The 53,108-nt window shown below is 40.2% G+C and overlaps 2 protein-coding genes and 1 long non-coding RNA gene across 4 annotated transcripts in view; 2 read left to right on the top strand and 1 right to left on the bottom strand.

The window, feature by feature from the left end:
- Positions 1-5,581: 5,581 nt before the first annotated feature.
- On the top strand, positions 5,582-32,963 carry rrbp1a (ribosome binding protein 1a). Of its 2 annotated transcripts, XM_061910547.1 has the most exons (26): positions 5,584-5,823; positions 11,950-12,968; positions 15,929-16,083; positions 16,172-16,294; positions 16,968-17,120; positions 17,218-17,336; positions 17,442-17,595; positions 18,312-18,450; positions 19,237-19,418; positions 19,485-19,519; positions 22,724-22,799; positions 22,933-22,970; positions 23,050-23,131; positions 23,214-23,248; positions 23,329-23,395; positions 23,472-23,561; positions 23,644-23,733; positions 24,723-24,812; positions 24,884-24,976; positions 25,062-25,112; positions 25,258-25,338; positions 25,410-25,493; positions 27,384-27,461; positions 29,210-29,308; positions 32,245-32,388; positions 32,453-32,963. In XM_061910547.1, exons 2-26 carry the CDS (start codon positions 11,969-11,971, stop codon positions 32,489-32,491), a joined length of 3,297 nt encoding a protein of 1,098 aa, XP_061766531.1. In that variant the 5' UTR covers positions 5,584-5,823; positions 11,950-11,968; the 3' UTR covers positions 32,492-32,963. The 2 variants fall into 2 exon arrangements, with proteins under 2 accessions (XP_061766533.1, XP_061766531.1); XM_061910549.1 differs by lacking the exon at positions 27,384-27,461 and having other exon boundaries at positions 5,582-5,823.
- Positions 32,964-43,816: 10,853 nt separating this feature from the next.
- On the top strand, positions 43,817-49,102 carry LOC133559125 (uncharacterized). Its single transcript, XR_009808098.1, has 2 exons — positions 43,817-44,010; positions 46,541-49,102. It is a non-coding gene; the product is annotated as an uncharacterized LOC133559125 (long non-coding RNA).
- The window catches only part of cfl1l (cofilin 1 (non-muscle), like), a 36,483-nt gene continuing 32,076 nt past the window's right edge, over positions 48,702-53,108 (bottom strand). Inside the window, exon 5 of the mRNA XM_061910546.1 lies at positions 48,702-49,171. Coding sequence (XP_061766530.1) covers positions 49,053-49,171 — 119 coding nt within the window. The 3' untranslated portion in view covers positions 48,702-49,052. The remainder of the gene's footprint in view (positions 49,172-53,108) is intronic.

The following is a 53,108-nucleotide window of genomic DNA, read 5'->3' as shown; positions in this document are numbered from 1 at the left end:
CCGGCTTCCTCCCACTTCCAAAAACATGCACCTGGGGATAGGTTGATTAGCAACACTAAATTGGCCCTAGTGTGTAAATGTGAGTGTGAATGTTGTCTGTCTATCTGTGTTGGCCCTGCGATGAGGTGGCGACTTGTCCAGGGTGTATCCCGTCTTCCGCCCGATTGTAGCTGAGATAGGCGCCAGCGCCCCCCGCATCCCCAAATGGGAATAAGCGGTAGAAAATGGATGGATGGATGGATGGATGTTCTCTATATCCAACACTATTTATTGTTCTAACTGATCTTTTTTTGTAACACCGTTAGTGAATGAAGTGTACTTTTGTAATTATTTCCCCATATTTCTGCACAATAACTCAGATATGATAACACAAGCGAGCAGTAGAGTAGCTGGGGAGAGTGAAGTCTGGGCTTCTCTGCTTGGGCTGCTGCCCCCGCGACCCAACCTCAGATAAGCGAAAGAAGACGGATAGATGGATGGAGGTTTTGATTCATTCAAGCAGTGTTTCTTAACCACAGCCCCCAAGAGAAACACCCAAAAAATGTTTTTTTTCTCAGCTGTGGTCCTATGGGCGGCAGCCCTCATGGTACTTACTTGTAATACACTTTTCCACCACTTGTGGCAGTAATGACAATCTCAAACCACGGCGATGTCTCACACAAACAGTGGTCTGCAACTTAAGTTATGGAGAAGTTTCTTCAGCACAAAATACAGTGGTGAAGCTGTATTTTCATTTGCCTTTTAATTGTATTTATAGTTTAGTTGAGAAATGTGTTAATTATTTAATTAGGCTATCTTTGCGCAACACATTTGTATGTATTTTTCGTCAGTTATTTATGAGTTCCTTCTTATGCAGTATATTTAGTTGGTGCTTTTTTTTGTCTAAATCAGCCTGACTTAAGATGAAGGTTTATGTGTTGAATAAATATTAATCTTTGTGATTAACACATTCTTTAATATCATTTGACAAGGTTGTAAACTATTTATTCATCCATTCATTTTCTACCGCTTATTCCCTTCGGGGTCGCGGGGGGCACTGGAGCCTATCTCAGCTACAATCAAGTGGAAGGCGGCGTACACCCTGGACAAGTCGCCACCTCATCGCAGGGCCAACACAGATAGACAGACAACATTCACACTCACTTTCACACACTAGGGCAAATTTAGTGTGGCCAATCAACCTATCCCCAGGTGCATGTCTTTGGAAGTGGGAGGAAGCCGGAGTACCCGGAGGGAACCCACACAAAGATCCCGACCCTGGTATTGAACTCAGGACCTTCGTATTGTGGGGCAAACGCACTAACCCTTCCCCACCATGCTGCCGGTCGTGAACTCCTTTTATTCTGATTATTTATGGCATATATTGTGAATAAATTAAGAACAGGAAGTGAACAAAAGTTTTACCAACTGTTATGTAAAGGAAAAGGGGTTGGATTAAATAAGCTCTGCTTCTTTCTACTCCTTTTCGAACTTGTTGGAAAGAGAATCTGGAAATTGTGATATATCGTGTTGTATGCTTGCATGTTCGAAATATACTCAAACTCAACTCAACTTCATCAAGCTCTTCCCGGGGAATCCCGAGGTACTCCCAGACCAGCTGGGCATAGTCTCCCCACCTGTCCTGGGTATTCACCGTAGTCTCTTACCGGTCCGACATGCCCTAAACACCTTCCCAGACCAGACCACCTCATCTGGCTCCTCTTGATGTGGAGGAACAGCGGCTTTGCTTTAAAATCGGAAACTCTTATTTTTCCCACCATTCCTTTTTGGGTGTGCTTAGAAGAGTATGTTTACAAAATATTTTACTTGCATTGTAGTATTCTAACATGTCTGAAAAAAAAAAAACATTCATTAAAACCTTTACAATTTATAGCATATAACTAACATATTTAAGTAGTAATTAGGGTTGTCAAATTTAACGGGTTACCTCGTGATTATACACAAAGGATATCGCACTAATCAGATTAATCCCGCAATTTACAGATATGCGTGGAGAGAAAATATTTTACTTGCTTTGTAAATTCTAATTCTTATTCATGAATACCTTTGCAATTGATAGCATATTCCTTTAAATATTTAGGTAATGATGTGAGCTGTCAAATTTGAAAACCTAACACGTGATTAATCACAAAACATATGGCACTAATCATGAACATAATTAAACTATTTAGGGCGCATATTTTTCTAAAGGTGGCAGGGGATCACATGGGCCTATGTATTTCTCTCTTTCTCTCAAACAGGGACAACAGTCACAACACCATCAATCCGTCTCCATCTTCTTCCGCTTATCCGAGGTCGGGTCGCGGGGGCAACAGCCTAAGCAGGGAAACCCAGACTTCCCTTTCCCCAGCCACTTCGTCTAGCTCTTCCCGGGGGATCCCGAGGCGTTCCCAGGCCAGCCGGGAGACATAGTCTTCCCAACGTGTCCTGGGTCTTCCCCGTGGCCTCCTACCGGTTGGACGTGCCCTAAACACCTTCCTCGGGAAGCGTTCGGGTGGCATCCTGACCAGATACCCAAACCACCTCATCTGGCTCCTCTCGATGTGAAGGAGCAGCGGCTTTACTTTGAGTCCCTCCCGGATGGCAGAGCTTCTCACCCTATCTCTAAGGGAGAGCCCCGCCACACGGCGGAGGAAACTCATTTCGGCCGCTTGTACCCGTGATCTTATCCTTTCGGTCATGACCCAACGCTCATGACCATAGGTGAGGATGGGAACGTAGATCGACCGGTAAATAGAGAGCTTTGCCTTCCGGCTCAGCTCCTTCTTCACCACAACGGATCAATACAACGTCCGCATTACTGAAGACGCCGCACCGATCCGCCTGTCGATCTCACGATCCACTCTTCCCTCACTCGTGAACAAGACTCCTAGGTACTTGAACTCCTCCACTTGGGGCAGGGTCTCCTCCCCAACCCGGAGATGGCATTCCACCTTTTTCCGGGCGAGAACCATGGACTCGGACTTGGAGGTGCTGATTCCCATTCCGGTCGCTTCACACTCGGCTGCAAACCGATTCAGTGAGAGCTGAAGATCCCGGTCAGATGAAGCCATCAGGACCACATCATCTGCAAAAAGAAGAGACCTAATCCTGCGGTCACCAAAACGAACCCCTCAACGCCTCGACTGCGCCTAGAAATTCTGTCCATAAAAGTTATGAACAGAATCGGTGACAAAGGACAGCCTTGGCGGAGTCCACAACACATATTAATGAAAGTACAGTATTTATGATAAGCTTGTCCCTTTCGGGTTTACGCGGGGTGCTGAAGCCTATCTCAGCTGCATTAGGGCAGAATGCGGTGTACACCCTGGACAAGTCGCCACCTCATCACAGGGCCAACACAGATACACAACATTCACACTCACATTCACACACTAGGGGCCAATTAAGTGTTGCCAATCAACCTATCCCCAGGTTTTTGGAGGTGGGAATTATTGAATTTGATAAAAATCAAGAATAAGATTACTAATTGAGTGGTTTGATTGATTGATTGATACTTTTATTAGTAGATTGCACAGTTCAGTACATGTTATGTACAATTGACCACTAAATGGTAACACCCGAATAACTTTTTCAACTTGTTTAAGTCGGGGTCCACTTTAATCAATTCATGGTACTACACCTACCCAGTGGCCTAGTGGTTAGAGCAGGGGTCACCAACCTTTTTGAAACCAAGAGCTACTTCTTGGGTACTGATTAATGCGAAGGGCTACCAGTTTGATAAACCCATCCATCCATCCATTTTCTACCGCTTATTCCCTTTCGGGGTCGCGGGGGGCGCTGGCGCCTATCTCAGCTACAATCGGGCGGAAGGCAGGGTACACCCTGGACAAGTCGCCACCTCATCGCAGGGCCCACACAGATAGACAGACAACATTCACACTCACATTCACACACTAGGGCCAATTTGGTGTTGCCAATCAACCTATCCCCAGGTGCATGTCTTTGGAAGTGGGAGGAAGCCGGAGTACCCGGAGGGAACCCACGCATTCACGGGGAGAACATGCAAACTCCACACAGAAAGATCCCGAGCCTGGATTTGAACCCAGGACTGCAGGAACTTCGTATTGTGAGGCAGACGCTCTAACCCCTCTGCCACCGTAACACTTAAATAAATTGCCAGAAATAGCCAATTTGCTCAATTTACCTTTAATAAATGTATATATATATATATATATATATATATATATAGTAATTTTTCCTGATTAAGTTTAATTTTAGAATTTTGATGACATGTTTTAAATAGGTTAAAATCCAATCTGCACTTTGTTAGAATATATAACAAATTGGACCAAGCTATATTTCTAACAAAAACAAATCATTATTTCTTCTAGATTTTCCAGAACAAAAATTTGAATAGAAATTCAAAAGAATTTGAAAAAAGATTTAAATTTGATTCTAAAGATTTTCTGGATTTGCCAGAATTTTTTTTATTTTATTTAAATCATAATAAGTTTGAAGAAATATTTCACAAATTTTCTTCATCAAAAAAACAGAAGCTAAAATGAAGAATTAAATTAAAATATATTTATTATTCTTTATATTAAAAAAAAATACTTTAACATTGATTTAAATTGTCAGGAAAAAAGAGGAAGGAATTTAAAAGGTAAAAAGGTATATGTGTTTAAAAATCCTAAAATCATTTTTAAGGTTGTATTTTTTTCTCTCAAATTGTCTTTCTGGAAGTTATAAGAAGCAAAGTAAAAAAAAATAAACGAATGTATTTAAAAAAGTGAAGACTAAGTCTTTCAAATATTTTCTTGGATTTTCCAATTCTATTGTAGTTTTGTCTCTCTTAGAATTAAAAATGTTGAGCAAAGCGAGACCAGCTTGCTATTAAATAAATACAATTTAAAAAATAGGGGCAGCTCACTGGTAAGTGCTGCTATTTGAGCTATTTTTAGAACAGGCCAGCGGGCCACTTATCTGGTCCTTACGGGCTACCTGGTGCCCGTGGGCACCGCGTTGGTGACCCCTGGATTAGAGTGTCCGCCTTGAGATCGGTAGGTCGTGAGTTCAAATCCCGGCCGAGTCATACCAAAGACTCTAAAAATGGAACCCATTTCCTACCTGCTTGGCACTCAGCATTGAGGGTTGGAATTGGGGGTTAAATCACCATAAATGATTCCCGGGCGCGGCACCGCTGCTGCCCACTGCTCCCCTCACCTCCCAGGGGGTGATCAAGGGTGATGGGTCAAATGCAGAGAATAATTTTGCCACTTAAACTTTAACTTTAACTTTACTAATTGATCCTCTGTAGTGGAAAAGTTCGGCCCCAAGATCAAAAAAGTTATAACTTGTACCATATTTCCACATGCAATATTTTAGCACCCTCTCCGGCCCCCTCTTCATTAGCGGAGTATGTTGGCTATTGCTGACTATATAAACATTCTCTTTGTAAATTCTTAAAGAAAGATGCAGATTTACAGCGACTTGAGCAAATCCCTTTTCTTTTTAAACAACCAGCCTTTGTTTGACAGAACCGAACTGTAAGCCTATTCATAAGGCTCGTTCTGGAAAGGACTACAAGTACCAGCATCCTCATTTCCGGTATGAATGCCTCGCAGCCAATTGGAAGCCTCCAGGATTAACGCGAGGTATCTGGGGCACGGGGCCAGCACGTCTAGCCAGCTCGAAGTGCCACGACTTCACAGTAGTCCAGCGATTGCCCAGCGGAGTTAGGGGGAGACATCTGGGGGAAAAGCAACCAAGCTAGACCGCTGCAAATACCCAACCAAAGCGGTGACCATCTTCACCTGAAAGCTATCTTCCATCACCCACTTTTCTTTCATCCAAGCAGACAACATTCTCATCCTTAGCGAGGTAAGCGAGAATAGGAATTTCCAGTACGTCCATAAACTAGCCAGCGACAACTAGCTTGTCAAGCTATATTCTGATAACCCTAAAGCTGCTTATCAGTGCACAAAAAGCTACTTCAATTTCGTTGTATTCATTTTTTTGGGGGGGAGGTGATTTTTTTTCCCTCCCCATTCGCTGTCTGTTTCGTCCACACTTTTCTGTTGACACGTCATTGTAAGAAAGTTCAAGACGCTAGCCAAGTTCATTGATTCACTGCGTTAGCCGCCGTGCTAGTCAGAAAATTAGTGATTAAAACGTTCTAAGCCTTGTATTATTTTCTCAAATACACAAAATTGCTGATTTTGATTTTTTTTTAAATACGCTTGCTCTTATTGGCCTCAGTTTGTGCCGTAGTTTTAGTCGGCGAATTAAAGTCTCCTACGAATACCGACATTTAATTATTATGCGGAAGTGGAGTTTATGTTGAAATTTGGATCATACATTGTCGTGGGAAAACTTCATGCCCTGCAGCTGTGCAACGTACACGTATCGACTTGACTCCGCACATGCACATTTGACCCGAATCTGCTTAAATTTGTCAATTTACCTTTCATTTTTATTCAACGTTAACGTCAATTCATTCTTGCATAAATGTTGAGTTTATTCGGTGTGTTGGATTCAAGTACTGCTGGGAAAAAAGAACCTCTGTAAAAGGTGCACTCATCAGTAGTGAGCGTGTGCAGATGTCCTGATGTGTGACGTGACAAAATGGGAGGTTGTATAATTTCGTCCTTTTGACCAGTTTGCAGAGCCTTTAAATGCACATGGACGTTGTTAAGAAACGCTGCATTTCTTCCATATGGTTGGCAAAAAGGGGGGAAATAATCCATATCCACATTTAAAATGAATTCAAATTAATCTGACCTATAAATGCTCATTCATTCAGGTATATATAGGGGATAGTTGGCAGTTGTGTATACCAACATAAGTGTTTACCATCTTTCATAGTGTATGAAAGTTTATTCAAGAGTCAATTGCAAATGAAAATAAATCCTAAACAAGTTACGTAATAGAAGAGGTGGATTCTGAGCCAGTTTTTTAAGTAGCCTCAAGACAAGCGTTTTTGAAAGTGCAGAACAGCGACATCCTAAGGCAACGGATAATAGTGCCCCTTTTTCTATCTTTAAACCAGCTGTTCTCAAACCTTTTTTTTTTTTTTACCACTTCAGAATACACTTGGCAGTCCAAGTACCAGATTAATGAACAACATTAAAATACAGTTGCGTAGTAAGCCCAAGCATTCATTAAAAACAACATAGGGGGTTTATTTTATTAAGTATATGTATTATTTTGTGTCCGCTTATTCCCTTTTGGGATCGCTGGGGGCCTGGCGCCTATATCAGCTACAATCGGGCGGAAGGCGGTGTATACCCTGGACAACATTCACACTCACATTCACAGACTAGGGCCAATTTAGTGTTGTCAATCAACCTATCCCCAGGTGCATGTCTTTGGAAGTGGGAGGAAGCCGGAGTATCCGTAGGGAACCCACGCATTCACGGGGAGAACATGCAAACTCCACACAGAAAGATCCCAGGACTGCAGGACCTTCGTATTGTGAGGCAGACGCACCGTCCACCGTCCACTGTAACATTACATCTAATTAACAGTGACACTGTGTATGAATCCATCCATCCATTTTCTACCGCTTATTCCCTTTCGGGGTCGCGGGGGGCGCTGGCGCCTATCTCAGCTACAATCGGGCGGAAGGCGGGGTACACCCTGGACAAGTCGCCACCTCATCGCAGGGCCAACACAGATAGACAGACAACATTCACACTCACATTCACACACTAGGGCCAATTTAGTGTTGCCAATCAACCTATCCCCAGGTGCATGTCTTTGGAAGTGGGAGGAAGCCGGAGTACCCGGAGGGAACCCACGCATTCACGGGGAGAACATGCAAACCCCACACAGAAAGATCCCGAGCCTGGATTTGAACCCAGGACTGCAGGAACTTCGTATTGTGAGGCAGACAAATAAAACACTGTACTGGTACTTTAAAGGCCTACTGAAACCCACTACTACCATCCACGCAGTCTGATAGTTTATATATCAATGATGAAATATTAACATTGCAACACATGCCAATACGGCCGGTTTAGTTTACCAAATTGCAATTTTAAATTTCCTGTGAAGTGTCCTGTTGAAAACGTCGCGGAATGATGACGCGAATGATTACGCGTGACGTCACCGGTTATAGCGGACATGTTCTTCCAGCACCGATCACGGCTAAAAGTCGTCTGCTTTAATCGCATAATTACACAGTATTCTGGACATCTGTGTTGCTGAATCTTTTGCTTTTTTTTCAATTAACAATGGAGAAGTCAAAGAAGAAAGATGTAGGTGGGAAGCGGTGTATTGCAGCTGCCTTTAGCAACACAAACACAGCCGGTGTTTCCTTGTTTACATTCCCGAAGGTGATGCTTTAGTATGGAACAGAGCGGTCAAGCTAACATGGTTCCCGACCACATGTCAACCGTCAGATTTCGGTGAGAAAATTGTGGTAATAAGTCGGCTTGCGTCCTCTTGCAACTGCAGACTCTCTTACCTCCTCCCACCGGAGACACTGGCTGTCACCACAACCGTGGCCACACCCCTCCGACTTTCAGGTACCATATAATCTCACTAGGACGGCGTGGCGCAATGGACGAGGGTCCCTGGTTCAATCCCCATCTAGTACCAACCTCGTCACGTCCGTTGTGTCCTTGAGCAAGACACTTCACCCTTGCTCCTGATGGGTGCTGGTTAGCGCCTTGCATGGCAGCTCCCTCCTTCAGTGTGTGAATGGGTAAATGTGGAAGTAGTGTCAAAGCGCTTTGATTACCTTGAAGGTAGAAAAGCGCTATACAAGTACAACCCATTTATCATTTAAAACAGTGGTCCCCAACCACCGGGGGCCGTTGCCCGATTGGTACCGGGCCGCAGAATAATTTTTTATTAAAATAAATAAAATTGGAAAAAAATAAATAATTATATATATATTTTTTTTATTAAATCAACATAAAAACACAATATACACTTACAATTAGTGCACCAACCACAAAAACCTCCCTTTTTCATGATAAAAACATCCCTTTTTCATGACAAAATAAAAAATAAAAAAAAAAGGACACCCCCCGGGCTGCGGGATAAATTATTAAGCGTATACGCGGATACAAAAAGGTTGGGGACCACTGATTTAAAACACTAGTAACACAATAAGCAAATAAGGGATTTTCCAGAATCATCCTAGTAAATGTGTCTAATAACATATGAATCGCTCCAACTGCCCTCGCCTTTCTTTTTTCTAGTCCTTCACTCTCACTCTTCTCATCCACTAATCTTTCATCCTCGCTCAAATTAATGGGGATATTATCGCTTTCTCTGTCCGAATAGCTCTCGCTGCTGGTGGCTATGATTGTAAACAATGTGAGGATGTGAGGAGCTCCACAACCCGTGACGTCATGTGCACATCGTCTACGACTTCCGGTACAGGGAAGGCGTTTTTATTAGCGAACAAAAGTTGCGACATTTATCTTCGATGTTCTCTACTAAATCCTTTCATCAAAATATGGCAATATCGCAAAATGATCAAGTATGACACATAGAATGGACCTGCTATTCCCGTTTGAATAAGAAAATCTCATTTCAGTAGGCCTTTAATCAAGTGTTTCTTTATCGTACCACTAGATGAAGCCTGGTACCACAATCTGAGAATCTGTGCTTTAAGCACATCTTATTAAGAGGGAGTAAATAGACATGTCAAAGATTACTGGACCTTTACATTTAAAGGGGAACTGCACTTTTTGGGAAATTTTGCCTATCTTGTACAATCATTATGAAGGGCATGATGATGTAAGTAATTATTTTATGTTTTGCATTCTAAATATTAAATAAATACGATCAAAAGTCAGCTTACAATACAGCCTACGGGAACTGTGCAATTCCGCCTATAAAGTTCTTAAAAAAAACACCCAGAAACCTACATTGAGGTTTTATTCACATGATGTGATTATATTTGTAATGTAGTAACAGGCACATTTATAATAAAATTCAATATTAACGTATTTTCAGTATTTAAGCATACGCAGCACATTAATTTAAATCACGCATCACATTTGCTTTTTTTCCCCTTTAATCACTGATTACTACTCACTGCAGACTTCAAAAAAGCCAACAAAAATAATAAAGCATCACTTACTGGGCAATGTCTGCTGTCATTAAGATGCTGACTGCTAGGATGTTCATATATTTCCATTCAAATGAGGAATGTTTCATAATCCTTGCAAAGGGACAGGGAGTCCTGGGGGACCAAGCGTCTTTGTGTCGTTTTCGCCTAAATGGCTGTCAAAGTGTAACAACTTGTTAAAATACGCCCTCAGACTTCTTCTGTCCAGGAAGATGCATATTAATGATCTACAATAAACAGGGGGCAAGGAAGCGAGACCTCAAAACATAGGGACACACGGTAGTGATCACGGCTTTGCTATAGATACTGTAGTTTGTCTGCATTAGCGCTTATAATAACAGTATCACTAATACTTCATTAATGGTCAATTCACTATATGTAAATGTAGTATTGTTTGCGGTTTCTGAATGGTTATTAATTGGATTTTATTGGTGAAATAGAGGACCTCACATTGGCTTTCCTGTAAGCAGACTTTTATTTACATTTATTTACAAGTTAGAATGCTTTTTTTTTTTTTTAAATCCATCCCTTGTCATGTCTTTAATAATGATTGTGAATGTGAGGCATAATTCCAAAAAGTGAAGTTCCCCTTTAATTTTACAGTATTATTTTTAGTTAAAACAATTTTCCCAAATGTGTTAACCTGAGCTTCAAAGTGGAAGAGGGGTTAGTGCATCTGCCTTACAATACGAAGGTTCTGAGTAGTCAGGGTTCAATCGCGGGCTCAGGATCTTTCTGTGTGGAGTTTGCATGTCCTCCCCGTGAATGCGTGGGTTCCCTCCGGGTACTCCGGCTTCCTCCCACTTCCAAAGACATGCACCTGGGGATAAGTTGATTGGCAACACTAAAATTGGCCCTAGTGTGTGAATGTGAGTGTGAATATTGTCTATCTGTGTTGGCCCTGCGATGAGGTGGCGACTTGTCCAGGGTGTACCCCGCCTTCCGCCCGATTGTAGCTGACATAGGCACCATCGCCCCCCGTGACCCCAAAGGGAATAAGCGGTAGTAAATGGATGGATGGATGGATGTTAAATTAAGCATGAGTTTATTTTAACAATGGTTTCCAACTAGTAGAGAGTGAGCTGATTTTAAGTAGCTCACCTGGGGGTCAAAGAACATTTCCTTGAACCCTAAGTATTTGTCGTTCAATTCAAACATTTTGAATGACACATGACCACAAATTATCATCAATACAAATGGAGAGTGGAGCTCCTCTTCCTAAATAAATTAGTTTTTTTGTTGCTAGTCATATAAGTACTGTACAACACAAAAAGCCTCTCTGTTGGTCAAAGTAACTCAAATTTAAAAAAGCAATACACAAGAAGGAAATGCATGCTAAAATAAAAAGTGAGTTAACAAAATGTTTTAACTCAGAGATTTGAAAAGCAACATGTTGTTCATGCTCTGACAAAACCACTGCAAAATCGGTAATAAAATCTGTCATAACTGGGCGATTGGCATTATATTCAATGGTAATTTCTATTTAGGTTGTGTTGAATCGGCCAAGAGTATGTAGTTTTATTACTCCCAATAAAGTAATAGTAGTATATAAATAGAAAAGTTGACTTTTAAAACAGCTACAACAGGGTTTGTTTTGAAAATAAATATTGAAAGTATTTAATTCACATGTTTTTTTTGTAATATAAATATAAAAAATACGTCTTAAAATAAGGATTTCTGTTATTCACTGTTAAAACTTGACTTCAGAGGACAGCCATAACTGCGATATTGTTCTCAATTAAAACAAGTTTGACACCCCTGGTTTAGACTACAGTATCAAAATCAGGCATTGTTCAGGGCATGTAATGAGTGCGTCTTATATATCCAGGTTTTCACCACTCGCTATGGGTTTTGGTCATCCTGTACCACAATTTTTTGTGTTTCCATTACATGTTAAAATGTCTTTCCTTCTTTTTAAGTGAACAAAAACATCGAACAATGGATATCTACGACCCTCAGACTCTCGGGATAATGGTTTTTGGCGGATTCATGGTGATCTCTGTAATTGGGATTGCTCTTGTCTCCACCTTCTCCATGAAGGAGACCTCTTATGAAGAGGTACTGGCTAAACAACGTAAGGAGTTAGGTAAGATACAGTCATCTCGTGTGGACAAAAAGAAAAAGGATAAAACGGCTGACAAAAAGAACCGTGCAAAGAAGAAGGATGAAAAACCCAATGGAATGATCCCAGAATCAGAAAAAACAGATGAGATTAGTGAAGCTGATCTAGTCCCTGAACCTGTTGCTGCCCCAATTGTCGCCGCTACTCCTGTTCCTGCCACCGAATCTATCCCAGCTACTGAGGTGAAACCAACTGCAACCCCTGCACCCACAGACCCACAGCCCAAAGCTGCGGAACCAACCCCAACTCTTGCTGAGCCCTCACCTGCACCTTCATCTAAAGACAAAAAAAAGAAGAAGTCTAGTCCACTTGCTGCAGCCCCTGCACCGGTCAAACTCTCAGCAGCTCCTGCTCCAGTCCAGACCAAGAAATCTGACCCAACCAAAGCAGTTGCCCCATCTTCTGCATCTGCTCCAGCCCCTGTTGCAGCTAAATCTACTTCAAACAAATCTGCTTCCTCCACTTCAAAGTCTTCCCCTCTTTCAACCAAGTCTGCACCTGCATCGGCTAATTCTGTTCCTGCCCCGGCCAAGTCAGCGCCTGCCCCGGTCAAGTCATCCCTTCCCTCAGCGAAGCCCGCCCCTCCCTCTGCGAAGACCCCCTCAGTCCCATCCAAGTCTTCTGCGGTCACAGCCAAGGCCTCAGTAGCACCAACCAAGTCTTCAGGACCTACCAAGTCTGCCCCGCTACTAGAAGCTGTCACTAAAGAGGTTCCCGTCATGGCTGTGCCCCCCGTGGGATTGCAGCAGACCACTGCCCCTGCACCAAAAACCCAGGAGCCCAAGAAGAAAGCCTCCAAGAAAAAGTCAGAGACTGGTAAGTGTATTATTATAAGCATATGAATTTATCCGATTTTATTTCTCTTATTGTGAAGAATTATTTCCAAACATAATTTTCCAAAATGTTTTTGCGAAGCAAAGCAAAATTTAAGTCACTCGTAAGCAGTGTCTTGTCTTGTCTACTTTAAAATAGCTCTCATTTACTGTAACATAGCTCTAGGTTTATGACTTGTGAGCAGGTATTTTGGACTATGGACCGTTTTGCCACAGTTCTATTGAAATGATGGAAATGTTCTCTCCAGTTTTTTCAATTTTATCAGACCACACACCTTGGCATATACTTGATTTTATGTTGGTTGAAAATGAGAAGTAAAATTTTTTTTTAAATTGTGAATCTTTGGGTACTACTTGATTCAATTTGTTTCCATTCTTGATTCTAAATCTAACGATTCAAATATATACTTTTTTAATAACATTGGACGCCAGTTTTAGGATTAACTACAAACCCCGTTTTCATATGAGTTGGGAATTTGTTTTAGATGTAAATAAAAACGGAATGCAATGATTTGCAAATCATTTTCAACCCATATTCAGTTGAATATGCTACAAAGACAACATATTTGATGTTCAAACTGATAAACATTTATTTTTTTGCAAAATATCAATAACTTTAGAATTTGATGCCAGCAACACGTGACAAAGAAGTGGGGAAAGGTGGCAATAAATACTGATAAAGTTGAAGAATGCTCATCAAACACTTATTCAGAACATCCCACAGGTGTGCAGGCTCATTGGGAACAGGTGGGTGCCATGTTTGGGGATTGAGTGCATTTAATTGAATATGGGTTGAAAATGATTGACAAATCATTGTATTCCGTTTATATTTACATCTAACACATTTTCCCAACTCATATGGAAACGGGGTTTGTACATTTTTCTATAAAAAAAGAGAAACAACTTTGATCAATTTCTATATTACTTGAAAGAAAACTGTTTTTGTTTAATAACATGTTTCTTAAACATTTAATAAAGTCATATACATATAAAGCAACAATAGAAGTATCCAACACTTCTCTTTTCTAAAGTAAATCTGTACAGCAGACAAGGGCCTCTACATCAACAATATGACTTGCCTGAGTGGCTGAATAGGACAGATTGAGAAAAAAACCAAATTTTTTTTTTTTTTTTTAATCAAGAATTGTTACAAATAAGAATAGCAATTCATCTGCAAATTAATTTGACACTTTACCCTTATATATATATATATATATATATACATATTGCTCTAAGGCGCAGTTGTATTTTGATTGTTGGTTGGTACAGTAGAAAAATGATTCATATGGCCCCATTCATCATGGTTTACCTGACACATGAAACGTGACATGTACAATATCCACTTTAGCCGCCAGACAGCAATAAATGTACAATATCTTAAAATGTGTTTTGTGGCAATTCCAACTTTGACCACTGCATCGGTTGCTGTGTGGAATGGCTCTTTCAATCATTTTCAGCAGACCGCATTGCAAATTAATTAACCCCCCAGCTTCTTCTCACTTGAGATCCACCCAGGAATGGAGCCAAAAGAATCCCTTCCTGACCGTATACTGTTTTAATGTGATAAATCACATATTTTCCATCACTGGGGATAGGTTGATTGGCAACACTAAATTGGCCCTAGTGTGTGAGTGTGAATGTTGTCCATCTTTGTTGGCCCTGTGATGGGGTGTCGACTTGTACCCCGCCTTCCGCCCAAAATGCAGCTGAGATAGGCTCCAGCGACCCCATAAGGGACAAGCGGTAGAACATGGATGAATGGGTTAGTTTAATAGAGGGATTACGGAAAACCTACACTTTTTCCTACAAAAATTTGCAAAGAGTCGGGTAAAGTCCATTTGCAATAGGGACAATAGGGAAGTGATGAACCACATCTGACAGAACCTAGTCAAGTCAGTCATCTTTATTGTCAATTTTCTTTTCTGTCTCAATCTTGTGAGCCAAATGGGAAAAATAAATTAAAATTAACATTCAGATATACAAAACCTACGTGATAAAGTACAAACATGTGCACTTTGCAAGAATGTATGCATTTTGAAAAAAGAAACACAAGCACCATGTGCTACTAACAAAAATAAACAGGGGGAACAACAAATGAGCAAGATGGCACTGTGGTTCAACAAACGTCCAACACTGCCACCTACTGAAGTGTATTGGAGCTGGATAGCTCAGCATATTCATGTTAAAGTCAATAAAATACGTCAGATGAAGCTTTCAAAAGGAATGGCTTCACTGTAAGTAAAATAAAACTATTTTTCTTAAATCTTTTCACGTTTTAGAAAAAAAACATTATGTACACTTTTTATATCCATTCTATATGTTCGATGTTTCCCTCTTACACACATGTAAGAGGGATGCGTACTATGGCTCTGAGTTGTTTTTTTCCCTTGGCCTCAGTCTGCACCCCCTCTCCAGGGCCCAGGCTAAGACCGATTTTTTTAATTTTATTTTAATCTTCTATTTTTTTTTCTCCCATTCCCCCCTTGTTTACCTGTATCTCATCTTTTTTGTAAGGGGCGCTGGAAGCCGGCAGACCCGTCAGCGATCCTGTTCTGTCTCCCTGTAATGTTTGTCTGATCTTGAATGGGATTGTGCTGAAAATTTTTATTTTCCTAAAGGAACTCTCCTGACGGAATAAATAAAGTACTATCTAATCTAATCTAATATTACAGATGCATTGGACTCATGTATGTTACACTCACATTTATCAGAAATAAGACTCTGTTAGAGCAGTGCTGGGTCTTTCTGGCACGTGGGCAGGCAGAGCCTGTCTAAACATGGTTGCCCTGTTTTGCCTGCTAGAAAAGTTTTTTAAGGGCCCTGAGGAGTCAGTGAGGGTGCGGTTCTTATATCCTCAGGCTTATTTTTGCCTGGTGCCACAGACTTACTGGATGTAATTTATTTTCAAAGCTTAACTTTTTGTTCTGTCCTTCTCCTGTACAGTGGCAGCAGTGAATCCATCCGAGGCACCACTGCACCTGCCCTACAAAGTTTTAGTGTCCACTGTCAGCAGCATGGTGTTTAGTGAGGCAGAAGCCCACAGGCTCATTGAGATGCTGTCTGAGAAAGCTGGCATCATACAGGATACTTGGCACAAGGTATGGAACTAGATTTGGTCTACTGGATGCTTGGTTGCCTAATGAAGAGGGACACTTAAGCATTACTGTGCTCCATGTGCATTTGCAGGCCACTCAGAAAGGAGACCCGGTGGCCATGTTGAAGAAACAACTAGAGGAGAAAGAGAAACAGCTGGCGGCCGAACAAGAGGACTCTTCTGCAGCAAAGAACCGTGTGAGAGATCTCACAAAGGTATGAGGGTCATCTTTTCCTCAGGGTCCAAATTCTGTATGGGTTTGGTTGGTCCAGTTGCACCTACAACAGTACCACTAATCACATCAAATATTACAAGCTGTGTGTAAAGTTAAAAAAGGTTCTAGCAGAATGGTTGTGAAAATAAACAAACACAACATTTAAAAATGCATTCTGTAAAGTACAAAACAAATTCATTTGTCAAAGCAGTGAGTGTTACAGTATTTTGTGTATACAGTATATACACATATTTGCTTGTCTGTTTTGTCCTCTAGGTGGTAGTAGAGGAATGGTAATAATTTGTCCTTGATGATGCTCACCTTAGTTTTGCTGAGCATAACATCAAGTTGTGAGAGGGGACAACAATGTGTATGTACGCTTCATGTGATTCTCCCTACGAAGTCTGCTAAACGAACTTTCAGATATTAAGTGCACATAGTACACATCTTGCACACAAATAATTTATGGAATATCTGCATATTTGGGTCCTGGAAATCGTAGGCTTGTGCCGTTTTGCTATAGTGTATAATGCATACTCAATTGACACGCAACATCATTTGTAGCTGGGCAAAATGATCAGGATTGAGGCGCCATAACCCTGATGGAGACGATCCGTAAATACAAAGCATTTTTGCTCATTTAAAAAGTTGTAATTCATTTTGTCTGCTTTTAGGAGCTTTCGGCTGAGAAGTCCAAGGTGGCTAGTGTGGAGACAAGGCTGAGTTCCCAGCTAAGCAAGAGGGAGCAGGAAATGATTGCTCTGCAAGCTCGCATGCAGGCCAGCTACCAGGACCATGTAGCCCAAACACAGAAGCTCAATGCAAAAGTTAGTCTTTCAACATAATAGTGTGATTTACCAGTGTAGAGTCAACATTTGTGCATCGACTCAAGATTACAAACAAAACTTCAATGCTGTCTGCTAGATTCTCGGCCTGCAGGACCAACTTGAAAAGGGCCCCAATGCCCAGCTGGCCCGTCTCCAGCAGGAGAACTCTATTCTCCGGGACGCCCTCAACCAAGCCACTAGTCAGGCTGAGAGCAAGTAAGTGCACATTAAGTACAGTGTTTACAGTCAACCCGGAGTTCCAAACTTTTGAACAAACATGTGTTGTGAAATGGCCTTTCTCACACTTGGTTCTGTCCCCAGACAAAATGCAGAGCTAGCCAAACTGCATCAGGAATGTGGAAAACTAACCAAGGAGCTTGGAGAGAAGAGTGAAATTCTGCACACTAATGAACACATGAAGAAAAGCTTGGAGGCTAAAGTCGCTGCCACTGAGAAGCAACTCTCCGCTTTACAGGTTCGGCCTTTATCATAGTTATTTTTTTAAGGCATTTCCAAAATGTTTGTTTTCTAAATTGCAACAAGCCTAGACTTTTTCCTCCTGTCATCTGACTGGGTAATGTTACAGCAAGTTTAATTGCGCTGGAAGCAAAGATCTCAGGCTGGGCTGGAATGCACACATACACAAATGATAAAGCTAGTAAGAAACCGTGTCTCAGCAGCAGCTGGAATGTGTGCGTGTCTGAGCATCTCTCAGCTCAAGCTCACTATATCTCTCTACCTATAAGAGCGCTAACACAACACAATGGCAGTGCGAGGCCATGTTGAACTGTGCATCCTGTTCTGTCATTCAATTAGTCACCTACTTTAGAAATGTTGCCAGTTTCTGTTTATGTGAAGCATGTTAGTCTGCTTTCACCAGCAGTCAGGTGTTTAGTTTCGGTAATTATTAACTCCACCCCTTGTACACATTTTAGGTCTTTAAAAAAGGCTATTATGCAATAAATTTATAATTTTAGTCAGCACTTAGTATGTTGGCATACTAATACATGTCCATTTATGGGTCGTGTCACGTTTTTTATTTTGTATTTCAGCAATTATGCAATTCAACAAAGTGGTAGGCACAGGGAAAGTCTCCTAATTAGGTGCTTGAGTCTGAATCCAGGAAGGACACATTGAATATATATTGCCTTCTGCTGTTGCAACATTTTAAATTGTTTGTATTATTGGCAGGCCAGTCATGCAGAGAGCGAGCAAGTGTTGCAGAGGAAACTAGAGGAGGTGTGTGAGGAGATGAGAACAACACAGACTCTAAACGTCAACCTGCAAGATTCTTTGAAAAAAGCCCAGCAGGACAGCAGCACACTCTCAGGTTGGATTGGAAATCGAATGAATGGAGAATGAACAGTGCGGTTGTTGTAGTTTTTATTTGTTTGTCATGTCATATTTTATCATGTTGTAGCCACTTTATTTACTCAACAACAATGAGTACTCGTTGTCTACAGTGGTTAAATCTGGAGGCTACATTAGCGTTATTTGATCAAGTGGATGGCATATCTATGCGAGCGGAAGCCACCATTCGACAAATTATGGTTACCGTATTTTTCGGAGTATAAGTCGCACCTGACGAAAATGCATAATAAAGAAGGAAAAAAAACATAAGTCGCACTGGAGTATAGGTCGCATTTTTTGGGAAAGTTTATTTGATAATACCTAACACCAAGAATAGACATTTGAAAGGCAATTTAAAATAAGTAAAGAATAGTGAACAACAGGCTCAATAAGTGTATGTTATATGTTGTATATATATATAAATAACCAACTGAGAAGGTGCCTGGTATGTTAACGTAACATATTATGGTAAGAGTCATTCAAATAACTATAACATATACAACATGCTATACGTTTACCAGACAATCTGTCACTCCTAATTGCTAATTTCCCATGAAATCTTGTACGTCTTTTCTCTTACGTGAATGAGCTAAAGGATATTATTTGACATTTTACGGTAATGTGTTAATTTCACACATCAGTCGTTCCTGAGTGGAAGTCGCACACCCGGGCAAACTATGAAAAAAAACTATGACTTAGAGTCCGAAAAATACGGTAATTATGTTTTTGGAAGCTGTTTATTGATGAGACTACTTTCCCCATGCAGAATTTCAGGTACAAATTGGCCACCTGGAGACGGAGGTCAAGGAGCGCTCTGCTCAGGTGGACGCTCTCAATGCTCAGCTGCAGGAATCACAAGTTGAGAAACAACAGCTAGTGCAGCAGTTGACATCCATCAACTCGTTACTGGAGGCCAGTCAGAATAAACAAGAGCAGGATCATGACCAGGTGAGAGTCTAATTTATTTACTATGACTCCATTCATTTATTTTCATTATTTTTTTTTAATCCACAGGCAAATGCTATAGAACTACAACAGTTAAAGCTCAGGTACATGTTTGTTTCCTATTTTATAATTGGTCTTGACATATTCAGTGCAGTGATTCCCAAACTGTGGTACAGCTACCACTAGTGATACGCAGGCTCCATCTAGTGGTATGCCAAAGACTTACTTGATTAAAGTACAGTGTTTTATTTTTCTATTTTCAAACACAATGTTACTGTTAAAACTGTGTAATGTTACAGTGGCCAAAAATTTGGAATATATTATTAAATAAATTAATACTCCCTTACTTGCGATGAAAAGGTAGCAGTGCTGCTGCAGACTGCTGCTGTTGTACACCTAATTCGCTGTCACTTAGTAAAAGCTTGACAGTTGACACCTCGGCTAGTTTTGATAAAACTGTTTTCTTCTTGCCTTCTTTTCTTCTGGGCTTTATGAATTAAACTCTCAAAGTAAGTGTTTCGGAACGTATCCAAAGTAACATGGAATAGTTCACAGCAGGGGGAGCTGTTGAAACAATCATGATTGAATGAGCAAATTAAGAAAAAAATAAATGTGTTTTAAATACAATACTTCCTATATAAATCATATTCATGAGACGTTGGACAGCCCCAAGGAACTGCCTGTGTTTGCCTAATGGTAAGTTTGCCCGTGACTACAGTCTTTCACAAATAATTACTCACCTGCTCTAAACACTTTTAATACTGTATTGACATTTTATTGTTAATTTAAAAGTAAACTTCCCTTATAAGAGTGCAGTTTGTGTTTCATTATACATTCATTTGTATTTACTTAGTTTTTTTATTTATAGATTTTGCAATTTGGTGCCCCTTCTAGCAGATTGCACCCTAAGCAGCTGCCTGTGCTAAATATATATATATTTTATATTAAGCAGAAATAGTGCATTAATTAAAAAAAACTCATCACGTTAGCTTTTTTTTCCCCCAACATCAACTTCCTGAATGTTTCAAACCACACACCGCTTGTCCATTGCTTTACTCATATTGAGCTAGCAAAACTAATAATAATGGATTAGATTTATATAGAGCTATACACTAGACCAGGGGTCACCAACCTTTTTGAAAGCTAGAGCTACTTCTTGGGTACTGATTAATGCGAAGGGCTACCAGTTTGATACACATTTAAATAAATTGCCAATTTGCTCAATTTACCTTTAATAAATAAATCTATATATATATATATAAAAAAAATATGGGTATTTCTGTCTGTCATACCGTGGTACATTTTTTTCCTTTTACAGAAGGTTTTTTGTAGAGAATAAATGATGAAAAAAACACTTAATTGAACGATTTAAAAGAGGAGAAAAACACGAAAAAAATTAAAATTAATTTTTGAAGCATAGTTTATCTTCAATTTCGACTCTTTAAAATTCAAAATTCAACCGAAAAAAATGAAAAGAAAAACTAGCTAATTCGAATCTTTTTGAAAAAATTAATAAAAGAATTTATGGAACATTATTAGTAATTTTTCCTGATTATGATTAATTTTAGAATTTTGATGACATGTTTTAGAATATATAACAAATTGGACCAAGCTATATTCCTAACAAAGATTAGTCATTATTTCTTCTAGATTTTCCAGAACAAAATTTTTTTAAGAAATTCAAAAGACTTTGAAATAAGATTTAAATATGATTCTACAGATTTTCTAGATTTTCCAGAATAATTTTTTTGAATTTTAATCATAAATTTGAAGAAATATTTCACAAATATTCTTCTTTGAAAAAACAGAAGCTAAAATGAAGAATTAAATTGAAATGTATTTATTATTCTTTACAATAAAAAAAAAAAATTACTTGAACACTGATTTAAATTGTCAGGAAAGAAGAGGAAGGAATTTAAAAGGTAAAAACGTATATGTGTTTAAAAATCCTAAAATCATTTTTAAGGTTGTATTTTTTCTGTAAAATTGTCTTTTTGAAAGTTATAAGAAGCAAAGTAAAAAAAAATAATGAATTTTTTTAAACAAGTGACGACCAAGTCAATATTTTCTTAGTTTTTCAAATTTTATTTGAGTTTTGTCTCTCTTAGAATTAACAATGTCGAGCAAAGCAAGACCAGCTTGCTAGTAAATTAATAACATTTTAAAAAATAGAGGCAGCTCACTGGTAAGTGCTGCTGTTTGATCTATTTTTAGAACAGGCCAGCGGGCGACTCATCTGGTCCTTACGGGCGACTTATCTGGTCCTTACGGGCAACCTGGTGCCCTCGGGCACCGTGTCGGCGACCCCTGCACTAGACTTTAAAATCGCGCACAGAGAAGTGAGAACCCATCATACATTCACTCCACACTCCCACCTGGTAAGCGACGTTTTGTAGCCACAGCTGCCCTGGGGTAGACTGACGGAAGCATGGCTGCCAGTTTGCACCTACGGCCCCACCGACCACCACCCATTCATACACACACTGGGAACAAAGGTGAAATGTCTTGCCCAAGGACACATCAGCAGTGACTTGTATGGCAAAAGCAGGGATCGAACCCTCAATTTGCTGGCACGGTCGCTCTATTCACCGCACCACGTCCCATACTACAAAAATCTTGTAAAAAAGCTATAGAAAAAAAACATCCTGCACTGAGCACAGTAGCCAAATACAGCACTGTATTGCTGACTGAAGAAGCCCTGGAGGGAGATCTAACTGCCAAAAATGGCTGCTAGGCACAAAGTACGTGGATGAAATGTTTGTACATTGTGACAAGTTTCGTATACCGCAGGATATTTTTGTATTCAGTTTGTGATTCGTAAATTGAAAGTTTCATACAAGGAGTTGTTTGTTAATCGAAGTTCCGCTGTTTTTCGTATTAAAATATTCTAGAGTGGAATAGTCTGGATTAAGATACACTTTTGCAAGATATATTAGATTAGAGCAAAAGATAATATTACTTCAAAATTACCCCAAAAAATGTTCTAAATATTTGTCATTAATATATCTAACACAACTTCTTAGGTCGTTTGCTACTGTCTTGTGTCCTTATCAAGCAAAACACAAGTCAAGGAATGCAAATGACCAATTTATGATCAAGTCTTTGTTTTAGAATATTAGATCAATAATTTTAAGTGTGTACTTAATCATGCGAATATTAATCTTAATATTGAATTTAGGAGTCGGAACCATTTATTTCTCGGGGCTGAAATGTATTTTGAAAAAAGGACATACTTATCACCGTAACCATGTTTTATAAAACTTTGGTGAGTCTTTTCCCCAAATACTAACTCTATATGCCATGTGCAGTCTTCAGGAGAGGGACAGCCAGTTGAACACGCTCCACGACGAGCTGAAGCAATTGCTAATGAAAAAGGAGGCTGCTGTAAGTGTTTCGGATATACTGTGATTTTTTTTTTATCAATAATGTACCTTTGGTGGTTCGAGGAACAGTTTCTATTTATTTATCAAAACCATTAAATTATGAATGGCCCAGCTAATTACAAACTGTTATTCAGGAGAACACGATTTCTGAGTTGGAGCAGCGGAATAAGAGGTAAGTTTCGTCTGGACTTGTGCTTGCTTCACCTTTTTAATATGTGCTGATTGTTTAGACATGATCTCGATCTCTTTAGTGAGGATTCCAGCCTTATCGCCTCGCTTCAAGACGAACTTAGAAACCTCAAGGAAGAGACAGCACAACTTAAGAATACAGCAGTAAGCTCACGTCATTACTGTACCTTCTCCGCTGGACAGGAAATAATCACATTGGCTTTTGTGCATGCTCTTTCTGTTTCAGCAATCAAATGGCTCCATAGAGCAAATAAAGAGCAGGTGATTTAGTTCAGCATAAAAAGCTAAGTCACACGTTAATCGGTCAGGAATTTTGATTTGAATGTTTTTGTTTGTTGCAGTCTGACAGAGAAGGAGGTCCTTGTTGTGTCACTACAAGAGCAGCTGAGGGAAGCTAAGCAAAATGAAGTGAATATGACGGGAACACCTTGCAGTAGAACACTTGGCATTCTATCTCCCTGCTGATTGTGTTTTTTATTTGTAGGCTGTTACAGCCCAGCTGGCATCTTTTCAAAGTGAAACCAAAGAATCTCTGCAAAAACTCTTCCCACTTGTACCCTTAGAGACCGAACAGGTAGATGAAGCTGATGCCACAAGAGCAGTTTCAATTCTGGTTATGTATGTATTTATTTATTTATATTTTTCTGTCCGTGTAGCCAAATTGGTTACAAGCCTTTACGCAGAAAGCGCAAGAGGTTCTCAGCCACCAGCAGAGCCAACAATCTCATTCAAGTCAAACATCACCAGTAAGCTGCAATCTTGTGAAGTTTCCATTACCATAGACCAGGGGTCGGCAACTTGTACTATTAAAAGAGCCATTTTTTCCCCTTTTTCTACTTAAGAAAGATGCTCTGGAGTTTGCATAGGCAACTGATTTTGATTATTTTATGTTTTACTAATGGATGTAAGTCAAGATGACAAGCAGATATTAAGTATTTATTTTTGATAACCCTCAAATGTGGGCAGCACGGTGGGAGAGGGGTTAGTGCGTCTGCCTCACAATTAGAATGTGCTGAGTAGTCCCGGGCTCAGGATCTTGCTTTGTGGAGTTTGCATGTTCTCCACGTGACTGCGTGGGTTCCCTCCAGGTACTCCAGCTTCCTCCCACTTCCAAAGACATGCACCTGGGGATAGGTTGATTGGCAACACTAAATTGGCCCTAGTGTGTGAATGTTGTCTATTTGTGTTGGTCCTGCGATGAGGTGGCGACTTGTCCAGGGTGTACCCAACCTTCCGCCCGATTGTAACTGAGATAGGCACGAGCGCCCCCCCGCCACCCCAAATGGAATAAGTGGTAGCAAATGGATGGAAGGAACCCTCAAATGTTTCATGATCAAATAGTGTAGAACATATGCAGTTGCATTCAGTAAATTTTTCTGTAAAAATTGTACTGTATGCAAAAATGCACACTAGAAAGTGTTGATGTGGCATGAAATAACGGGCCAAATTGATTTACGTGGTGGTAAATGGCGGGCCACATTGAATGATTTTTGACAGGAAGTGATGGGCCACATTGAATGACATGACTACACGTGGCGGGGCCACATGAAATGACATTGACACCTGTGCTTTACACATCCAAAGCCTGACAAACCGTCGAAATTGATGAAATTATTTTTCACAAATGCACTCGTTATTGAAAAAAATGTGTCGGTGAAAAATACATCAGAGCCGCGGTTTGTCGACCCCTGCCATCGACTATATTTGATTAATTTGATGTTATGAATTTTTTCAGGAGTTGCTTGAAAAGATGAAGGAGGCTGAGGAGACCCGCAGCTCCCTGCAAGCTGAATGTGAACAGTACAGGACGGTTTTGGCTGAAACGGTAGAAGAATGATTATATTTTGTGATTAAAGGGTGGAACTTTTTGGTCTCAACTCAGCTACTTTTCTTCAGGAAGGAATGCTGAAACATCTGCAAAAGAGTGTAGAGGAGGAGGAGCTGGTGTGGAAGTCAAAGATGGCGAGCTCAGAGGAGCAGCTGAGAGCAGTAAGCAAAGTTATCTGTAATCTCCTTAGTTTCCCTGGGACCCGGACTGATACTCTTTACTGTATCATTACTTCCATGCGACCAGGCTTTGGAAAAGGTCCAGATGATGGAGTCAGAAAAAGAAAGTATAGAGCAGGTTAGAACTACCCCCCCCCCCCCCCCCCCCCCACACACACACACACACACACACGCACACATACACCCCCACACACACACACTTTTACAGTACATATAATGTTTATCTGATCATCGTTGAGAGGAAAACCACTTGTCTCTTGCAGCTGAAAGAGCAGATGCTGCTTCTGGAAGCACAGCTGGAGAAGCAGTCAGACAACCATTGCATCGCCGAGGAGATGGAACAGGTAGATTTTCTAAAAAAGATGTTTGCAGAACCTTCATACATTTAACCATGTGATGTATCCTGTGTGTTCAGTTAAAGCTGCAGCTGTCAGTGAGTCAGAGCCAGCTGGGCTTGGCCCAGAAGGAGGCCCAGGCACACAAGGAGGAGCTTTTAAAGGTGATTTGTTGTACTTCTGCAAATTCCAGCACATTTGTGTTTCATGTAGGATGTGTTCACACTCATGGTTTGGTTCTCTGGTTTGAATTAAAGCAGAAAATTATAAATGGTATGTTTTGCATTAAACTTTAACATTAAATTGGCCAAGTAAAAAGGGAAGTTGCAACCTTATTGGGCAGCTTGTTTGATGTATATTTTCAACACAAACTAAACTACAAAAACTTATGTGAAACTATCACGTTAGCTGTAATTCATTGATTACAGTCGTTCTGTTATTTTAATCACAGTTGACACGCTTGACTAAGAGCACCAACATTATCACAATGTGGCACAAATATAATGTGAAACCATGGCAAAAAAAAACCTAATTCTGTCACAAAACTGAGGTTAGCAGCTTAAAATATTGTGATTTTTTTTTATATAACAAATATTGTAAAATATTCATAATAAACATATACAAACCATCAACACACTTCTGATACTTCCAAGTTCTACTGATGTATTGTTTTTAGGGTAGACAAAGTTTTTAAAAAAAATTCACACTTAACGTGCAACCATCTATTACACAAGTTTTGGATAAATGGCTTCAATTCCGAGTTTGTTTTAAACTAACCAATATTAATATTTCTCACACATTTAAGAATCAATACAGCGATATATTATGTGTACGTTATATTTTAAAAACAATATGTGGATATATTACATGTCCAATGTACATTATATTTATAATCGGAGCCTCACATGAAGGAGAATGTTGTTTTATTCCCCCATGTGTGTCAGAAGGCGCATGCCTGCCTCGTCTGTCATTGTTTTAATTTCTGCCGAAATTAAAACAAAGCTTGTGATTCAATAATTTCATGTTCTTATCATTGAATGTTTAAAAAAGAGACAATGTTGCACATTTTTGTACAAGTACAAAACATAAGTATGTCAGGAAAGCCAATCAAAACCAAACTCTGATCTGTTTTGCAAAGTTTAACATGTAATTGTGACCAATATAAACAAATATATGTTCTCTTAAACCACTTGTTTTATATATGCTAGCACTGATTGATGGCTCTGTTTTATTTATGTTATATGATCTGAAGCAGAGAAAAGAGCTAAAATTTCAACATTCTATACTTACTGCTCAGAAAAGTGTTTTTTGTTGTGTAAACTTCAGCATTTTATAAGGAGCTGACTGTTTTATTTTAGTAAAAACAGACTGCTTCTTTTCAAGTCTGTAAATTACCTTAGGGGGATTTTTTTTTTTTAAATACCCATCTTAATATTAATGCAATTTAAATGAAAATACTTCAAGTTAAGGGCTTTTTATTGGCATTTTTTAGGTTACATTAAAAAAGAGATTAATTAGAGCAGCGACTGTCAACTTGTGGTAAGCTCACCAATAGTGGTATGCAGGCTCCATCTTGTGATATGCCAAAGAATCACTTCAAAAAATATTTAAACAAAGTGTTACTGTTCAAACTGTGTGTGATGTTAAAGTAGGAGTAAATATTAAATGTACTTGTTTAATAAAAGCTCTGCCTCGTTTTAATGAATACTTATGCTACTGTATTTTAATGTTGGTCATTATGGTAGTACTTGGAGAGCAAAGTGTTCTTTGAGATAGGAATTGGTGAAAAAAGTTTGTGAACCACTGAATATTCTAATATTAGAATATTTAATTACAAATCATATTTTTTTTTAAAAGCACTGAATTTTTACCAACTTAGATCTCACAAAAAAAAAAATGTACCAGTGAACCAGAGTTCTAACCAAACCCGTCCAGTGTGAACACCCCCTTCTAGACGTTCCTCATTAATGCGGACAAGAAACTCGCTGGAGTCCCGGTGGCGTTTGCGGCTGCAAATGATGTATTCAGTGACGAGCAACGGCTTCCTATTTCAGGTCAAAGAGCAACCGAGCCCAATCACCATGAGTGGTCAGCGAGAACAGAATGGCCCCACTGAGGCTCACCCCAGTCAGGTCAGGGTGCGAGAGTCACAGGGCAGCCTTGTGGCACCAGGCACTGTACTGTGTACTGGACATTCATTCACATTCATACTCTCCCTTCTTCTTCCAGCTCTACTTTTTCTTCAGTCGAGTAGCAAAAAATAATATTTTTGAACAAGGATGCACATCCAGATCATGGCCGTAACTACCATTGAGGACACCGAGGTCATGTCCTTTGTAATGTTTTTAGAAGAAGATAATATAACTGACAGCAAATATACTTTGTGTGGGACATTTTGTGCGCTGTACATCACAATGTGATAGATCTTCCTATTGCAATATACGATCTTTGATCATGCACAGCTAAACCCGATACAACTCCAGACAAAATTGTTACACAATTAAGTCCACTTTTACTTAAAACATCATCTGATCTGAAATGTGCCATCAACATACATACTCAGTGGCATATACCTACTCAGTGGCCTAGTGGTTAGTTTCTGCCCTGAGATCGGTAGGTCGTGAGTTCAAATCAAAGACCAAAGACCATAAAAATGGGACCCATTACCTCCCTGCTTGGCACTCAGCATTATGGGTTGGAATTGGTGGTTAAATCACCATAAATGATTCATGCACCATTGCTGCCCACTGCTCCACTCACCTCCCAAGGGGTGATCAAGGGTGATGGGTCAAATGCAGAGAATAATTTCCCCACATGTACTATGTGTGTGACAATCATTGGTACTTTAACTTTTTTTTTTTTTTAACATAATGTTAACATGAAATCATGCTTTAGTCTCTAATGTTGGTGTTACCTGAATGTGGTTTGCTGTTTGTATAATACTGTCATGTCAGTCAGGTGCCGCCCCGCCCTACACGCAGAACACGCCTTGTGCGTAGAGCTTCGCTATCCGTGTAAGATCGGGTGGGGGCGTGTTGTGTGAAGAAGCGCGTGTCAAATGTAAATTATTTAATGACAAGGTGCTTCATATGAAATTTTACCCCAAATGTGTTCCCAGACACGTCACCCACTGTCACTGATTAAAATATTAAGGTACATACATTACTTCCGGTAGCCCTTGTGGCGCCCCTTACAAGGACATGTACTTCAAAGCAGGAGGTCGGGAGTTCCCATATTTAGGTTTTAATGATGTTGAAACTGTTTAACACACTTCAGCATATTAATTAAAAAAGTGGATTGTTCATTGTGCTGCTCAAGGTAATATTATTTTTAAGGGTACTGGAAAAACCCGTGATTTCAGCCTTTCTGAGCTCCTCTTGGACCAACATTTTTTGGACCTCGGTATTTGTCAAATCCTGGTTACGGCCCTGATCCAGATGACTCACTAACTAAGTATTGTTTTCAGTCTGCCTAGTAGATGTGCGACACAGTAGTTCTTGACACTAACCATATGAGCTCACAACTAACCACAGCTCCTTCTCAACCCTCCTTTTCGTTTTCGCATGCTATCGCTTCCCCGTCCTCTCCTTTGTGAAATGACTGCGAACATCATCTGCGCTGTTTTAACATGAGCCTCTCGCTCAAAGGCAGAACTAACCGGTCGAGCAGCTTTGGTGTGCGGACGTGTGTTGCTGGTTCAGAACAAGAATGTTTGCTGACTAACACACAGATGCCTGTATTGTAGGTGTCTTTATTTATAGTCGCTTTGTGTGTTACCAGATTCTGTCAGAGTTAAACCAGAAGCAACAAAAAAATTGACTCCAGTAGCTGCAGCGACAACATGCGCTAACTTAACATCTGTTGTGGCGATTCCTTGCAGGCCCAGGCGACTATCACAGAACTTCAGGCTCAGCTAGATCTACTTAAGGTTTCTGCAGAGTCGCCAGAGGGCAACACAGAAGATGTTGTCCAGCTCAAGGTGTGGTCATAATCTCAAATATATCATCCAAACAATGTAATAGTCTTTAGAACATTTAGTATTGTTGATCTCACAGTCCCATACATCCCAACAATTAACCCTCGGCACACAAAGGCTGACTTTTTTGTTCTTCATTTTGTTTTACATTTAGTTACTCCATTTATACATGATTTGTCTTTAGAGTCAAAAGTCAATGTCCATTCCTTTCACAGGTGTACGATACACTGGCAGTTTATCCGACAATACCCCAAAAGCCAGAAAGGACGTAAAGGTCTGTCCTTTTTCAAAGAGGGCATAAAAACATTTTGGTTCATAATCGTTTTAAAGTTAAAGTACTAATGATAGTCACACACACACACACACACACACACACACACACACTGGGTGTGGTGAAATTAACCTCTGCATTTGACCCATCGCCTTGGAGGTGAGGGGAGCAGTGAGAAGCAGATACCGGTACTTTCTTTGCTCATATACATCAATCAACTTAAGGCCTAAACAAAAATACCAAATATGTAATGTTTTTATTTGATTTTGACATCCTCAAATGTCAAAATTTTAATTAGTATACATTAGCAGCACAGTGGACAGGGGTTAGTGCATCTGCCTTTCAATACGAAGGTCCTGAGTAGTCCTGACTTCAATTCCGAGCTCAGGATTTTTCTGTGTGGAGTTTGCATGTCCTCCCCGTGACTGCGTGGGTTCTCTCCGGGTACTCCGGCTTCCTCCCACCTCCAAAGACATGCACCTGGGGATAGGCTGATTGGCAACACTGATTTGGCCCTAGTGTGTGAATGTGAGTGTGACTGTTGTCTATGTTGGCCCTGCGACTTGTCCAGGGTGTACCCCACCTTCTGCCCGCATGCAGCTGAGATGGGCTCCAGCAACCCCAAAACGGACAAGCGGTAGAAAATGGATGGATGGATAGCACAACATAAGTTATTTTATGAATTTAAACCTGTGATCTGATCAAAAGACATTAAAAAGGATCAAAACTAAAAATATATCTGTTAGAAAATGTATTAGGTTTATTGAGAAATTTCAGCAAAAAAGTATGAATTCAAAAGGTTTTACGCCCTTGGAAAACTTAAGGAACTTTATGTCCTGTTTGACTTTGTTCACACCTGTCTCTAGGCTATCATGCATTGTAGCCCTGCACTTGTCCAACATTTATAGATAAGGTGTATCGCAAAAAACGCAACAGTAAGGAGTAGAGGAGGACACAAACGTTAGCAACACGAGCATAGCTTTGTGAGCTACATTGCCATCATTACCAAAGCCAGATTTGAACAGCAACATCATGCCAGGTTAACTTGTTTGTGGAAGAATAACAAAATAATCCAAAACAGTTGCTATGTCTGGAAATGACTGCCAGATATAGTTGGTACGCAATTATAAATGTGTAGCAAAGCCTGTTTTTCATTCCCCCCTCAAAGTGTTGATTGTATGTTGTCCATAGTGAAGTGTCATACATACAAGGGGAACCTCAAATTACAAACCACAGACCAAATAAAAATGTTTTGTCTTCCTGTGCAAATGTTTCATTTCAAGGCTTGTGTGCCTTGCAGAGCAGCCGTTTTGTTCTCGGCAGCACATCCATTTTGGGCGGGCTTATCACTACTCATTCAGCCAGCAGAGCAGTGTTGTTAGCTCCTGTGCTAATTGCTACTTATTGTGCTTTTTTTTTTAAATGTTTTTTGCCTTTTTTTATAGTTTTGCTAGCTCAATATGAGTCCAAAGAAAGCAATGGACAAGCAATGTGTGACTTGAAACATAAAGGGAGCATCCACAGCGTTGTCGACACTGCCCTCACCCCCTTCGCTCCTGTTTTATTTGTTTTTTTTCTCTAATCATTGTAGCAACCTGGCCAAGTCAGAGATTTGTGATTTCAAAGCGACTGCACCACAGTACTAGTGACAGCGTGTATGCATGTCGGCAGAGCGGCTGCAAATGACCGTTTAGCTAGTTGTTGTTTTGACTTTATTAAATAAGAAGTGGTTTCGTTTGTTTGATATACTGCCGTGCAGTGGTTCTCAAATGGGGGTACGCGTACCCCTGGGGGTTCTTGAAGGTATGCCAAGGGGTACGTGAGGTTTTTTTTTTTTAATATTCTAAAAATAGCAACAATTCAAAAATCCTTTATAAATATATTTATTGAATAATACTTAAACAAAATGTGAATGTAAGTTCATAAACTGTGAAAAAGAAATGCAACAATGCAATATTCAGTGTTGACAGCTAGATTTTTTGTGGACATGTTCCATAACTATTGATGTCAAAGATTTCTTCTTTTGTGAAGAAATGTTTAGAATTAAGTTCATAAATCCAGATGGATCTCTATTACAATCCCCAAAGAGGGCACATCAAGTTGATGATTGTGTTGAAATCTTTATTTATAATTGAATCACTTGTTTATTTTTCAACAACTTTTTTTGTTATTTTTATATATTTTTTGATAAATAGTTCAAGAAAGACCACTACAAATGAGCAATATTTTGCACTGTTATACAATTTAATAAATCAGAAACTGATGACATAGTGCTGTATTTTACTTTTTTATCTCTTTTTATTTTTCAACCAAAAATGCTTTGCTCTGATTAGGGGGTACTTGAATTAAAAAAATGTTCACAGGGGGTACATCACTGAAAAAAGGTCGAGAACCACTGCTGTAGTGTACAGTCTTTATATTGTGTTCAAAGTGTAAAGACCTTTACCAAAATATGGATGTTGCTAAAACCGGAACTCTTTTTGTTTTTCATTTACATTGTATTTTATTGAGAAATGTGCTAGTTCCAAAACACGTTCAAGAACCAATTGTGTGCTTAGCTGCGACTGACTGATCGATCCGAGGGATAGGCTCCAGCTCACCCACGACCCTGAACCGACTACGCGTTTAGAAAATTAATGATATACGTTTCCCTTTTTTATGTCTTCAGGAGCGGTTGGAGAAAGAGAAGAAGTTGTCCAAAGATCTTGGCCAGGCCGCCACCAAACTCCAGCAACTTCTCAAAGCGACTCAGGAGCAGCTGACCAAAGAGAGGGAGACGGTGAAAACACTACAGGAGCACCAGGATGACAAGGTAGCACACGTTTGTACACAGCAAGACTACGCTCCATTTGCCTCACCTGATCTTATCTGTTAAGGGAGAGCTTGTGGGCTTGAAGGAGGGAACGTCCGTCTGACAGGAAGTTTACCACGTCTGGACACCAAAACCAAATATGCCTTACAGTTATCATAGTTATGCATTCCAAAACTTTTATTTCTTTCTTGTACTGTAGTTAATTGCATTTGTTTTGCAACGCTAATAATCAAATGTTGGATATGAACATTTCATGGTAAGATTAGAGGAGGTAATCCTGCTGCAATCTTGACTGAAACCCGCATTCCATCAACAATTCTGGCTATGTCAGATGATGTTTATGCCCCCCTTCGCCTTATAACCCAAACATTTCCTCATGGTTCAGTGTTAAAAGGGAAACCGATTGTACGTCAAACGTACATCAACTTGTGCAATTACTTTGTATGTTTTTTTAATGTGGTTGATTGATGGGAACACTTTACAGTGACACTACAAGGCCTTTGGGCTTCCCTCCATAGCGGGACAGCAGCTCGCATTCGAGTTTGTATGAATGAATAAACTACAGTGTAACTACATTACAAGTCTGGCTCTTTTCTTCTGACACCTCAAACAAAAATGCCATACACAGAAAGCCACACCTGATATTCCCTAGCTCCAATTCAGAAAGCACCTAAAAGTGTTTATTTAGAATTATACTTATTGAAAACAAGATATTCCTCACATTAAGTGGATAAGAAACTGTGCTACAGAGTTGGAACAGGAAGTGAATATGTGCAAGTAACTGCTATGAAGCAGAAAGGTGTAGGATTAAATAAGCTTTGCTTCTTCTTACTCATTTTCAGATACACTATATGACCAAAGGTATTTGGCCACTTGCCTTGACTCACATATGTTCTTGAAGTGCAATCCCCTTCCTAACCCATAGGGTTAAATACATGGGTTGTACTTGTATAGCGCTTTTCTATCTTCCAGGTACTCAAAGCGCTTTGACACTACTTCCACATTTACCCATTCACACACACATTCACACACTGATGGAGGGAGCTGCCATGCAAGGCGCTAACCAGCACCCATCAGGAGCAAGGGTGAAGTGTCTTGCTCAGGACATGACGAGGTTGATACTAGGCGGGGATTGAACCAGGGGCCCTCGGGTTGCGCACGGCCACTCGCGCACGGCCACTCCCTCACTGCACCACGCCGTCCCAATATTATTCAATATTATTGTCGGTCCACTACAGTTTGAAACATAGTTTATCTTCAATTTCGACTCTTTAAAATTCAAAATTCAACCGAAAAAAAGAGGAGAAAAACTAGCTAATTCGAATCTTTTTGAAAAAGTTAGTAATTTTTCCTGATTAAGATTAATTTTACAATTTTGATCACCTGTTTTAATTAGGTTAAAATCCAATCTAAATTTTGTTAGGATATATAACAAATTGGACCAAGCTACAGTGGGGCAAAAAAGTATTTAGTCAGCCATCGATTGTGCAAGTTCTCCCACTTAAAATGATGACAGAGGTCTGCAATTTTCATCATAGGTACACTTCAACTCAGAGAAAAATGTGAAGAAAAAAAATCCAGGAATTCACATTGCAGGAAAAGTTCTATTTTGGTTTCATCTGACCACATGACATTCTCCCAATCCTCTGCTGTATCAGCCATGTATCCATTTTGGTATAAACTCAACTCGTCGTGTTTGGAGGAAGAAGAATACTGAGTTGCATCCCAAGAACACCAAACCTACTGCGAAGCATGGGGGTGGAAACATCATGCTTTGGGGCTGTTTTTCTGCTAAGGGGACAGGACGATTGATCTGTGTTAAGGAAAGAATGAATGGGGCCATGTATCGTGAGATTTTGAGCCAAAACCTCCTTCCATCAGTGAGAGCTTTAAATATCCATCCATCCATCCATGGAATGGATGGAGCTTTAAATAGTTGAGCAAATACTTATTTTCCACCATAATTTACAAATAAACTCTTTGAAATTCCTAGATATTTTTTTCACATTCTGTCTCTCACAGTTGAAGTGTACCTATGATGAAAATTACAGACCTCTGTCATCATTTTAAGTGGGAGAACTTGCACAATCGGTGGCTGACTAAATACTTTTTTGCCCCACTGTATACATCTAACAAAGACAAATCATTATTTCTTCTAGTTTTTCCAGAACTAACATTTTAAAAGAAAATCAAAATAATTTGAAATAAGATTTTAATTTGATTCTAAAGATTTTCTAGATTTGCCAGAATTATTTTTTTGAATTTTAATTATACGTTTGAAGAAATATTTCACAAATATTCTTTGTCGAAAAACCAGAAGCTAAAATGAAGAGTTAAATTAAAATGTATTTAGTATTCTTTACAATTAAAACAAATAAATTTACTTGAACATTGATTGAAATTGTCAGGAAAGAAGAGGAAGGAATTTAAAAGTTAAAAAGTTATATGTTTAAAAATCCTTAAATCATTTTTAAAGTTGTATTTTTTCCCTAAAATTGTCTTTCTGTAAGTTATAAGAAGCAAAGTAAAAAGATAAATGAATTTATTTTAAACAAGTGAAGACCAAGTCTTTAAAATATTTTCTTGGACTTTCAAATTCTATTTGAGTTTTGTCTCTCTTTGAGTTAAAAATGTCGAGCAAAGCGAGACCAGCTTGCTGCTAAATAAATACAATTTAAAAAATAGAGGCAGCTCACTGGTAAGTGCTGCTATTGGAGCTATTTTTAGAACAGGCCAGCGGGCGACTCATCTGGTCCTTACGGGCTACCTGGTGCCCGCGGGCACCGTGTGGGTGACCCCTCCTGTAGATCATCAAACTCTCTTTTCTAAATGATATACTTATGGAGTCAGAGGAGTTGCACTGGACTGGTTGACCAGTTATTTACAACAGCAATATGTTGAGATCGATGATCATAGGTCAGAACACCACTTCCCTCCACCCTGAAAACGGATTTAAATAAAGGATGCGAGACTACTGGTCTGGGTAAGGAGTCAGTTAAATTAGAACAAGTTTTTTCTGCTTTGAGTGTTTCAGAGTTGGACATGTGTTTTACTGAGGTGGCTAACTATGATGCGTGCAGTTTATCAAAGCAACAAACAAACAATCGGAAAATCCCCGTTACTGAGGAGGCTAACCATGATGCGTGCAGTTTATCAAAGCAACAATCAAACAATCGGAACATTCCCGTCGTATCAATTCCTAGATATGGTCGTAATTATACTGAATGCACTGGGCATAATAAACACAACATTATTAATATTGCTACTACGGATAATTTGATCAAAAATTCCCTAAAACAGCCCATTACCTATAATGCAGGTTTTTTAAACATAAGATCATTGTCTCCTAAAACGTTGTTAGTTAATGATATTATCAGAGACAACAATCTTAACGTCATCGGTCTCAGCGAAACCTGGCTTAAACCAAACGACTTTTTTGCGCTAAATGAGGCATGTCCTCCTAACTTTACACATGCGCATATTGCCCGTCCGCTTAAAAGGGGTGGGGGGGTCGCACTAATATACAACAAAAAATTTTAACCTTAGTCCTAACATAAATAATAAATATAAATCGTTTGAGGTGCTTACTATGAGGTCTGTCACACCGCTGCCTCTACACCTGGCTGTTATCTACCGCCCCCCAGGGCCCTGTTCGGACTTTATCAATGAATTCTCAGAGTTCGTTGCTGATCTAGTGACACACGCCGATAATATAATCATAATGGGGGACTTTAATATCCATATGAATACCCCATCGGACCCACCGTGCGTAGCGCTCCAGAGTATAATTGATAGCTGTGGTCTCACACAAATAATAAATGAACCCACGCATCGCAACGGTAATACGATAGACCTAGTGCTTGTCAGGGGTATCACCGCTTCCAAAGTTACGATACTCCCGTATACGAAAGTATTGTCCGATCATTACCTTATAAAATTCGAGGTTCAGACGCATGTTCGTCAAACTAATAATAATAATAACTGCTATAGCAGCCGCAACATTAATGCTGCCACAACGACAACTCTTGCTGACCTACTGCCCTCGGTAATAGCACCATTCCCAAAGTATGTGGGCTCTATTGATAACCTCACTAACAACTTTAACGACGCCCTGCGCGAAACCATTGATAACATAGCACCGCTAAAGTTAAAAAAGGCTCCAAAAAAGCGCACCCCGTGGTTTACAGAAGAAACTAGAGCTCAGAAATTATTATGCAGAAAGCTGGAACGCAAATGGCGCACGACTAAACTTGAGGTGCACCATCAAGCATTTAGTGATGGTTTAATAACTTATAAACGCATGCTTACCTTAGCTAAAGCTAATTATTACTCAAATCTCATCCACCGTAATAAAAACGATCCTAAATTTTTGTTTAGTACGGTAGCATCGCTAACCCAACAAGGGACTCCTTCCAGTAGCTCCACCCACTCAGCTGATGACTTTATGCAATTCTTTAGTAAGAAAATTGAAGTCATTAGAAAGGAAATTAAAGACAATGCGTCCCAGCTACAACGGGGTTCTATTAACACTGACACGATTGTATATACGGCGGATACTGCCCTCCAAAATAGTTTCTCTCGTTTTGAGGAAATAACATTAGAGGAATTGTTACAACGTGTAAATGGAATAAAACAAACAACATGTTTACTTGACCCTCTTCCTGGGAAACTGATCAAGGAGCTCTTTGTATTATTAGGTCCATCAGTGCTAAATATTATAAACTTATCACTTTCCTCGGGCACTGTTCCCCTAGCATTCAAAAAAGCGGTTATTCATCTTCTTCTTAAAAGACCTAACCTCGATCCTGACCTCATGGTAAACTACCGACCGGTGTCTCACCTTCCCTTTATTTCAAAAATCCTCGAAAAAAATGTTGCGGAGCAGTTAAATGAACACTTAGCGTCTAACAATCTATGTGAAACCTTTCAATCCGGTTTCAGGGCAAATCACTCGACGGAGACAGCCCTCGCAAAAATGACTAATGATCTATTGCTAACGATGGATTCTGATGCGTCATCTATGTTGCTGCTCCTCGATCTTAGCGCTGCTTTCGATACCGTCGATCATAATATTTTATTAGAACGTATCAAAACACGAATTGGTATGTCAGACTTAGCCCTGTCTTGGTTTAACTCTTATCTTGCTGATAGGATGCAGTGTGTCTCCCATAACAATGTGACCTCGGACTACGTTAAGGTAACGTGTGGAGTTCCCCAGGGTTCGGTCCTTGGCCCTGCACTCTTCAGCATCTACATGCTGCCGCTAGGTGACATCATACGCAAATACGGTGTTAGCTTTCACTGTTATGGTGATGACACCCAACTCTACATGCCCCTAAAGCTGACCAACACGCCGGATTGTAGTCAGCTGGAGGCGTGTCTTAATGAAATTAAACAATGGATGTCCGCTAACTTTTTGCAACTCAACGCCAAAAAAACGGAAATGCTGATTATCGGTCCTGCTAGACACCGAACTCTATTTAATAATACAACTCTAACATTTGACAACCAAACAATTAAACAAGGCGACACGGTAAAGAATCTGGGTATTATCTTCGACCCAACTCTCTCCTTTGAGGCACACATTAAAAGCGTTACTAAAACGGCCTTCTTTCATCTCCGTAATATCGCTAAAATTCGCTCCATTCTGTCCACTAAAGACGCTGAGATCATTATCCATGCGTTTGTTACGTCTCGTCTCGACTACTGTAACGTATTATTTTCGGGTCTCCCCATGTCTAGCATTAAAAGATTACAGTTGGTACAAAATGCGGCTGCTAGACTTTTGACAAGAACAAGAAAGTTTGATCACATTACGCCTGTACTGGCTCACCTGCACTGGCTTCCTGTGCACTTAAGATGTGACTTTAAGGTTTTACTACTTACGTATAAAATACTACACGGTCTAGCTCCATCCTATCTTGCCGATTGTATTGTACCATATGTCCCGGCAAGAAATCTGCGTTCAAAGGACTCCGGCTTGTTAGTGATTCCCAAAGCCCAAAAAAAGTCTGCGGGCTATAGAGCGTTTTCCGTTCGGGCTCCAGTACTCTGGAATGCCCTCCCGGTAACAGTTCGAGATACCACCTCAGTAGAAGCATTTAAGTCTCACCTTAAAACTCATTTGTATACTGTAGCCTTTAAATAGACTCCCTTTTTAGACCAGTTGATCTGCTGTTTCTTTTCTTTTTCTTCTATGTCCCACTCTCCCCTGTGGAGGGGGTCCGGTCCGATCCGGTGGCCATGTACTGCTTGCCTGTGTATCGGCTGGGGACATCTCTGCGCTGCTGATCCGCCTCCGCTTGGGATGGTTTCCTGGTGGCTCCGCTGTGAACGGGACTCTCGCTGCTGAGTTGGACCCGCTTTGGACTGGACTCTTGCGACTGTGTTGGATCCATTGTGGATTGAACTTTCACAGTATCATGTTAGACCCGCTCGACATCCATTGCTTTCCTCCTCTCTAAGGTTCTCATAATCATTATTGTCACAGACGTCCCACTGGATCATTATTGTCACCGATGTCCCACTGGGTGTGAGTTTTCCTTGCCCTTATGTGGGCCTACCGAGGATGTCGTGGTGGTTTGTGCAGCCCTTTGAGACACTAGTGATTTAGGGCTATATAAGTAAACATTGATTGATTGATTGACTTAAATGCTTCTACTGAGGTGGCATCTCAAACTGTTACCGGGAGGGCATTCCAGAGTACTGGAGCCCGAAAGGAAAACGCTCTATAGCCCGCAGACTTTTTTTGGGCTTTGGGAATCACTAACAAGCCGGAGTCCTTTGAACGCAGATTTCTTGCCGGGACATATGGTACAATACAATCGGCAAGATAGGATGGAGCTAGACCGTGTAGTATTTTATACGTAAGTAGTAAAACCTTAAAGTCACATCTTAAGTGCACAGGAAGCCAGTGCAGGTGAGCCAGTACAGGCGTAATGTGATCAAACTTTCTTGTTCTTGTCAAAAGTCTAGCAGCCGCATTTTGTACCAACTGTAATCTTTTAATGCTAGACATGGGGAGACCCGAAAATAATACGTTACAGTAGTCGAGACGAGACGTAACAAACGCATGGATAATGATCTCAGCGTCTTTAGTGGACAGAATGGAGCGAATTTTAGCGATATTACGGAGATGAAAGAAGGCCGTTTTAGTAACGCTTTTAATGTGTGCCTCAAAGGAGAGAGTTGGGTCGAAGATAATACCCAGATTCTTTACCGTGTCGCCTTGTTTAATTGTTTGGTTGTCAAATGTTAGAGTTGTATTATTAAATAGAGTTCGGTGTCTAGCAGGACCGATAATCAGCATTTCCGTTTTTTTGGCGTTGAGTTGCAAAAAGTTAGCGGACATCCATTGTTTAATTTCATTAAGACACGCCTCCAGCTGACTACAATCCGGCGTGTTGGTCAGCTTTAGGGGCATGTAGAGTTGGGTGTCATCAGCATAACAGTGAAAGCTAATACCGTATTTGCGTATGATGTCACCTAGCGGCAGCATGTAGATGCTGAAGAGTGCAGGGCCAAGGACCGAACCCTGGGGAACTCCACACGTTACCTTAACGTAGTCCGAGGTCACATTGTTATGGGAGACACACTGCATCCTATCAGTAAGATAAGAGTTAAACCAAGACAGGGCTAAGTCTGACATACCAATTCGTGTTTTGATACGTTCTAATAAAATATTATGATCGACGGTATCGAAAGCAGCGCTAAGATCGAGGAGCAGCAACATAGATGACGCATCAGAATCCATCGTTAGCAATAGATCATTAGTCATTTTTGCGAGGGCTGTCTCCGTGGAGTGATTTGCTCTGAAACCGGATTGAAAGGTTTCACATAGATTGTTAGACACTAAGTGTTCATTTAACTGCTCCGCAACAATTTTTTCAAGGATTTTTGAAATAAAGGGAAGGTGAGACACCGGTCGGTAGTTTACCATGAGGTCAGGATCGAGGTTAGGTCTTTTAAGAAGAGGATGAATAACCGCTTTTTTGAATGCTAGGGGAACAGTGCCCGAGGAGAGTGATAAGTTTAAAATATTTAGCACTGATGGACCTAATAATACAAAGAGCTCCTTGATCAGTTTCCCAGGAAGAGGGTCAAGTAAGCATGTTGTCTGTTTTATTCCATTTACACGTTGTAACAATTCCTCTAATGTTATTTCCTCAAAACGAGAGAAACTATTTTGGAGGGCAGTATCCGCCGTATATACCATCGTATCTGTGTTAATAGAACCCCGTTGTAGCTGGGACGCATTGTCTTTAATTTCCTTTCTAATGACTTCAATTTTCTTACTAAAGAATTGCATAAAGTCATCAGCTGAGTGGGTTGAGCTACTGGAAGGGGTCCCTTGTTGGGTTAGCGATGCTACCGTAGTAAACAAAAATTTAGGATCGTTTTTATTACGGTGGATGAGATTTGAGTAATATTTAGCTTTAGCTAAGGTAAGCATGCGTTTATAACTTATTAAACCATCACTCCATGCTTGATGGTGCACCTCAAGTTTAGTCGTGCGCCATTTGCGTTCCAGCTTTCTACATAATAATTTCTGAGCTCTAGTTTCTTCTGTAAACCACGGGGTGCGCTTTTTTGGAGCCTTTTTTAACTTTAGCGGTGCTATGTTATCAATGGTTTCGCGCAGGGTGTCGTTAAAGTTGTTAGTGAGGTTATCAATGGAGCCCACATACTTTGGGAATGGTGCCATAACCGAGGGCAGTAGGTCAGCAAGAGTTGTCGTTGTGGCCGTATTAGTGTTGCGGCTGCTATAGCAGTTATTATTATTATTAGTTTGACGAACATGCGTCTGAACCTCGAATTTTATAAGGTAATGATCGGACAATACTTTAGTATACGGGAGTATCGTAACTTTGGAGACGGTGATACCCCTGACAAGCACTAGGTCTATCGTATTACCGTTGCGATGCGTGGGTTCATTTATTATTTGTGTGAGACCACAGCTATCAATTACAGTCTGGAGCACTACGCACGGTGGGTCCGATGGGGTATTCATATGGATATTAAAGTCCCCCATTATGATTATATTATCGGCGTGTGCCCAGACTTCCCTCTCCCCAGCCACTTCGTCTAGCTCTTCCCGGGGGATCCCGAGGCGTTATCAGGCCAGCCGGGAGACATAGTCTTCCCAACGTGTCCTGGGTCTTCCCCGTGGCCTCCTACCAGCTGTACGTGCCCTAAACACCTCCCTAGTGAGGCGTTCGGGTGGCATCCTGACCAGATGCCCGAACCACCTCATCTGGCTCCTCTCGATGTGGAGGAGCAGCGGCTTTACTTTGAACTCCTCCCGGATGGCAGAGCTTCTCACCCTATCTCTAAAGGAGAGCCCCGCCACACGGCGGAGGAAACTCATTTCGGCCGCTTGTACCCGTGATCTTATCCTTTCGGTCATGACCCAGAGCTCATGACCATAGGTGAGGATAGGAACGTAGATCGACCGGTAAATTGAGAGCTTTGCCTTCCGGCTCAGCTCCTTCTTCACCACAACGGATCGATACAACGTCCGCATTACTGAAGACGCCGCACCGATCCGCCTGTCGATCTCACGATCCACTCTTCCCCCACTCGTGAACAAGACTCCTAGGTACTTGAACTCCTCCACTTGGGGCAGGGTCTCCTCCCCAACACGGAGATGGCACTCCACCCTTTTCCGGGCGAGAACCATGGACTCGGACTTGGAGGTGCTGATTCTCATTCCGGTCGCTTCACACTCGGCTGCGAACCGATCCAGTGAGAGCTGAAGATCCCGGCCAGATGAAGCCATCAGGACCACATCATCTGCAAAAAGCAGAGACCTAATCCCGTGGCCACCAAACCGGATCCCCTCAACGCCTTGACTGCGCCTAGAAATTCTGTCCATAAAAGTTATGAACAGAATTGGTGACAAAGGACAGCCTTGGCGGAGTCCAACCCTCACTGGAAACGTGTCCGACTTACTGCCGGCAATGCGGACCAAGCTCTGGCACTGATCGTACAGGGAGCGGACTGCCATAATAAGACAGTCCGGTACCCCATACTCTCTGAGCACTCCCCACAGGACTTCCCGAGGGACACGGTCGAATGCCTTCTCCAAGTCCACAAAGCACATCCCACTCTCCCGTGTGGAGGGGGTCCGGTCCGATCCGGTGGCCATGTACTGCTTGCCTGTGTATCGGCTGGGGACATCTCTGCGCTGCTGGTCCGCCTACGCTTGGGATGGTTTCCTGCTGGCTCCGCTGTGAACGGGACTCTCGCTGCTGTGTCTTGGATCCTCTTTGGACTGGACTCTCGCGACTGTGTTGTATCCATTGTGGATTGAACTTTCACAGTATCATGTTAGATCCGCTCGACATCCACAGTATCAGTATCATGTTAGATCCGCTCGACATCCATTGCTTTCCTCCTCTCTAAGGTTCTCATAGTCATCATTGTCACCGACGTCCCACTGGGTCATAATTGTCACCAATGTCCCACTGGGTGTGAATTTTCCTTGCCCTTATGTGGGCCTACCGAGGATGTCGTGGTGGTTTGTGCAGCCCTTTGAGACACTAGTGATTTAGGGCTATATAAGTACACTTTGATTGATTGATGTAGACTGGTTGGGCAAACTCCCATGCACCCTCAAGAACCCTGCCGAGAGTATAGAGCTGGTCCACAGTTCCACGACCAGGACGAAAACCACACTGTTCATCCTGAATCCGAGGTTCGACTATCCGGCGTAGCCTCCTCTCCAGTACACCTAAATAAACCTTACCGGGAAGGCTGAGGAGTGTGATCCCAAGATAGTTGGAACACACCCTCCGGTCCCCCTTCTTTGCTCAATTATTGTGCAGGAATATGTTGAAATACATATAGTAGCAACCAGAGGTGGGTAGTAACGGGCTACATTTACTCCGTTACATTTACTTGAGTAACTTTTGGGATAAATTGTACTTCTACGAGTAGTTTTTATGCAAAATACTTTTACTTTTACTTGAGTATATTTATAGAGAAGAAACGCAACTTTTACCCCGTTCCATTTATCTACATTCAGCTCGCTACTCGCTACTTTTTTTTATCGATCTATTAATGTTTGTTTTGGTTAATGACAGCTTCAAAGTAAAATCTACGCATGCCTGCGTTTCACCAATCACATGCAGTCACTGGTGACGTTGGACCAATCAAACAGAGCCAGGCGGTCACATGACCCGACTTAAACAAGTTGAAAAACGTATTGGGGTGTTACCATTTAGTGGTCAATTGTACGGAATATATACTGTACTGTGCAATCTAATAATAAAAGTTTCAATCAATCAATCAAAAGTGTAAAGGAAAAAAGACACTTTTTATTTCAACCGTACTTCCCGTCAAAAGCCTAAATACTGATCGCACAGTTCCTTTCTTCACAATAAAAGTGCCGCTCCATCGCGCCTGCGGTAACAAAATAAGAGTCTCCGAAAGCCGGCGCAATCAAGCTAGCAAGCTACGGAGTTTGCCGCCAATGTATTTTTTGTAAAGTGTATAAAAACGAATATGGAAGCTGGACAAATAAGATGCCAAAAAACAACGATTTTCAAGGAGGAACTTTTTTTCTCCTCCATTTGAAAACGTGGACGCCTGATTCCAAACATTGCAAGTCATCAAAATCAGGTAATACACCAACTTAATTTCTTGTCTTCATTAAAGATAGGAATCTACTTGTTAAACATGCATGTATATTCATTAAAACACCTTCAATATGTGAACAAAAACGGCAAAATAAATAAATATAAATTATATACTGTATATATAAATGTATGTGTATATATATATATATATATATATACACAATCAATCTATATATATATATACATATATATATATATATATATGTATATGTATGATATGTGTGTGTATATATGATTTGTGTGTGTATGTATATATGAGGTAGATCACCTCGACTTGGTCATTTACGAAGTAATTGATAAACGTTGAAAAACTAATTGGGGTGTTACCATTTAGTGGTCAATTGTACGGAATATGTACTGTACGGTGCAATCTACTAATAAAAGTTTCAATCAATCAATCAATCAATCAAATCAATGAATGCCTACTGAGGTTATGGTGCTGTTAAGTTATTGTGGCTCAATGTGCCATTTTTTAATTTTATTTTAATGTACTATTATTTAATATATATTATTGTTTTAGTTGCTTAAGAAATATTCCTGGCTCTGAATTTGGTCATTGCTATTTTTATGTTTTTGTGCTTTATTTGTTGCCGTAACCAAGTTACTCATGAGTTACTCAGTACTTGAGTAGTTTTTTCACAACATACTTTTTAATTTTACTCAAGTAAATATTTGGGTAACTACTCTTTACTTTTACTTGAGTAATAAATCTCTAAAGTAACAGTACTCTTACTTGAGTACAATTTCTGGCTACTCTACCCACCTCTGGTAGCAACATAATTCCTCTATTTCTTTCACAGAAAAGAGCAATCAATCATTTTTAAAGAAGCTTATAGAGACCACACAAATCCACTCTTCATTAGGTCAGGATTACTAAAACTAAAAGACATTGTAGAATTGAATACTCTATTAGTGATGTTCAAAGCGAGAAATAAAGTCCTTCCGAAGGACATACAAAAGTTATGTGTTCACATCTGAAGATGAGAACCACAGAAGGCCGAATGACTTTAAACATCCAAGAGGGCGAACAAATTTGAAACAAATGTGCTTGTCTGTTGTTGGTGTGAAAGCATGGAATTCTCTAAACAAAGACGTAAAAAACTGTAAGAATATCTATGAATTTAAAAAGAGTTATAAAAAGAGAAAACTGGAATTTTATCAAACTGAATTTTGAGTTAGATTGGACGTGTCATTGTGAAAATGTTTAAAGGAAATTTAAAAAGGATGTTGGAGTTCGGGTGTTGGCGGAGGGAACAGTTATAAAGTCATCTAAAATAATTTGTGGTAAAAAGGGGGCAGATAAATATAAGCTCCTTACTGATCATGGAAATGTATACGCAACAAAAGAACAATGAAAGTGTCAACTGTACGTGGCTTGTATATATATGTATTTTATTAAAAGGAATACAAATAAATGATGAAGTCCCATCTGAAAACTCGTTTGTATACTCTAGCCTTTAAATAGACCCCCGTTTCAGACCAGTTGATCGGCCGTTTTTCTTTTCTGCCCCCCTCTCCCATACTTGCCAACCTTGAGACCTCCGATTTCAGGAGGTGGGGTGCGGGGGGTGGGGCGGGGGACGTGGTAAGAGGGGTGGCGTATAATTCACCAACACGAGTATTTCTTATATATGTATATATATATATATATATATATATATATATATATATATGAAATACTTGACTTTCAGTGAATTCTAGCTATATATATTTATTTTATTATATATATAAATAAAATAGTTGAAATTTCGACGGCACCTATCAAATACACAGTAATAAAAACAGTTGTTCTACTAACTGTACTGTGCTTGCTGGTTACTAAAAAAATAACACTTACCTTTCACTATTTAAGTAACCGTTGTTCTGCCATTTGCGTACTGGCGAGTAATCTCCCAATCCGGGAACATATCCTTCACGGATTTGTTGTAGACATCCGCAAATGAGAACAGGATGTTTCTTCCGGCTATCAGCATAGCCATCTTTGTCTCAGCATAAGATACACCATCTGGTCTCCATTTTGCCAGGTGGCCCATAATACTGGGTTGTGAACGATACTGCGCTGCGGACACTTTGTGCTTCGCCGACCGTTCATGGCTGAGTATATCCGTTCGCCCACCGTGTTCAATGGAGAAGTCTACTCTACAAAATTTACAGGCAGCATACCCAATCCCCTTCGAACTCTCCTGGATAAACTGAAATTCTTGTTTCCAATCGTTTTGTAACTTGCAAGCGTATTTCTTCATTTTGCTCGTCGACGGTGTAATATATTGGGTTGCAGTCAATAACCAGGCGACGTGATGAAGTTACGTCTCTTTACTGTGGGCTTCAGAACAGACTCCCTCATGCATATGTTCCTTGACTGCACTTAAATGTAGAATATATTTATATTTTTCATATATATATATATAAATGTAATATATTGTATATATTATCATTGTTTATTGTGAGCAAACTGTGGTGCTGAATTTCCCCAAGGGATCAATAAAGTACATTCTACTCTGTTCTATGTACAGTAGATGGCAGTATTGTCCTGTTTAAGAGGGTCACAACATTGCTGAGTCAGGTCCACATGGAGCTGGAGGGGGCGTGGCCTCCAGGTCCAGCAGCCATGGATGAAGTGCTGGATGTCCAGAGTCGGGACCTGGGGTAGACCGCTCGCCTATGCATCGGTTAGGGACATCTCTGCACTGCTGACCCGTCTCCGCTCGAGATGGTCTCCTGCTGGCCCCACCATGGACTGGACGATCACTATTATGTTAGATCTACTATGGACTGGACTTTCACAATATTATGTTAGACCCACTATATGTCCATTGCATCCGGTCTCCACTAGAGGTCCTCTCCAAAGTTTCTCCGTCATTCACATTTACGTCCCACTGGGTTGTGAGTTTTTCCTTGCCCTTTTGTGGGCTCCGAACAGAGAATGTCGTTTTGGCTTGTGCAGCCCTTTGAGACACTTGTGATTTAGGGCTATATAAAACATTGATTGACAAACTAACTTACCGAAAGTGCTTTGTGGGTGAAAAGGACTGAAAAAGGCTAGAATAAAAAGGACATGAGACAATGACTTTAATATTTGAATGAAAAAAAAAGCGATAAAAGCAGTGTTTAATTTGGTAAAAGATATAATTGGAGGTAAAACATTCAAATTACACTGGAGTGGTAAACATTTCTGGCTTCACAGTCAAGCGATCAAGGGTTTGATTCTTCACTGGAACGTTTGTGTGCAATTAGCCTCTCTTTTACTTGAGTGCACTCTTACAGTAGGTAAGGTTGAATTGTTGCCTCATTCCCGTGAGAATCCTGCCTGTGACTGACTCATTAAGTTGTGTGACTATCCAGCATCAGCTGCAGTGTGCTCAAGCAAACACCAGGAAGCATCTGTGAGCATTCTCTTTCTCAGGTCGGTAGTGCATTCTTCACTCACGCTTTAAAGGCCTACTGAAATGAGATTTTATTTAAACGGGGATAGCAGGTCCATTCTATGTGTCATACTTGATCATTTCACGATATTGTCATATTTTTGCTGAAAAGGATTTAGTAGAGAATATCCACGATAAAGTTCGCAACTTTTGGTCGCAAATAGAAAAGCCCTGCCTTTACCGGAAGTCGCAGACGATGACGTCACATGTTGATGGCTCCTCACATCCTTACATTGTTTTTAATGGGAGCCTCCAACAAAAAGCTATTCGGACCGAGAAAACGACAATTTCCCCATTAATTTGAGCCAGGATGAAGGTTTCGTGTTTGAGAATATTGATAGCGACGGACTAGAAAAAAAAAAAAAAAAAAAATCAAGTAAAAAAAAAAAAAAAAAGGCAATTGCATTGTGAGCAATTCAGATTTTTTTAGACACATTTACTAGGATAATTCTGGTCAATCCCTTATCTTTCTATTGTGCTGCTAGTGTTTTAGTGAGTTTAACAGTACCTGATAGTTGGAGGTGTGTGTCCACGGGCGTCTTGACACCAATGTCTCAGTGAAGTCGACGGCAGCTGTATGGACGGCACAACCTCAGCTGATCTCCGGTAAGTGGCGACTTTTTACCACAATTTTCTCACCGAAAACTGCTGGTTGACATTTGGTCGGGATCCATGTTCGCTTGACCGCTCTGATCCATAGTAAAGTTTCACCTCCAGGAATTTTAAACAATGAATCACCGTGTGTTTGTGTGGCTAAAGCTTCCCAACTCCATCTTTCTACTTTGACTTCATTATTAATTGAACAAATTGCAAAAGATTCAGCAACACAGATGTCCAGAATACTGTGTAATTATGCGGTTAAAGCAGACGACTTTTAGCTGGGTGTGTGTGCGCAGCGCTAATATTTCCCAACAGTCCGTGACGTCCCGCCTACACATCATTCTGCAACGTTTTCAACAAGAAACTCCCGGGAAATTTAAAATTGCAATTTAGTAAACTAAACCGGCCGTATTGGCATGTGTTGCAATGTTAATATTTCATCATTGATATATAAACTATCAGACTGCGTGGTGGGTAATAGTGGGTTTCAGTAGGCCTTTAAGTGAGGGATGAGGAAAAACTTAACCTACCCTCTGTATTTTTCCTTTATACAGCGCAATAGCATACTGTTGGGTTAATACCTTTCTGACAAAACTGAGCTTTACAAATGTAAAAAATGATCAAGTGAAGAAATGTCTGGTGCACAACAAAATGTTTGATACTGGTTTATTAATTTTTTGGCAATACATTGACATTTTCCCCACAAGTAAATAGCAAAGTGTTACAGTCAAGTCTGATCGCTGGACGATGCTGCATGCGGTGAGCGTGTTTTATGTACATGACCAAATTTCTAAAAAGATTATGGCGATTCTAAACTGCAACTAAACCACCAAAAAAAAACAAAAAAAACATTTGTGTATGAATGACTTGGAAAATGACTCCGACTATTTGGTAGGGTACTAACCCCACCCAAAGCCCAAACCCCCATCTGTAAGATGTGTTGAAACATTTACAAAGAAAAAAATAAAAATAAGATGTTGGGAAGTGTGTTCTTTTCTGCTGTTTAAGCTTGTCCGCAGCACTTGCCCTCAATCGATAGGACACGTCCGCCCAGTTTTGAGGCAAAATCTTGCATCGAGTCAATATCTTCACGGGAGTTCAACTGCAGCACATGCTTCACACCTGTGGATGACGGACACTTTCAACCAACATATATAACATTTACAAAAAAAGTATACAATCACCATTTTGGCCAACGATACAAAATTCTGTAACACTTTAGTATGGGAAACACATTCGCCCTTAACTAGTTGCTTATTAACATCCATCCATCCATTTTCTACCGCTTATTCCCTTTTGGGGCCACGGGGGGCGCTGGCGCCTATCTCAGCTACAATCGGGCGGAAGGCGGGGTACACCCTGGACAAGTCGCCACGTCATCGCAGGGCCAACACAGATAGACAGACAACAGTCACACACTAGGGCCAATTTAGTGTTGCCAATCAACCTATCCAACATATTGGCTTCTAATTAGTCATTAAGTACTTCATGCCTTGTTCTGCATGGCCTTATTATACAAACAGTAAGCCATTAACTAAGAGTCTTCCCTCAATAACCTCAGAATTATTGTTTATTAGTAACCCTAACCCATATGTTCCCTATAGTGTCCAAACACTGTATTTCCTTGAATAGCCACCGGAGCGCTACTTAATTTAAAACCTCTTCTCACTCTGGCGCTTATTCAAGGCATGCGGTAAAAGTAAGCAGGCGCCAATTATTCTTCTCGCCCCCTGCGCTTACCACTGGCATGCAGTAAATTGAGTGTGATATAAAAATAAAAAAAATTATTCTGCAGCCGCGGCCCGGTGGTTGGGGACCACTGTTCTACAACATGTCATCGCGCCCACCTTTACGCCATGCTATCTGTGTGCCGGTCGGACGCATGCATATCACTGCTTCTCATACGAGATTGCAATGCATACTTGGTCAACAGCCATACCTTTTACACTAATTTTGTGACATAGACAACTTTAAAACTCTTACTAATATGCGACACACTCTGTGAAACCACACCAAACACATTGCTGGAGAACATCGGCTCTGTCCCAGAATTCCAATGCATCCATGACTGTTATAATATAGACGCGCCCCCAATCCCGCTTCACCTCAACCGGCGCACGGAGAGAGGGGGGGTGGGTTGGTGCTAGCGGGGTGTATAATATAGCCAAGAGTCATGGATGCATTGGAATTCTGGGTAATTCTTATGATGTGTTACAGAGCCAATGTTCTCCAGAAATGTGTTTGGTGTGGGTTCACAGAGTGTGGCGCATATTAGTAAGAGTGTTAAAGACAAGTTGTTTTATAATCACAACCATCAGTGTGATCTGTATGGCTGTGGAACAAGACCCCTGGTTTACACATAGTGAAAACAAAATAAAACTCCGCCGCCATTTTGGAAAAGACGACAGGGGGAAGCGTCACTTGTGACGTCATGACTTTGACCCGGCCGTAAAAGTAAGCATGCGCTAATAAATTTGGGGAGCGAGTTTGACCCGGCAGTAATTCAAGGTAGGCGCATATTACATGCCCGGGGGGTTATTCAAGGGAATACGGTAACTCTAAATTAAGTCTTTTACTTTTAATAAGCAACTAATTAATGGTGAATATGTTCCCCATACTAAAGTGTTAGCCAAAATTCAAAAGGCTTCAAGCTGAAAAATAAACGCAAAAGTGCAGATGCCAAACACAAAAACCCCACACTGAAAGTTGTCCGGGCTACCAAGAGACAGACATGAGGGACGTGAGTCTTCAAAGACAAAGATTAAATAAGAAAATAAAATTGAAAAAATTTAAAAAAAAAGGTAAATTTTTCTTTATCATTGAACACGCTAGCCTTATAGCAGTGGTTCTCAAATGGGGGTACACGTACCCCTGGGGGTACTTGAAGGTATGCCAAGGGGTACGTGAGATTTTTTTAAAATATTCTAAAAATAGCAACAATTCAAAAATCCTTTATAAATACATTTATTGAAAAATAGCAATTCAAAAATCCTTTATAAATACATTTATTGAAAAATAGCAATTCAAAAATCCTTTATAAAAATATTTATTGAATATTACTTCAACAAAATATGAATGTAAGTTCATAAACTGTGAAAAAAAAATGCCACAATATAATAATCAGTGTTGACAGCTAGATTTTTTGTGGACATGTTCCATAAATATTGATGTTAAAGATTTCTTTTTTTGGGAAGAAATGTTTAGAATTAAGTTCATGAATCCAGATGGATCTCTATTACAATCCCCAAAGAGGTCACTTTAAGTTTATGATTACTTCTATGTGTAGAAATCTTTATTCATAATTGAACCACGTTTATTTTTCAACAAATTTTTAGTTATTTTTATATCTTTTTTCCAAATTGTTCAAGAAAGACCACTACAAATTAGCAATATTTTGCACTGTTATACTTGTACAATTTAGCAAATCAGAAAGTGATGACAGTGATGTATTTTACTTCTTTATCTCTTTTCAACCAAAAAGGCTTTGCTCTGATTAGGGGGTATTTGAATTAAAAAAATGTTCACAGGGGGTACATCACTGAAAAAAGGTTGAGAACCACTGATCTATAGTGTAAAAAGCGTGAGATGAAAACAAAATGTCAACTTCATTTTAGTTACATTTATTTTAAAGGCCAACACAGATAGACACACAACATTCACACACTAGGGCCAATTTAGTGTTGCCAATCAACCTATCCCCAGGTTGGAACCTGCGATGAGGTGGCGACTTGTCCAGGGTGTACCCCGCCTTCCGCCCGATTGTAGCTGAGACAGGCGCCAGCGCCCCCCGCTACCCCAAAAGGGAATAAGCGGTAGAAAATGGATGAATGGATGGATAATTCTAAAGGCCCTAGTGGCCACATGCGTGGACAGCACCTTTTAGCTCTTTTTTACAAAATGGTGTACACTACTGAATTGGGGTGTTATGCCGACATATGGACACATATTGCCATCTGGTGGTGTCAGAAGAGTATAACATACAATGGAAATTGAAAAAAATAAAGTGTAAAAATAAAAATTAGCATGTCACTACACATGAAGTACACGTTTGAGTACTTATTGACTAAGTAAGTACATCAAAAGATAATTTTTAGTTTTCATTCTAATTAGGGTCCAATAAGCACAAATAGCAAAGAAATAAAAAAAGCATGTAAACAAACAGGTTGGGCCTTACGAGGTTAAATTGCCTCATGAAGTTTTTTGGGTTTGGGCTATTTGCAGCTTTTTTTTGTTTTTGACCCTGCAACTTTTTTATTTTACCTCCTTAAGTTTTCGTATTTTTGTTAAATTCGTTTTCCACCTCCATCTATGTTTTTTTTGTTTTGTTTTTTTTTAAGTTTGGACATATCTCTTTGGAGAGCAAGATCTCCAATTATGCGGTGGAAGAACACATCTTTATCTTTTGAGTGCATTCCAAATAGTGAAAAAGTGCTAGCAAGAGGTGTCTAACAATGTGGGGATTGGACAGTTGCCTATAAAGCCCCTCTAAAAACATTTTGTATACATGCTGCAAGTATAAATACAATGTAATAAGTCACATTCATGGCAACATGTAGTATTTACAGTACTCATTCATTTGAAGAATTATCGTCACTTCCTTTTAGGTGCATTGATTTCACAGCACTATTTCCGTCAACAGACTAATCATGGCAGATTTCATGATGGATGACGATGACAATTTTGGGACAAATGATGATCCATAACGTTTTCTTGTTTAGTCTGAATGTGCGGAGGATGAGCTGCAAGTTTTAAAAGCAGATCCGACTGTAGTGGAACAGATAAAAGTGACTGACGTGATGGTTGTATCTTTCAGCACCAGACTTGCACTACTGGTTAAGATGGTAAATGCAACATAATCCTCACTCAGTTAAATAATTAAAAAAAAAAAATGCTGCCCAAATGAGCATCTTGCAAGTCTTCCTAGCGATGTGTAGTTGAGAGCCAGAATCCACAGCTTTTGTCCTAAAGTTTAGTTTGTAGCGTTTGGAATTTTAAAAAGTTGACCAACTTCTTTCTTGGCTTATTGCCACAACCTTCTACTATACAAGTGCAAGGCATG

This window comes from Nerophis ophidion, linkage group LG09 (genome assembly GCF_033978795.1).
Source record: "Nerophis ophidion isolate RoL-2023_Sa linkage group LG09, RoL_Noph_v1.0, whole genome shotgun sequence".
NCBI classification, from domain to species: Eukaryota; Metazoa; Chordata; class Actinopteri; order Syngnathiformes; family Syngnathidae; genus Nerophis; species Nerophis ophidion.
Note: the sequence above shows the minus strand (reverse complement) of the source record. Positions and strands in the feature narration are given on the sequence as shown.

Coding starts and splice junctions, on each gene's coding strand:
- rrbp1a (XM_061910547.1), top strand. CDS start 11,969: ATGGATATCTACGACCCTCAGACTCTCGGGATAATGGTTTTTGGCGGA. Junction 19,419..19,484: donor AAGAGCAGGATCATGACCAG/GTGAGAGTCTAA, acceptor TTTAATCCACAG/GCAAATGCTATAGAACTACA. Junction 25,113..25,257: donor AAAAAGAAAGTATAGAGCAG/GTTAGAACTACC, acceptor TGTCTCTTGCAG/CTGAAAGAGCAGATGCTGCT.